The 72089-nt window shown below is 44.5% G+C and overlaps 2 protein-coding genes across 2 annotated transcripts; both read right to left on the bottom strand.

Moving 5' to 3' along the window:
- Positions 1-37329: 37329 nt before the first annotated feature.
- LOC123078030 (receptor-like protein kinase ANXUR1) lies at positions 37330-40414 on the bottom strand. The gene has a single exon (XM_044500416.1). The coding sequence runs from the start codon at positions 40133-40135 to the stop codon at positions 37496-37498; it is 2640 nt and encodes an 879-aa protein (XP_044356351.1). The 5' UTR covers positions 40136-40414; the 3' UTR covers positions 37330-37495.
- A 118-nt stretch (positions 40415-40532) lies between these two features.
- On the bottom strand, positions 40533-49283 carry LOC123078031 (proline-rich receptor-like protein kinase PERK15). The gene is made up of 8 exons (XM_044500417.1): positions 48977-49283; positions 47592-48059; positions 46814-47188; positions 44289-44501; positions 42511-42882; positions 42113-42356; positions 41883-42030; positions 40533-41113 (listed from the first exon to the last, which is right to left on the bottom strand). Exons 1-8 carry the CDS (start codon positions 49014-49016, stop codon positions 40739-40741), a joined length of 2235 nt encoding a protein of 744 aa, XP_044356352.1. The 5' UTR covers positions 49017-49283; the 3' UTR covers positions 40533-40738.
- Between the last annotated feature and the right edge of the window lie 22806 nt (positions 49284-72089).

Raw genomic sequence — 72089 nt, forward strand, 5'->3', positions numbered from 1 at the left:
TAGATATTTAATGACTGATGGTGGTTCACACTTTATTCATGGTGCTTTCCGTAAAATGCTTGCCAAGTATGATGTTAACCATAGAATTGCATCACCTTATCATCCTCAGTATAGTGGTCAAGTTGAGCTTAGTAATAGAGAAATAATTTTTCAAAAGACTGTCAATAGGTCCCGAAAGAATTGGTCTACGAAATTAGATGATGCACTTTGGGCTTATAGAACAACATATAAAAATCCTATGGGTATGTCTCCTTATAAAATGGTTTATGGAAAAGCTTGTCATTTGCCTCTTGAGTTAGAACATAAAGCATATTGGGCAATCAAAGAACTCAACTATGATTTCAAACTTGCCGGTAAAAAGAGGTTATTTTATATTAGCTCTTTAGATGAATGGAGAACCCAAGCTTATGAAAATGCCAAGTTATTTAAAGAAAAAGTTAAAAGATGGCATGATAAAAGAATTCAAAAGCATGAGTTTAAAGTTGGAGAATATGTTCTTTTGTACAACTCTCATTTCAGATTCTTTGCAGTAAAACTCCTCTCCAAATGGGAAGGACCCTATGTTATCGAGGAGGTTTATCGGTCTGGAGCTATCAAAATAAATAATGCTGAAGGTACTAACCCGAAGGTTGTTAATGGGCAACGAATAAAATATTATATCTCAGGTACGCCCATTAATGTTGAAAGCAATATTATCCAAACTTTGACACCGGAAGAACACATAAAAGAGTCCTTACGGAACACTCCAGAGTCGTAAAAATACGGAGGTACGTGATGCGGTAAGTAAACGGACTCCGAAAAATACGCAATTTTTTTGTCAGTTTTGGAATATTTAGAAAATTAGGAAAATAAGAAACTTCCAGGAAGCGTACCCTGGTGGGCACAACCCACCTGGGCGCGCACCTTCCGGACTCTGTTTTTCTACAGTTTGCTTGTTTCCCAAGATAAAAAATCTTTATATACCCCCCGAACCTATTGACCACTGTATCGGGGAGAAATCCTCCATTCCCTTTTCTTGTTGTTTTTGGTCAGATCTGTTAAGCCAGGCATCATGTCTTCTTCCTCCTCCAACAACATCGAAGAGGATGCTTGGTTGATGAAGATCAAGCTGAAGAGAGAAGAGCCTGTAGAAGCCGTCAAGGGAGACGAGAGCAAGGAGGCTACGATAGATCAACCTCCGATGGCCGAGCAAGCACTGCCAGCTGAGGAGGAAGAAGAAGATATCCTTAAATCTTACTATGCCCATCTTACTCCTACTGAGATTGAAGCCTTCCTCATCATTGAAACGGTTCGTGTGCAAAATAAGTATCTCACCCGTGAAAATATTTCGCATCAAGAGCACATCATCTTCCTCCGGAGCATTATCCGTCGATTGGAGAATCTCTTGATCCTTAAGGACATGATTGCTTCTTCTTCTTCATCACCACCATCTTCTTCATCACCAAAAGGAAATTGAGTATCGGGTATGGGCACTCCCCTTGGTTCCCGCCAAGCTTTGGGGAGGTGCCCCGGTATCATATCATCCCCACTATCTTTTGCCTTTACTTATTTTAGTTCGATCTTTTGCTTTAGATGAATAAAAGTTTAGTTCGATCCTTTCTTTTCAAGAGTTTGCTTAGTAATATATCCTTGTAATCGTGTGCGAGATATATAATAAAGTTTAGTTTGAGTTTTTGCTTTCTTTACTTTCATGTTGAAATAGAAGGAAAAGGAAATAAATCAAAAAGATCATATGCTAATCTTATGGTAGGTGATGACACCACATAAGGAAAAGTATAAGTACAAAATTTTATTAGAGATTGACAAACATAGCATTGGTCAATGATGCAACTCATGAAATAATTAATAAGGGAAGAGAAGATTCACATATAAATACAGTATCCTAGAAATCTTTTGTGATTGTGAGCCCCCATCAAAATATTATATGCCAAAATTGTTGACGTTGTACGAGGAAGACAACTTAATGATTTATGTTTGTTCATATTCACATGGAAGTTATATTGTCATAGATCCTTCAACATGTGGTGCTTGCCCCGATCTTTGCTAGCCAAAAATTCCGCACCAAGTAGAGATACTACTTGTTCATCCAAAACCCCTTAAACCCAAATCTTATTTTCAAGAGTCCACCATACCTACCTAGGGATTGAGCAAGATCCCTCAAGTAAGTTGTCATCGGTGCAATAAGGCAATAAAAATTGCTTCTAAAAGTGTGAGATCATTTAGTGTAAGAGAAAATTGAGCGTTGTACGAACTTGTGATGGTAAAGAATAAAGCGACAGACTGCATAATAAAGGTTGCCATCACAAGGGGCAATACAACGTGACATTCTTTTGCACTAAGGGGTTGAGCATACAAACAAATAAGCGCATGGCAACCTCTACTTCCCTCTGCGAAGGGCCTATCTTTTACTTTTATGTATTTACTTTTATGCAAAGAGTCAAAGTTTTCTCTCTATTCCTGTTTATTTTTCTTCTTTGGCAAGCATCATGTGGTGAGGAAAGATCCAGGCACATATGTCCAGCTGAATATGGGTAGCATGAGTTATTATTGTTGACATCACCTTTGAGGTGAATACATTGGGAGGCAAAACTATAAGCCCCTATCTTTCTATGTGTCCGGTTGAAACGTTTTGCTCATGGGTACGCGGTGAGTGTTAGCAATCATAGAAGACTATATGATGGTTGAGTATGTGGACTTGCCTAAAGGCTCCGAAACGTGACCCTTCCTAAAAAAATGATGAATTGTAGTTGCAAAGTTGACTAAGAACATAGTTTGTTGGTTTCTAATAGAGTTTTTGTTTTATACTTCGATTGTGTGATGAACTATTACTTATTCATGCGAAGTGTATGATAAAAGTTCAATGGTAAAAGTCCTATGTTTAATTTTGTTGCTGTTATAATAATCAACATGATGCTTCTATGTCCGTATTTTGTTTTTATCAACACCTCTCTCTCAATGCATGTGGACATGTTTTTCGATTTCGGTTTTCGCTTGAGGACAAGCAAGGTGTAAGCTTGGGGAGTTGATACGTCCATTTTGCATAATGTTTTCTTACTGTTATTTATAATGTTTTTATCCACAATAATGCTTTTGGAGTAATTCTAATGCCCTTTCTCTCATAATTTGCAAGGTACATACCAAGAGGGAGAATTCCGGCAGCTGGAAATCTGGACCTGAAAAAGCTACGTCAGGCTACCTATTCTGCACAACTCCAAACGAGTTGAAACTTGACGGAGATTTTTTATGGAATATATAAGAAATATTGGAGCAAATAACTACCAGAGAGGGCCCACCAGGTGGGCACAACCAACCTGGGCGTGCCAGGGAGCCCAGGCACGCCCTGGTGGGTTGTGCCCTCCTCGGCCCACCTCCGGTGCCCATCTTCTGGTATATAAGTCATTTTGACCTAGAAAAATGAGGAGAAGGATTTCGGGATGGAGCGCCGCCATCTCAAGGCGGAACTTGGGCAGGAGCACTTTTGCCCTCCGGCAGAGCGATTCCACCGGGGGAACTTCCCTCCCGGAGGGGGAAATCATCATCATCATCATCACCAACAACTCTCCCATCTTGGAGAGGGCAATCTCCATCAACATCTTCAACAACACCATCTCATCTCAAACCCTAATTCATCTCTTGTGTTCAATCTTGTTACCGAAACTATAGATTGGTGCTTGTGGGTGACTAGTAGTGTTGATTACATCTTGTAGTTGATTACTATATGGTTTATTTGGTGGAAGATTATATGTTCAGATCCATTATGCTATTTAATACCCCTCCATTACTTTTGTTCTTGAGGTCATGGGAGAAATCATGTTGCAAGTAATCATGTGAACTTGATATGTGCTCGATATTTTGATAGTACGTATGTTGTGATTCCCTTAGTGGTGTCATGTGAACGTCGACTACATGACACTTCACCATATTTGGGCCTAAGGGAATGCATTGTGGAGTAGCAATTAGATGATGGGTTGCAAGAGTGACAGAAGCTTAAACCCCAGTTTATGCGCTATTCCGTAAGGGACCGATTGGATCCAAAAGTTTAATGCTATGGTTAGAATTTATTCTTAATACTTTTCTCGTAGTTGCGGATACTTGCGGGAGGTTAATCATAAGTAGGAGGTTTGTTCAAGTAAGAACAGCACCTAAGCACCGGTCCACCCACATATCAAATTATTAAAGTAGCGAACACAAATCGAACCAACATGATGAAAGTGACAAGATGAAATTCCCGTGTACCCTCAAGAACGCTTTGCTTACTATAAGAGACCATTTTGGCAAGTCCTTTGCCTCAAAAGGATTGGGCTACCTTTCTGAACTTTTTCTACCATTATCATTACTTGCTTGTTACAAAATATCTTGCTATCAAACTACTTTGTTACTTACAATTTTAGCACTTGCAGACATTACCTTGCTGAAAACCACTTGTCATTTCCTTCTGCTCCTCGTTGGGTTCGACACTCTTAATTATCGAAAAGATCTACAATTGATCCCCTATACTTGTGGGTCATCAGGTACAGTAGACATCATGTGTGAAAAATTACGAATCTTGTCTTGACACTACCAAAGTGAATGATTTCTTTTATTATACTAACGGAGCTCACGAGTTTTCTGTTAAGTTTTGTGTTGTGAAGTTTTCAAGTTTTGGGTGAAGTTTCAATGGACTATGGAATAAGGAGTGGCAATAGCCTAAGCTTGGGGATGCCCAAGGCACCCCAACGTAATATTCAAGGACAACCAAGAATCTAAGCTTGGGGATGCCCCGGATGGCATCCCCTTGTTCGTCTTCATTCATCGGTAACCTTACTTGGAGCTATATTTTTATTCACCACATGATATGTGTTTTGCTTGGAGCGTCATTTTATTTTAGTTTGATTTGCTTTCTGCTATTTAGAATAATGTTTTTCATCTTTTAGTTCAATAAAAAGGTCAAGTATAGCCTTTACCATGCTTATTTTGCAAGTCCATATGTTGCTATTTTTAAAACAGAAAGTTTGCTATTATGTTTTGAATATTTGTGAATAGTAAGAACATGATAAAATCTTGAAATTTTTACACAATGAGTAACAACAAATTATCTACAGTGTGGTAATTTTTCAGAATTTTTGGAGTTAGGGAAGTATGGTTCCTCTTGCATTCTTTACAGTCTGCTCTGTTTAGACATATTGCTGTTATGTTTGCATTGTTTGCATATGTTTGCTTGTTTAATGATTTTATTTGAGGATAGGACTATTAAATATGCAGAGGCATTTAGTATGCAATGTCAAATAATAATTTTAGTGATTTGCTACAGTAGAGAATTATAAGGTTTATGCGTTGATTTATACTAACTTATCTCACGAGTTCTTGTTGAGTCTTGTGTGGATGAAGTTTTTAAGAATTAGGGAAACCGTGATATGAGAGGAATTAAGGAGACAAAAAAGCTCAAGCTTGGGGATGCCCAAGGCATCCCTAGTTAATATTCCAAGAAGTCTCAAGCATCTAAGCTTGGGGATGCCCCAGTAGGCATCCCACCTTTCTTCTTCAACAATCATCGGTTAGTTTTGGTTGAACCTAAGTTTTTGCTTCTTCACATGATATGCGCTATCCTTGCAATGTCATTTTATTAGGATTTGCTTGCTGTTTGAATAAAATCCCAAGATCTGAAATTCTTAAATGTTAGAGAGTCTTCACATAGCTACACAATTATTCGACTACTCATTGATCTTCACTTATATCTTTTGGAGTAGTTTGTCATTTGCTCTAGTGCTTCATTTATATCTTCTTAGTGCACCATGGTAGTTTTATTTTGAAGAAATTAATGAACTCTCATGCTTCACTTATATTATTTTGAGAGTCTCTCTAAACAACATGGTAATTTTCTTTGGTTATGAATTTAGTCCCAATATGATGGGCATCCAAGAAGGATATAATAAAAACTTTCATATAAAGTGTTGGAAATATGCCCTAGAGGCAATAATAAAATGGTTATTATTATATTTCCTTGTTCATGATAATTGTCTATTGTTCATGCTATAATTGTGTTATCCGGAAACCGTAATACATGTGTGAATACATAGACCACAACATGTCCCTAGTGAGCCTCTAGTTGACTAGCTCGTTGATCAATAGATGGTTACGGTTTCCTGACTATGGACATTGGATGTCATTGATAACGGGATCACATCATTAGGAGAATGATGTGATGGACAAGACCCAATCCTAAGCATAGCACAAGATCGTGCAGTTCGTCTACTAGAGCTTTTCCAAATGTCAAGTATCATTTCCTTAGACTATGAGATTGTGCAACTCCCAGATACCATAGGAGTGCTTTGGGTGTGCCAAACGTCACAACGTAACTGGGTGGCTATAAAGGTGCACTACGGGTATCTCCGAAAGTGTCTGTTGGGTTGGCACGAATCGAGACTGGGATTTGTCACTCCGTATGACGGAGAGGTATCTCTGGGCCCACTCGGTAATGCATCATCATAATGAGCTCAATGTGACCAAGTGTTTGGTCACGGGATCATGCATTATGGTACGAGTAAAGTGACTTGCCGGTAACGAGATTGAACAAGGTATTGGGATACCGACGATCGAATCTCGGGCAAGTAACGTACCGATTGACAAAGGGAATTGTATACGGGATTGATTGAATCCTCGACATCGTGGTTCATCCGATGAGATCATCGTGGAACATGTGGGAGCCAACATGGGTATCCAGATCCCGCTGTTGGTTATTGACCGGAGAGTCGTCTCGGTCATGTCTGCATGTCTCCCGAACCCGTAGGGTCTACACACTTAAGGTTCGGTGACGCTAGAGTTGTAGAGATATTAGTATGCGGTTAACCGAAAGTTGTTCGGAGTCCCGGATGAGATCCCGGACGTCACGAGGAGTTCCGGAATGGTCCGGAGGTAAAGATTTATATATGGGAAGTCCTATTTTGGCCACCGGAAAATGTTCGGGATTTTCGGTATTGTACCGGGAAGGTTCTAGAAGGTTCCGAAGTGGGGCCCACCTGCATGGGGGGACCCACATGAACGTGGGTAGTGGGGGCAAGGCCCCACACCCCTGGTCAAGGCGCACCAAGATCCCACCTTAGAAGGAATAAGATCATATCCCGAAGGGATAAGATCAAGATCCCTAAAAAAGGGGGATAACAATCGGTGGGGAAGGGAAATGATGGGATTTCTTTCCCCCACCTTTGCCAACGCCCCAATGGACTTGGAGGGCAAGAAACCAGCCCCCTCCACCCCTATATATAGTGGGGAGGCGCATGGGAGCAGCACCCCAAGCCCTGGCGCCTCCCTCCCTCCCGTGACACCTCTTCCTCCCCGCTTGCGCTTGGCGAAGCCCTGCCGGGATCCCGCTACTTCCACCACCACGCCGTCGTGCTGCTGGATCTCCATCAACTTCTCCTCCCCCCTTGCTGGATCAAGAAGGAGGAGACGTCCCCGCTCCGTACGTGTGTTGAACGCGGAGGTGCCGTCCGTTCGGCGCTAGGATCATCGGTGATTTGGATCACGACGAGTACGACTCCATCAACCCCGTTCTCTTGAACGCTTCCGCGCGCGATCTACAAGGGTATGTAGATGCACTCCCCTCTCTCTCGTTGCTAGATGACTCCATAGATTGATCTTGGTGATACGTAGAAAATTTTAAATTTCTGCTACGATCCCCAACAGTGGCATCATGAGCCAGGTTTATGCGTAGATTCTATGCACGAGTAGAACACAAAGTAGTTGTGGGCGACGATTTGTTCAATTTGCTTACCGTTACTAGTCTTATCTTGATTCGGCGGCATTGTGGGATGAAGTGGCCCGGACCGACCTTACACGTACTCTTACGTGAGACAGGTTCCACCGACTGACATGCACTTGATGCATAAGGTGGCTAGCGGGTGTCTGTCTCTCCCACTTTAGTCGGATCAGATTCGATGAAAAGGGTCCTTATGAAGGGTAAATAGAAATTGGCATATCACCGTTGTGGCTTTTGCGTAGGTAAGAAACATTCTTGCTAGAAACCCATAGCAGCCGCGTAAAACATGCAACAACAATTAGAGGACGTCTAACTTGTTTTTGCAGGGTATGCTATGTGATGTGATATGGCCAAAAGGATGTGATGAATGATATATGTGATGTATGAGATTGATCATGTTCTTGTAATAGGAATCACGACTTGCATGTCGATGAGTATGACAACCGGCGGGAGCCATAGGAGTTGTCTTAATTTATTGTGTGACCTGCGTGTCAATGAAAACGCCATGTAATTACTTTACTTTATTGCTAACCGTTAGCCATAGTAGTAGAAGTAATAGTTGGCGAGACAACTTCATGAAGACACGATGATGGAGATCATGGTGTCATGCCGGTGACGAAGGTGATCATGCCGTGCCTCGAAGATGGAGATCAAAAGGCGCAAGATGATATTGGCCATATCATGTCACTTTATGATTTGCATGTGATGTCTGTCATGTTTACATCTTATTTGCTTAGAACGACGGTAGCATAAATAAGATGATCCCTCACTAAAATTTCAAGAAATGTGTTCCCCCTAACTGTGCACCGTTGCGAAGGTTCGTTGTTTCGAAGCACCACGTGATGATCGGGTGTGATAGATTCTAACGTTCGCATACAACGGGTGTTGACGAGCCTAGCATGTACAGACATGGCCTCGGAACACATGCGAAACACTTAGGTTGACTTGACGAGCCTAGCATGTACAGACATGGCCTCGGAACACAAGAGATCGAAAGGTCGAACATGAGTCGTATAGTAGATGCGATCAACATGGAGATGTTCACCGTTGATGACTAGTCCGTCTCACGTGATGATCGGACATGGCCTAGTCGATTCGGATCATGTATCACTTAGATGACTAGAGGGATGTCTATCTAAGTGGGAGTTCTTTAAATAATTTGATTAATTGAACTCATTGTCATGAACATAGTCTAAATTGTCTTTGCAAATTAAGTTGCAGATCAATAGCTCGTGCTTAAGCTCCCTGTTTTAATACGTTCCTAGAGAAAGACTAAGTTGAAAGTTATTGTGAGCAATTGTGCGGACTAGGGCCGTAGTCTGAGGATTGTCCTCACTGCTACACAGAAGGCTTCTGTCCTTGATGCACCGCTCGGTGTGCCAACCCCTCTAGCGTCGTCTGTGGATGTTGTGAACATCTGGCAGACACATTCTGATGACTACTTGATAGTTTAGTGCGCCATCCTTTACGGCTTAGATTCGGGGCTCCAAAAGCGTTTTGAACATATGAGATATTCCAAGAGCTGAAATTGGTATTTCAGGCTCATGCCCATGTTGAGAGGTTTGAGACCTCTGACAAGATCTTTGCCTACAAGATGGAGGAGAATAGCTCAGCCAGTGAGCATGTGCTCAGAATGTCTGGGTACTTCAATCGCTTGAATCAAGTGGGAGTTAATCTTCCAGATAAGAGATTGATTGACAAAGTTCTCCAGTCCCTATCACCAAGCTACTAAAACTTCGTGATGAACTATAACATGCAGGGGATGGAGATGATCCCGGAGCAGTTCGCGGTAGGCCGCGGAAGTAGAAATGAAGAAGGAGCATCAAGTGTTGATGGTTAACAAGACCACTAGTTTCAAAGAAGGGAAAGGGCAAGTAGGGAAACTTCATGAATGGCAAGCCAGTTGCCGCTCCAATGAAGAAACCCAAGAACCCAAACCCGAGACGAAGTGCTTCTATTAGGGGAACTGTCACTGGTAGCGGAACTGCCTCAAATACTTGGTAGATAAGAAGGCTGGCAACTTCAACAAAAGTATATTTGATATATGTGTTATTGATGTGTACCTTACTAGTACTCCTAGTAGCACATGGGTATTAGATACCGGTTCAGTTGCTAAGATTGGTAACTCGAAACAAAAGCTACGGAATAAACGGAGACTAGCTAGGGGCGAGGTGACGATGCGTGTTGGAAGTGTTTCCAAGGTTGATGTGATCACCATCGCACGCTCCCTCTACCTTCGAGATTAGTGTTGAACCTAGATAAATGTTGTTTGCATTGGTGTCTGCGTTGAGCATGAACATGATTAGATCATGTTTATTGCAATGCGGTTATCCATTTAAGTCAGAGAATAATGGTTATTCTGTTTACATGAATAACACCTTCTATGGTCATGCACCCCATGTGAATGGTTTATTGAATCTCGATCGTGGTGATACACATGTTCATAACATTGATGCCAAAAGATGTAGAGTTGATAATGATAGTACCACTTTTGTGGCACTGCCGCTTAAGGTCATATTGGTGTAAAGCGCATGAAGAACCTCCATGCCGATGGAGTTTTGGAGTCACTTGATTTTGAATCACTTGACACATGCGAGCCATGCCTCATTGGCAAGATGACTAAAACCCCGTTTTCTGGAACAATGGAACGGGCAAGTGACTTGTTGGAAATCATACATGCTGATGTGTGCGATCCGATGAGTGTTGACGCGTGCGGTGGATATCGTTATTTTCTCACCTTCACCAATGAATTGAGTAGATATGGGTATATTTACTTAATGAAGCATAAGTCTGAAACGTTTGAAAAGTTCAAGCAATTTCAGAGTGAAGTTGAGAATCATCATAACAAGAAGATCAAGTTCCTGCGATCTGATCAAGGGAAAAGTATCTGAGTTGTGAGTTTGGCAATCACTAAAGACAAGGTGGAATCGTTTCACAGTTGACGCCACCTGGAACACCATAGCGTAATGGTGTGTCCGAGCGTCGTAGTCGCACCCTATTGGTTATGGTGCGATCTATGATATCTCTTACCGATCTACCGCTATCGTTTTGGGGTTATGCATTAGAGACAGCTACATTCACTTTAAATAGGGCACCATCTAAGTCCGTGGAGACGACACCGTATGAACTATGGTTTGGCAAGAAACCTAAGTTGTTGTTTCTTAAGGTTTGGGGCTACGATGCTTATGTCGATAGGCTTCGGCCAGAAAAGCTCGAACCCAAAGCGGAAAATTGTGTCTTCATAGAATACCCAAACAAGACGATTGGGTATACCTTCTATCTCAGATCTGAGGGCAAATTGTTTGTCGCTATGAACAGGTCCTTTGTCGAGAAAGAGTTTCTCTCGAAAGAATTGAGTGGGAGGAAGATAGAACTTGATGAGGTTGTTGAACCTTCACTTCAATCAGAGAGTAGCGCAGCACAGAAAGATGTTTCTGTGGCACTTGCCTCAGTTGAAGAGAAAGCTAATGATGATGATCATGGAGCTTCAGATCAAGTTACTATCAAACCTCGTAGGTCGACAAGGGTGTATACAACTTCTGAGTGGTCACCCTGTCTTAAAGGTCATGTTGTTGGACAATGATGAACCTATGAGCTATGGAGAAGCGATGGTGGGCCCAGATTCCAACAAATGGCTAGGAGCCATGAAATCCGAGATAGGATCCATGTATGAGAACAAAGTATGGACTTTGGTGGACTTGCCCAATGATCGGCAAGCCATTAAGAATAAATGGATCTTTAAGAAGAAGACAGACGCTGATGGTAATGTCACCATTTATGAAGCTCGACTTGTCTCAAAGAAGTTTCCGACAAGTTCAAGGAGTTGACTGTGATGAGACTCTCTCAATCATAGCGATGCTAAAGTCTGTTAGAATTATGTTAGCAGTTGCTGAATTTTCATTTACGAAATCTGGCAGATGGATGTCAAAACAAAAGTTTCCTTGACGGTTTCCGTGAGGAAAGGCTGTATGTGATACAACCAGAAAGTTTTTGTCGATCCTAAGGATGCTAAAAGGTATGCAAGCTCCAGCTATCCCTCTATGGACTGGAGCAAGCATCTCGGAGTTGGAACATACGCTTTGATGAGGTGATCAAAGTTTTTGGGTTTATACAAAGTTTGCAAGAAACTTGTATTTACAAGAAAGTGAGTGGGAGCACTACAACATTTCTGATAAGTATATGTGGATGACATATTGTTGATCGGAAATGATGTAGAATTTCTGGAAAACAAAAAGGGTTGTTTGAATGGAGTTTTTCAAAGGAAGACCTTGGTAAAACTGCTTACATATTGGGTATCAAGATCTATAGAGATAGATCAAGACGCCTGATAAGACTTTCACAGAACACATACCTTGACATGATCTTGAAGGAGTTCAAGATGGATCAGTCAAAGAAGGAGTTCTTGCCTGAGTTGTAAGGTGTGAAGTTAAGACTTAAAGCTCGACCACGGCAGAAGAAAGAGAAAGGACGAAGGTCGTCCCCTATGCCTTAGCCATAGGCTCTATACGATATGCCATGCTGTGTACCGCGATGTGCCTTGCCACGTGTCTGGCAAGGGGGTATAAGAATGATCCAGGAGTGGATCATTGGACAGCGGTCAAAATTGTCCTTGGGAATAAGGAAATGTTTTCTCGATTGTGGAGGTGATGAAGAATTCGGCGTAAAGGGTTACGTCGATGCAAGCTTTAACACCAAGCCGGATGACTCTGAGTAGCAAACCGGATACGTATAATGGAGCAACCATTTGGAATAGCTCCAAGTGGAGCATAGTAGCAACATCTACAATATGAAATAGAGATTTGCGAAGTACACACGGATCTGAATGTTGCAGACCCGTTGACTAAAACCTCTCTCACAAGCAGAACATGATCAAACCCTAGAACTCATTGAGTCTTAATCACATGATGATGTGAACTAGATTATTGACTCTAGTAAACTCTTTGGGTGTAGTCACATGGCGATGTGGACTATGAGTGTTAATCACATGGCGATGTGAACTAGATTATTGACTCTAGTGCAAGTGGGAGACTGTTGGAAATATGCCCTAGAGGCAATAATAAAATGGTTATTATTATATTTCCTTGTTCATGATAATTGTCTATTGTTCATGCTATAATTGTGTTATCCGGAAACCGTAATACATGTGTGAATACATAGACCACAACATGTCCCTAGTGAGCCTCTAGTTGACTAGCTCGTTGATCAATAGATGGTTACGGTTTCCTGACTATGGACATTGGATGTCATTGATAACGGGATCACATCATTAGGAGAATGATGTGATGGACAAGACCCAATCCTAAGCATAGCACAAGATCGTGTAGTTCGTCTGCTAGAGCTTTTCCAAATGTCAAGTATCATTTCCTTAGACCATGAGATTGTGCAACTCCCGGATACCATAGGAGTGCTTTGGGTGTGCCAAACGTCACAACGTAACTGGGTGGCTATAAAGGTGCACTACGGGTATCTCCGAAAGTGTCTGTTGGGTTGGCACGAATCGAGACTGGGATTTGTCACTCCGTATGACGGAGAGGTATCTCTGGGCCCACTCGGTAATGCATCATCATAATGAGCTCAATGTGACCAAGTGTTTGGTCACGGGATCATGCATTACGGTACGAGTAAAGTGACTTGCCGGTAACGAGATTGAACAAGGTATTGGGATACCGACGATCGAATCTCGGGCAAGTAACGTACCGATTGACAAAGGGAATTGTATACGGGATTGATTGAATCCTCGACATCGTGGTTCATCCGATGAGATCATCGTGGAACATGTGGGAGCCAACATGGGTATCCAGATCCCGCTGTTGGTTATTGACCGGAGAGTCGTCTCGGTCATGTCTGCATGTCTCCCGAACCCGTAGGGTCTACACACTTAAGGTTCGGTGACGCTAGAGTTGTAGAGATATTAGTATGCGGTTAACCGAAAGTTGTTCGGAGTCCCGGATGAGATCCCGGACGTCACGAGGAGTTCCGGAATGGTCCGGAGGTAAAGATTTATATATGGGAAGTCCTATTTTGGCCACCGGAAAATGTTCGGGATTTTTCGGTATTGTACCGGGAAGGTTCTAGAAGGTTCCGAAGTGGGGCCCACCTGCATGGGGGGACCCACATGAACGTGGGTAGTGGGGGCAAGGCCCCACACCCCTGGTCAAGGCGCACCAAGATCCCACCTTAGAAGGAATAAGATCATATCCCGAAGGGATAAGATCAAGATCCCTAAAAAAGGGGGATAACAATCGGTGGGGAAGGGAAATGATGGGATTTCTTTCCCCCACCTTTGCCAACGCCCCAATGGACTTGGAGGGCAAGAAACCAGCCCCCTCCACCCCTATATATAGTGGGGAGGCGCATGGGAGCAGCACCCCAAGCCCTGGCGCCTCCCTCCCTCCCGTGACACCTCTTCCTCCCCGCTTGCGCTTGGCGAAGCCCTGCCGGGATCCCGCTACTTCCACCACCACGCCGTCGTGCTGCTGGATCTCCATCAACTTCTCCTCCCCCCTTGCTGGATCAAGAAGGAGGAGACGTCCCCGCTCCGTACGTGTGTTGAACGCGGAGGTGCCGTCCGTTCGGCGCTAGGATCATCGGTGATTTGGATCACGATGAGTACGACTCCATCAACCCCGTTCTCTTGAACGCTTCCGCGCGCGATCTACAAGGGTATGTAGATGCACTCCCCTCTCTCTCGTTTCTAGATGACTCCATAGATTGATCTTGGTGATACGTACAAAATTTTAAATTTCTGCTACGATCCCCAACATAAAGTGCATTGAATATTATGAGAAGTTTGATTCCTTATGATTGTTTTGAGATATGAGGATGATGATATGAGAGTCATGCTAGTGAGTAATTGTGGATTGTATAAATACTTGTGTTGAAGTCTGTGATTCCCGTAGCATGCACGTATGGTGAACTGTTATGTGATGAAGTCGGAGCATGATTTATTTATTGATTGCCTTCCTTATGAGTAGCGGTCAGGGACAAGCGATGGTCTTTTCCTACCAATCTATGCCCCTAGGAGCATGCGCGTAGTACTTTGTTTCAATGACTAATAGATTTTTGCAATAAGTATGTGAGTTCTTTATGACTAATGTTGAGTCCATGGATTATACGCACTCTCACCCTTCCACCATTGCTAGCCTCTCTAGTACCGCACAAGTTTCGCCGGTACCATAGATCCACCATATACCTTCCTCAAAACAGCCACCATACCTACCTATTATGGCATTTCCATAGCCATTCCGAGATATATTGCCATGCAAGTTTCCACCATTCCGTTTATTATGACACGTTTCATCATTGTCATATTGCTTTGCATTATCGTGTAGTTGACATCGTATTTTTGGCAAAGCCACCGTTCATAATTCTTTCATACATGTCACTTTTGTTTCTTTGCACATCCCGGTGCACTGCCGGAGGCATTCATATAGAGTCATATTTAGTTCTAAGTATCGAGTTGTAATTCTTGAGTTGTAAGTAAATAAAAGTGTGATGATCATCATTATTAGAGCATTGTCCCAGTGAGGAAAGGATGATGGAGACTATGATTCCCCCACAAGTCGGGATGAGACTCCGGAAAAAAAATAAAAAAATGAAACAAGAGGCCAAAAAAAGAGAAGGCCCAAACCAAAAAAAAATGAGAGAAAAAGAGAGAAGGGGCAATGCTACTATCCTTTTACCACACTTGTGCTTCAAAGTAGCACCATGATCTTCATGATAGAGAGTCTCCTATGTTATCACTTTCATATACTAGTGGGAATCTTTCATTATAGAACTTGGCTTGTATATTCCAGTGATGGGCTTCCTCAAATTGCCCTAGGTCTTCGTGGGCAAGCGAGTTGGATGCACACCCACAGTTTTCTTTGAGCTTTCATAAACTTATAAGTCTAGTGCATCTGTTGCATGGCCATCCCTACTCACTCACATTGATATCTACTTATGGGCATCTCCATAGCCCGTTGATATGCCTAGTTGATGTGAGACTATCTCCTTTTTGTCTTCTGCACAACCACCGTCTATTCCACCTATAGTGCTATGTCCATCGCTCACGCTCATGTATTGCGTGAAAGTTGAAAAAGTTTGAGAACATCAAAAGTATGAAACAATCGCTTGGCTTATCATCGGGGTTGCACATGATTTAAATATTTTGTGTGATGAAGATGGAGCATAGCTAGACCATATGATTTTGTAGGGATAAGCTTTCTTTGGCCATGCTATTTTGAGAAGACATAATTGCCTTGTTAGTATGCTTGAAGTATTATTGTTTTTATGTCCATATTAAACTTTTGTTTTGAATCTTATGGATCTGAATATTCTTGCCACAATAGAGAAGATTACATTGATAAGTATGTTAGGTAACATTCCACATCAAAAATTCTGTTTTATCATTTACCTACTCGAGGACGAGCAGGAATTAAGCTTGGGGATTCTTGATACGTCTCCAACGTATCTATAATTTTTTATTGTGCCATGCTATTATGTTATCTATCTTAGATGTTTTATATGCATTTATATGCTATTTTATATGATTTTTGGGACTAACCTATTAACCTAGAGCCTAGTGCCAGTTTCTGTTTTTCCCTGTTTTTGAGTTTCGCAGAAAAGGAATACCAAACGGAGTCCAATTGACCTGAAAATTTACGGAGATTATTTTTGGAAAATATGGAAAATACTGAAACTAAAAGATATCAGAGAAGAGTCCCGAGGCCACCACAAGGGTGGAGGGCGCCCACACCCCCCTAGGGCGCGCCCTCCGTCCTTGTGTGCTCCTTGTGGGCCCCCTTGACTTGTTCCCGACGCCAACACTTCCTATAAATCCCAAAACCTCCAGAACAGAACCTCCCGCAAGCCTCTGTAGCCATGAAAAACCAATCGGGAGCCCGTTCCGGCACCCTGCCAGAGGGGGAAATCATCACCGGTGGCCATCTTCATCATCCCGGCACTCTCCATGACGAGGAGGGAGAAGTTCACCCTTAGGGCTGAGGGTATGTACCAGTAGCTATGTGTTTGATCTCTCTCTCTCTCTCTCTCTCGTGTTCTTGATTTGGCACGATCTTGATGTACCGCGAGCTTTGCTACTATAGTTGAATTATATGGTGTTTCTCCCCCTCTACCTTCTTCTAATGGATTGAGTTTTCCCTTTGAAGTTATCTTATCGGATTGAGTCTTTAAGGATTTGAGAACACTTGATGTATGTGTTGCATGTGCTTATCTGTGGTGACAATGGGATATTCACGTGATCCACTTGATGTATGTTTTGGTGATCAACTTGCGGGTTCTGTGACCTTGTGAACTTATGCATAGGTGTTGGCACACGTTTTCGTCTTGACTCTCCGGTAGAAACTTTGGGGCACTCTTTGAAGTTATTTGTGTTGGTTTGAATAGATGAATCTAAGATTGTGTGATTCATATCGTATAATCAAACCCGCAGATACTTGTGGTGATATTGGAGTATCTAGGTGACATTAGGGTTTTGATTGATGTGTGTCTTAAGGTGTTATTTTAGTACGAACTCTAGGGTTGTTTGTGACACTTATAGGAATAGCCCAATAGATCGATCAGAAAAAATAACTTTGAGGTGGTTTCGTACCCTACAATAATCTCTTTGTTTGTTCTCCACTATTAGTGACTTTGGAGTGACTCTTTGTTGCACGTTGAGGGATTGTTATATGATCTAACTATGTTATCATTGTTGAGAGAACTTGCACAAGTGAAAGTATGAACCCTATGCCTTGTTTCGCAGCATTGCAATACCGTTTTCGCTCACTCTTACCACTTGCTACCTTGCTATTTTTATATTTTCAGATTACAAAAACCTATATCTATGTGACAGCCTGGATTTTGCCTTCTCTCTTTTTCCGGACTTTCATTTGCTTTTGCTTTGGATCTGGAGCTTTGGAATCAATTCAAATGGACTTGAACGCTTGGGCTTACCCTTGATTTTCACCCAAGTGACCCCTCCACCCCTAACTCACCTTTCCTTCTTTGAAAAACTCCACAAAAGTCCAAGGAATATTTTTCATAAAAGAAAAATATTAATTTTCTTCCCTGAAAATCACTTCACAGAAGTATGCTCCAAAGAAACCCCTAGATTTCTTGCTCCAAAAATCCTGAATAAATTCACAAATATTCTTTGAACCCTAGGGCACCTTCCTGAGCAAAAATATTTCCTAACTTTTTGTAATATTTTTGCTACAGAAAATCATTTATGTTCTGGACAGAATGATCACTTTCTACAGCAAGTACCATTTTCCTTGATCTAGTGAGGCTGATTTTTCTTGAGCATCATTACCCTCCTAAGAAACTGCTAACCACCAAAAATGAGTCCTAAACCCTCTCTGGTTTGACCACAGTCAAGCTCACAAGTTTCTGTCGAGAAACTTGCCAGCAAGAGAGCCACTCCCATAGTGCACCTGTGACCCAGCCAACTATGCAAAACGACCAAAACCTCTAAGGACTAGCTGCCAGACATGGTGTTTAAGCTAAGCTCAGCCTGATGCCAAAGTTCACGCGGTGACCACGCGAGTCCAAGGTGTTTGGCATGCGGTCGACGCGCTCTGCGTGGCGCCAGCGCTTCTGTTGTGCGCGTGCTCGTTGCCCCGACCGCCGCAAGTTGCCAAACGGCGCCACCATCTTCGTTTGAACCCCCATAACTGCACCCTGGCGCTCGCCGACGCCGGAGCTCGCCGCAGCGAGCACGGGCACGGCGCGGCCAAGGAAACAGTGCGCCCATGCCCCTGTGCCCGTCGCGTACCACACTCCTGTGCTCGTCACAGCTCGTCTATAGCCTCCGCGTGATCTCCGGCGTCTTCCCCTCTCTCACTGACACCATTCATCGCCGGGCGACGCTCTAGAGAGCTCCGGCAAGCTCTCGATCCCCGCCTCGGCCTCGCCTATATATAGCCCCCTCCTGAGCTCGATTCTCTCCACACACACACACTCAGCACATCCCCACGACCCCGTAAGAAGCCGCAGCCCGGCCGGGCAGGCCTCTGGCCGCCGTCCCTGACCCGAGCTCGCCGGCGATCCCCGTCCTCTGCCCCCTCCCTCTCCAGAGCCGCTCGAGCTCCACCAACCACTCTGGCGTGTTTGTGGTGGTTCACTGGTGCGAGCTGGTGCCGTTGGAGCTACTGAACCGGCCCTGCCTCGCCGGAATCGCCAACTCCAACGAGCCCCGCCCGCTGCCGCCGCTGGAGAGCTCTGTTGCGACCCCGTCCGGCCACCTCTAGCTACGCTACGGGTACGGGCAGGTGCGTCTCGACCTCCTCTCCAATCCTATCCCTTTGGATCGGGCCAGGGAGCCCTCCTCGCTGGCATGCGCTCCGGCGGAGCCTCGCCGTGTTCTGTCCCTCTCCCTCTCTCCCCCCGACCTGACCAGCGGGGCCCGCTGTCAGCCACTCAGGCCGCGCCCGAAGCGGTATGAGTGGTGGCGCCCGGGTGTTTTACGCCTTCGACGTCACCCCCTGGATTTGCCTTTTAATTCAAATTTAGTTTAAATTTGACCAGAACTTTGACCAGCTATAACTCTTATTCTACAAGTCCAATTGAGTTGATTCTTTTTGCATTCTGTTCTTACTGGAAAATCCTAGCAGCACACCCAAGATGGGATTTTTCCTTTCTGCCTAGAATTTCTGGTAATTTTCAGAAGTGTTCTTGATATTTTCTTTTTGTCCTTTGAATTATTTTCAGAAGGTGAAGCTTGTCTTGAAGGCATCCAGGAGGAGTGTGAAGCTCCTCTGCACTAAGGCAAGCCACAACAACATTATCATGGTGTCTTTGCAATATTCATAATTTTCTACTTGAATATATATATTATTCATTTCATATAGTATTAAAATCAATAATGTTTGTGTTATTTAGTTTGTCATGGTCAAAAGGCTTAGTTAATAGAAGTGAATGCTTGAACTAGTGAGATGTAGCTTGAGTAGTTGATCTAAGTAAGTTTGTCATGACTATGGTGATATGATTATTGGTCTTATTATCACTATATACTTGCTAGGATTAGTTTTATTTGATTAATGTCAACTAAAGTGATGAGTATAAATAACAAGTAAGAAAGGACCAGAAATGTTGAAGGTTAAGTTTGTGAGGGTAGAACTTTGAGTGAAGTTGATCTGTTGTTATTTGTGATGCATGATATATGGTTGCATAAGCATGGCATATTTTGACTCAAGCATTTTATTTCAAGTTAAACCTGATGATAATTGAACTTGAACATAAAGTTGGTCGGGTCATGGTGCCACTGAATCGGGCTGACGAGTGCAACCACATTTGCCTTTATGGGGAGGCTGGTAGTCATCCGTTGCCATGCCTTTTGTCGGTGCCTCCAATGAGGGAAGGTTATGGGCATGCGTTACCCTGGCCCGGTAAGCTGACATAACCTTGTGAACCCGTTGTTGTTATGGTACCGTGTCTCCGTTTGAGACTGTTTATTTGCCATGACAGTGGTAGTTTTGCCTTTGGTAGGTTGGGTCACCCAGGACTAAGCCCAGTGGGGAGTTGGTCGGAGTGGCCGTAAGAGTGTCATGGCAATGGGAGGGTTCTGTCGAAATGCCATTGGTCCACCCGAATGGGAGTGCGAGGCCATGGAGATTGACGCGCCGACCCAAACGGACGGCGCTTTTGTCTGCTTTTTGTCCGTTTGGGTCGGCCGCCCGCTCGGCGTCCGCCCTGTTTGAGATTTGGGTCGGCAGTGCGCCCAACGCGCCGACCCATATATGTCGGCGTGGCCGGCTGGCCGCCCTTTTTTCAACAAATAGCACAATTTTTCATTATTTCACACACAAAATTTGCATTATTTCACAAGCAAACATATAGTCCACAACCAAATAAATGGCATAGTTTCAACCAAATAAATAGCATAGTTTTACAAGCCGAATGAAAGTAAAATTGTCTCACGTAGTTTTGCAAGCCGAATAAAAAAGATACATCTATTGGTTGCCAACATGAGCCCACATATGCTCAACCAAATCATTTTGCAGTTGCATGTGAGTTTCCCAATCACGCATGTCATGATGAAATTGGGTGAATTGTTCAAACGTTACCGCTCCTCCATGCTCAGGCACAACATTCTCACCCTGAAACTGAAACCCTTGATCGTAGAGACGTTCCGGGCGCTCATCTTCTAAGATCATATTGTGCATGATCACATAAGCAGTCATCACCTCCCATAGTTTCTTCATACTCCAAGTCTTAGTAGGATACCGAACGATGCCCCATCAAGATTGCAGAACACCAAAGGCACGCTCGACGTCCGTCCTAGCACTCTCTTGCTCTTGGGCAAATCTTTTCCTCTTCTCTCTGACAGGGTTGGGGATTGTCTTCACAATAGTGGTCCACTGAGGATATATATTGTCACCCAAGTAGTATCCTTTGTCGTAGTTGTGGCCATTGATGGTAAAATTAACCGGTGGGTTGTTGCCTTCGCCAAGCCTAGCAAACACCAGCGAGCGTTGAAGCACGTTGATATCATTGTGTGATCCGGCCATGCCAAAGAAAGAGTGCCAGATCCATAGATCTTGAGATGCCAAGGCCTCAAGTATGACAGTGCAAGCCCTGACATGGCCCTTATACTGCCCTTGCCAAGCGGAAGGGCAGTTCTTCCACTCCCAGTGCATGCAGTCTATGCTGCCAAGCATCTCTGAGAAGCCCCTGCTGGCATTCATCACCAACAAGCGGGTTGAATCTTGAGGAGTCGGCTCTCTCAAGTACTCAGGGCCAAACACAGCAATAACAGCCCTGCAGAACTTGTACAGGGAGTCTAGGCATGTAGACTCGCTCATACGGGCGTACTCGTCAATGAGATCACCGGGCACTCCGTATGCAAGCATTCTGATGGTTGCAGTGCATTTCTTATAAGAGGAGAAGCCAATCTTTCCAAGGGCATCCTCTTTGCACTCGAAATAGTCATCGTAACCAACCACCCCCTCTCTAATACGGTTGAAAAGATGCCTACTCATACAGAAACGACGGCGGAATTTCTGATGTTTGAACAACGGGTTCGTTGTGTCAAAGTAGTCCTTCCAAAGAAGGAAATGCCCGCTCTCTCGGTTGCGATTCAACGCCGGAAGGTGCTCCGGAATGGAGCCACGGAACAACGGTCGTTGGCTATTGAGGTGGTGATGGACTGTAAGTGCATCTAGTGCTCCTTAGTGATTTTGGTGTATTGAAGACTTATAGGTTAAGGGACTAATGTGTTTATGAGTGTACACAGGTCTATAAGTCTATGAGGAGTTTGATATTTACAGAGAAAGTCGACCCCTAAAAATGAAGTTCTTCGACTGAAGACTTTGGATTTCTGAAGACTTTCTGAAGACTTTGAAAGTGAAGAAATTGGTGTGACCTTGAAGACTTGGTATTCATTTGAGGAACATGAAGCGTGAAGACTTTTGTTTTCGTAGTTTCATTTTCTCTTTCTTGAGTCATAGGAAACACCGTACTGTTAAAGGGGGTCGAGGAAATACTAAGGAAAAATTTCCATGTGATGCTCAACTCAAAATCCTACACCTACCAATCCCTTCGAGTGAAGCCATTGGAAATCTCATACAGTTCAGTCATATTCTTCAGTGACAGAGACGAAGTTCTTCTGGTCTCTGAGGAATTTGTTCTGACTGAGGAGTTAGGAATTCGCCAGTGCGGATTGCCTACACAGTGAGGAACATGATAGCCCTGAGGAATTTGATACTCAAATTTCCGACCGTTGCTGTGCTATGCGCCAGCTGTCCCAAAATATCTACCCACCTAACGGTCATATCATTGAAGGGCATTTATGTCTTATCATGACGGGCTGCTCCCTAGGCTATAAATAGCCGCCCCCTACAACCACTAGCTGGTTGGCTGCTCCGAGAGAAACTGACACTTGTCATTTGAGAGCATCCCATCCTCCGAGGACTTTGAGCGAAAATCATCAAGTGAGGAAAACCCAAACCCAAACACCTACAAACCCAAAGTGATTGAGCATCACTGAAGAGATTGATCCTGCGTGGATCCGACGCTTGTTACCTTTGAAGACTGTGCTTCTTCCAGACGGTTAGGCGTCATGGTCTAGAGCATCCAAGAGGAAATTGTGGATCGCCGAGTGACCGAGTTTGTGAAGGTTCGGAAGTCACCTGAAGACTTACCACGAGTGATTGGGCGAGGTCTGTGTGACCTTAGCTCAAGGAGAATACGGTGAGGACTGTGTCCGGACTGTGTGTCCTCAGGTTTAAATACCTAGCCGCTCCAACCAGATGTACAACTGAGACAGCAGTTGGAACTGGTCTACCAAATCATTGTCTTCACCAAGCTTACTGGTTCTATTTCCTCAACTCTTTCATTTCCTCATTACTGTGTTGTGCCTTGTTCATATCTGTGTTTGAAGACTTTGACTGAAGACTTTCTCAATTTCCTCAGTTCAATTTCTTCAGTCTGTTTGTCTTCATCCTGTGTTATCCTGTGTTTACGCTTTCTGTACTCTGTGCTTGTCTTCATTTCATCATGATGACCATGCTTGTGTTCTGCTATGCATACTTTTGAGTACTTATTCCGCTGCAAGTAGTTCTTCGCTAAGGAATTTCCTCACTGGCAAATTCCTCAGTGAAGAATTCATAAAAATCGCCTATTCACCCCCCTCTAGTCGATATAACGCACTTTCAATTGGTATCAGAGCAAGGTACTCCCTTGTTCTGTGTGATTTTGGTTTAACCGCCTGGAGTTTTAGTTATGTCGACCGCAGGTATGATCAAGGTCTCTGCTGGGTGTCCTACCTTCGATGGGACGGACTACCCCTACTGGAAGAATAAGATGCGAATGCATCTTGAGGCAATTGATAACGATCTCTGGTATGTTGTGGAAAATGGTGTTCCCTCTGTCTCACCCTCACTGAACGCTACCGATGTGAAGAGATTCAAGCAACTCGATTCTCAAGCGAAGAATATCATATGTGGCCATCTGAGCAAAGGACAGTATGGAAGAGTGAGTGCTTTGGAAACTGCTAAGCTTATCTGGGATAGGCTGTCCAAAGTGAATGAAGGAGTCTCAACTCAGCGTGACTCTCGAGTTGATGTTCTTCGCAATCTCTTCAACCGCTTCAAAAGACTCGACAATGAAAATGTTCAACAAACCTTCGATCGCCTCACTGACATCTCAAATGAGCTTCAAGCGCTTGGTGCCACTGACATCACCGACCATGAGGTGGTGAAGAAATTGTTGAGATCGCTTGATTCCTCATTTGATACTCTGGCATTGATGATACAAGAACGTGCTGATTACAAGTCACTTGATCCCGCTGATATCCTCGAGAGGCTAAATACTCATGAGTTCCAGCTTGCTGAAAAGAGAGATCTCTATGGTTCGAGCTATGGCAGATCACGTGCACTGAAGGCCAAGGCAGTTTCTGAGTCTGAAGATGAAGACTCTGGCAGCAGCCTTGGTGATCCTGAAGAACTGAGCCATGAACTAGCACTGCTCGTGAAGAAATTCCAGAAGTTCTCAAGACGTGGTCGCTTTGGAAGACCCTCAAGGAGCAATGATTCCTCATCCAGTGACTACAAGAAGAGGCTTTGTCACAAATGCAAGAAACCTGGACACTACATTCAAGATTGTCCTCAGTGGGAAAAGGAATCAAAGAAGAAGAAATACAAGGATTACAGTTCTGATGATGCGAAGAAAAAGAAGAAATCCTCAAAATCTTCATCATCAAAATCCTCAAAGTCTTCATCTCACAAGAAGAGCAGCTCCAAGAAGGCTCGGGCATTCATTGGCAAGGAAATGGACTCTGAGGCTGAATCTGAAGAAAATGAGGAAGAGGAGGCATCTGAGGAGTCCGAGTCTGGTGTGGCGAGTCTAGCTCTCGCTACTGCATTCGTCAGCAAGTCTATCTTCAACTCTGAAGAAAATGGCTTCACCAACAAGGCTGATGAAGGCAATGATGACTACGCTCCCACCTATTGCTTCATGGCAAAGGGTGCCAAGGTACTCAAATATACCTCCTCTGAATCTAGTGAGAATGAATCTGATGAAAACCTCAAGCCCAGCTACTCTAAACTTGCTAAGATTGCTGTGAAACAACAAAGGGCTTTTGAAAAGGTTCAAAACATGCTAGACAAAAGTGATGATATGTTGGGTGAAGAAATGGATCGCACTAAAACCTTGACTGAAAATCTTCAGAGACTTCAGACTAGGTTTGACAACCTTCAAGGTCATCATAACACTCTCTTATCTGATCATGAGAAGCTTTCTTATGAATTTCTTCAAAGAAAGCAAGATCTTGAGAAGCTAAGAGTGAGTTATGAAGATCTTCAGAAGGAGCGCGATTCATTACTTGCTCAACAAATCAGCGCTGCTCAGGAAGAATTTGTTCCTCCATGTTTGAAATGCATTGAACGTGAATCTGCTAATTCTTCACCTGAATGTTCAAATGCTTCTAATGCTACAAATTCTTCAACTGTCTCTGCTATCACTAATTCCTCATCTGAGGACATTGCTAGTATCACTGACGATGCAGGGCTGAAGGAATTGTACATGACAGGCATGTACAAAAGCCTCAAAGGGCATCAGACTCTTTGTGATGTGCTTAAAAAGCAGATCCTCAACAGGAACCCTAGGAAAGAGGGTATTGCCTTTGAGAGGAAACTCAATGCTGATGGTACATATTGGAAGCCTGAGCAGTACCCCAAAACCTCATGGGTTGCTGCAAAGGGACCTCCAGTTGATCCATCTAATTTATCTGGCTTTACATGTGAATCTTCTCATTCTTCTGATGAGTCATTTGACTCCAACTATAAACTGTTTAAAAATCAGAATGGTGAAGTATTTGCTAGATATGTTGGCACTAACTGCAGGAACGGTTCTCCTATGAAGAAAATCTGGGTTCCCAAAAGGTGCCTTGAAAGTCTTCAGGTGAATGTCCTCATGACACCACCTGTGAAGAATAGGAACCCCAGATCAAATTCTTCATATGGACCAAATTCTTCATATGGATCCAAGTCCTCATACGGATCGAATTCCTCACGTGGATCATATTCCTCAAAAGGATCAAAGTCCTCATATGAACATCATCGTGCTAACAACTCTGTTTCGCAGGGAAGAGCTAAGGGCTATGAATATGAGCATTATTCTTCTAATCATTATGTTCATAAGTCCTCGAAGAATTTCTCTGCTTATTCATATGCTTACCCTAACTCCTCTTATGTGAAACGAAATGGATTGGCTTCTATGCCACCTTTCTCGTATGGAGCTCGCAGAGTGATGAACTCTTTGCCACCCCTTCAGATGTGGGTGGTGAAGAAAAAGAACTAATCTTTTATGCAGGGTCAGGTCTCCAGACGTACTTAAACGTCTGAAGAATTTGCTGGAGACCTGAAAAGTGCCTGAAAGGACGCAGGCTAATCATGAAGAAATGAACTTTCATTTCTCACGTCCTCATACTGTTTTAACTGTTGCATTGCTTGATGAAATTGGTCTGATGAATTGTGATGTCATATTCTTCACTGATGAAGTATATGAAGTTCGTAAGCTGCACTAATTCATCTGCAGGATGATCAACCCAAAGCCACTGAGTGGGTCCTCGATAGTGGATGTACAAATCACATGACTGGTGACAAGAATCTATTGATGGATGCTCCCTTATCACCATCGCATCTGAAGCATATCATCTTCGCTGACAAAGGCAAAAGTCAGGTATTGGGTCTAGGTAAGGTTGCGATCACAAAGGATCGACACATGGACAAAGTCATGCTTGTCGAGTCCTTAGGATACAACCTTATGTCTGTCTCAATGCTTTGTGATCTTGATATGGTTGTTGTCTTTGGCAAGTATCGTTGTGTTGTGGTTATGGAAGCTGACAATTCCAAAGTCTTCGAAGGCTTTAGGAGAGGAGACTTGTATATTGTTGATTTCTCTACAGGACCGCAACCAGCCGTGTGCCTACTTGCAAAAGCTTCAGAAGGCTGGCTATGGCATCGACGACTTGGTCATGCAGGCATGAGGAATTTGCACACGCTTGCGAAGAAGAAGCATGTCATTGGCATTGAGAATGTCAAATTCCTCAAGGATCACTTGTGTGGAGCTTGTGAAGCTGGAAAGATGACCAAGGCTAAGCATCCAGCGAAGACTATCATGACCACTACTCGACCATTTGAATTGCTTCATATGGATCTCTTCGGTCCTAACCATTACTCAGCAGTCACAAATGACGCATCTCTCTATGGCTTTGTTATTGTTGATGATTACTCTCGTTACACATGGGTACACATTGTTACTTACAAACATGAAGTGCAGGAAGTCTTCAAACGATTTTCCTCGAGGGCTTCAACCAACTTTGGTGTGAAGATCAAGCACATCAGAAGTGACAATGGAACTGAGTTCAAGAATTCTGGTCTTGATGACTATCTTGATGAACTTGGTATTACTCATGAGTTATCTGCTCCTTACACTCCTCAGCAGAATGGCGTCGTGGAGCGCAAGAACAGAACTCTTGTTGAGATGGCTCGCACTATGCTTGATGAGTACAAGACGCCTCGTCACTTCTGGATTGAGGCAATTTATACTGCGTGCCACATCATCAACAGGGTATATCTTCACAAATTCTTCAAGAAGACTGCCTATGAACTCCTCACTGACAAGAAACCCAATGTGAGTTATTTCAAAGTCTTCGGTGCTAAATGTTGGATTAGAGATCCTCATCACAATGCTAAATTTGCACCGAAAGCACATGAAGGTTTTATGCTTGGTTACGGAAAGGACTCGCACACCTACAGAGTCTTCAACAACGTTCTTCACAAGGTTGTTGAAACTGTAGATGTGCGGTTCGATGAAACTAATGGCTCGCAAAGAGAGCACCTACCCTCTGTGATAGATGAACCAGCACCTGAGGAAACTATCAAGTTCAAGGCTACTGAGGATGTCATTCCTACCGAAGAATCTGCTGAAGAATTCATTCCAGAACGTGAAGAACGTCGAGCTAATGCACCTGAAGAAAAATGGTGCTGAAGAAAATGCTGATCAAATTCCTCGACGACAACCAACTCATCCTCGCGTTGCAAAAGAAGTGCAAGTTGAAAAGATCATCGATGACATTGAAGCACCAGGTCCTCTCACACGCTCAAAAGCTTCACATTTATCTAACTTTTGTGGGCACTATGCTTTTGTCTCTATCACAGAGCCCACTAAGGTAGATGAAGCATTTCTGGAGCCTGAGTGGATTCAGGCCATGCAAGAAGAATTACATCAATTCGAACTCAACAACGTCTGGGAACTGGTTAAACGTCCAGATCCTCGCAAGCACAATATCATTGGCACAAAGTGGATCTACCGCAACAAGCAAGATGAAAATGGCCTTGTGGTGAGGAATAAGGCACGGCTTGTAGCTCAAGGCTACACACAGGTTGAAGGAATTGATTTCGATGAAACTTTTGCACCTGTTGCTAGACTTGAAGCTATTCGCATATTACTTGCTTATGCTAACCATCATGATATCACTTTATATCAAATGGATGTGAAAAGTGCATTCCTCAATGGTAAGCTTGAGGAAGAAGTATATGTTGCTCAACCCCCAGGTTTTGAAGATCCAAAGCATCCTGACAAAGTCTTCAGACTCAATAAGGCCCTCTATGGCCTCAAGCAGGCCCCTCGGGCATGGTATGATACTTTGAAGGAATTCCTCATGAAGAAAGGCTTCAAACCCGGTTCACTCGACCCTACTCTTTTCACTAAATCTTATGATGGTGAATTGTTTGTGTGCCAAATATATGTTGATGATATTATCTTTGGCTGTACTGACCAACGTTATAGTGATGAATTTGCCTATATGATGAGTGAAGAATATCAAATGTCTATGATGGGAGAGTTGAAATTCTTCTTAGGTCTTCAAATTCGTCAACAGCGCAATGGCATATTCATATCTCAGGAGAAATACCTCAAGGATGTACTGAGGAAATTCGGCATGCAAGATTGCAAAGGCGTCAAAATTCCGATGCCCACAAATGGCCATCTGTGCACTGATGAAAATGGTATTGACTTCGATCAAAAGGTATACCGCTCCATGATTGGTTCTTTATTGTATTTATGTGCATCTAGGCCAGATATTATGCTTAGTGTTTGCATGTGTGCCCGATTTCAAGCTACACCGAAGGAATCACACCATAAGGCTGTGAACATATTCTTCGATATCTAGCTCACACACCAACACTTGGATTATGGTACCCCAAGGGCTCGGCTTTTGATCTCATTGGATATTCTGACTCTGACTATGCTGGTGATCGTGTGGACCGCAAGTCAACATCTGGTACATGTCATTTCCTCGGACGATCTTTGGTCTGTTGGTCCTCGAAGAAACAGAACTGCGTATCACTGTCTACTGCTGAAGCTGAGTACATTGCTGCTGGTTCTTGCTGTGCTCAATTGCTGTGGATGAAGCAAACTCTCAAGGACTACGGCGTCAACGTGAAGAATGTGCCTCTCTTCTGTGACAATGAGAGTGCCATCAAGATTGCTCACAACCCAGTTCAGCACTCGAAGACAAAGCACATTGAGATTCGTCGTCATTTTCTTCGCGATCATGTGTTGAAGGGCGACATTTCTATTGAGCATGTGAAGACTGAAGAACAGCTAGCCGATATCTTCACAAAGCCCTTGGATGAGAAGAGATTTAGCAAGTTGCGGTGTGAGCTAAATATCCTAGAATCTTCGAATGTTCTTTGAAAAGGACACTCAGCCTAACACTTATGCAAAATTGATGACTTAGATGTGCAACACATGAAGAAACGTTTTTCTTCAATCAATGAAGAATAACACTCTAAGTATGAAGAAATTAATGAAGAATTTGATTCTCAGAGCCCTACGACAATTGTACGCGGTGTCTGAAATCATCATTCTTATACGGTGGGTCACGCCACCACAAAAGTTGAAAATCTTCAATTTGAGTTTTTCCTCAGTTTTTGAAATTCCTCAGTTGTTCATGTTCTTCAACTTTGCATTGTCTTCACCTTCTCCATCGTTTTTCATCATTGGCTAATTCTTCAAATTGGTTTTTCTGCTAAGTGAACGTGATCGGACCCTTCCCCCTCTATGCTATACTCAACCCAATCTATTCACAAATTCTTCATGTGCGTTCTATTTGAAACTCGTTCAAAATCTTCACTGTGTCCTTGTCAGCTGAACAATTTGCGAACGGAACTTTTAACTTATCTTATCCAAATTTTCGGCTTTGCCACTCAAACCATTCCGCATCCCACGAAATACTTATCTATTCACCCACGATCTCCACTTCTCAATACGTGGGTGACACATGTCAAGCAAATGAGAAGGGTCAGGGGCACGTTCATCCAATTTCTTCGGGCGAACAGTTTTTCACCGTGGCTATAAATACCCCCTCTCCCCTTCCTCACTTCTTTTACTCCGCTCGACCTCTCTCCAGTTCGAGCTTCTCAAACCCTAGCGCCGCCGCTACTACATCGTCGCCGGTGAGGAAGAGCTTCACTGCCTCGACCTCGTCGCCGCCGTACTCGCGCCGGCCGCGGAAATCTTCACTCCGCCGCCGCCGTAGCCGTCTTCCTCCGCCGAGTTAGGGCGTGGAAGATCTGCACAGACGAACTTCTCATCTCTACCTCACAGTTCGTTGTGCTCTTCGTTTAGGGTAATTAAAAGTTACTTTTACTGCCCTCTTTGATTCAAATGATTTCTACAAAATCTTCAAAGGTGTTTATTTTTCAAATTCTTCACACACTAAACACCTTACATGTCATCTGTTCTTGATTCGTTTCTCTAAGCAATAATTTTTCTTCAAGATTCCTAAATTGTGTGGACCTTCGATCTATACAACTCTGGAACCTAAGACAAAGAATGCTTAGTGAAATTCTTCAAGACTCATCTGGTCAAATTCCTCAAACTTATTCTTTTTGAAAAACCTTCTGAGAACGCATATGACCTCTCCAAATTCCTCGCAACTATACTCTGTTCACAGGTACTCATGTCCGCTGCTGAATCACTAGGTTCTCATCAACTTAACTCATTTGCAGCGTTCCTCGAAGAAAGTTGCATACTTCTTCAGAGAATTCAATTGTTCAAATTCCTCATCTGAAGAAAATGGCTGATGGAAAGAAGCCACAGAAAGGAGGAAAGAGGCCTGAGATCAACACTGCATTTGAAATCCCTGAGGACATCTATGCTGGGTACTGCACACCCCCCGAGGAAGATAAAAATCAGCACAAGGTGCGCATTCAGAAGATAGAGAGGAGATGGGCAAGAGAGTGGAGGGAGTACAGGTATGTGACTCCCAAGTACATGAAGAAATTCGCACTCAATCCTCCATGCTCAAGACCTCCGTTGGCACCTGGCCAAGAAGCTGATCTCACCGGCCTCAAGCGTGGTGAAGATTATCCTAAAGAATGGGCCAAGCGCCAGGCCAAGCTGGCCAAACAGGAAAAAGATGCAGTGAGGAAATTCAACGAAGACTCTGCTGCTGCTGCTGAGGCCTGTGTAAAGCCGAAGAAATCCATGGCAAAGAAGCTTGCGCATAAGCCAAGTGCTTCTTCTTCAATGCCCTCACGGCCAAGTTCCTCAGCTAAGCCCTCACGGCCAATTCCTCACGCTGCTCCTGCTCCTCCAAAGTCCTCAGCTGCTCCGACCAAATCCTCAGCACCTGTGCATCTTGCCACGTGCCAAAGGACTACAGGCATCTCTATTGCCTCAGGAGCTTCAGCTAGTTCCTCAGCTGCACCAAATTCTTCAACAGGACCCTCTCTGCTGAAGACAAAGACCACTGCTGGACGAGGCTCTCGCCCAAGTCCTCACAAGAAGCAGGTCGCCTTCCAAGTGCCGTCTGAAGAAGACGAAGCTGATGATGAAGAACTTGCTGAAATCATCAGAGATAGGCAAGTCAGGGCCGCTAGAGCCAAGGGCACAAATGTGCCTCTGCTTTTGGATCCAAAGTTGATCCTCGATTACATTGATCTCTGGCACAAGGACCCAAACACTCCTATGCCTGACTTCAAGCTGACTCCTGGCCAAAGTCATATGCTGACTGCCTTCATCCAAGAAGAGAAATGGAAATTTGAGAAGGCCAGGCAGCTCAAGAAAGCGCAGTACAGGAAGGAGAAATTCCTGAAGAACAACGTTGTCTCTATGACAACTGATGAACTTGTGAAGATCCAGTCTGAAATCAAAGTCCTCAGCGATGATTTCAATGCTTACTATGCTGATTGGAAAGGAGCCAAGGTCAGGTTTGTTAAACTGACTGAGAAGTTCACCTCCAATGTTGCAGCCCCATCGCAACAAGAAATTCCTCAGGCTGAAGCATCTGCTCAGCCAACTGAAGAACATGCCAGCACCGCTGATGACAATCAGGCTGCTGAAGAAAATGTGAGTTCCAGGGCTGATGACTGCATTCCAGCCGCTGATGAAATTGCCAGGGCATCCACTAGTGGTGCGCCTGAAGAAAATGAAGAGGTCAGGGCAACTGCATCAGTTGTGCCTGAAGAAAATCAACCACATTCCTCTGCTCCTCCTGCGCCTACCCCAACTCCAATTCTTCCATCTGCATCAGATGTGAAGAAGACCAAGGCTGCAGAGCGTGCAGCAGTGAAGAAAAGGAAAGCATCAGCTCCTTCAGATTCTTCAGCACCGAAGAAGATGAAGAAATTGACAAGCTCATTTGCTAATCCAATTGATGTTGTTCCTGTTTCCTCCATGCCATCAAAGGAAATCGTCCCTTTTGATGAAGAATATGTGATCCCTAGCGGATCTGATGAAGAAAATCCTTCTGCTGCTTCGTCAGAGCAGATGGATGAAGAAATTGAAGTGGATAAAATCCCTTCAACCCCCACAGTTTCCTCGCCTATGCCTCAGTTTACTGCTGAAGAGGCCGGCGTTGAAGAAATGGAAGATGAAGATGTGGACATTGGCTGTACCACACCAGTGATGAATGATGACTTTTGGGAAAGTCAGCACCCCAACTCTCCACTCTTCACACCATTGCAACAAATTCCTCAGTCCCCAGCAACTACAGTTCAAATGGGATCTGATGAAGCTCATGAAGAAATTCCAGCCACTAGTGCTGAAGAAAATGAAAATGAAGAATTGAAGACCCAGGCTGCCACTGAAGAGGAACCAGAAATTCCTCAGCCTGAAGAACCTGAGATTGCGATTCCTGAGGTTGTAATGCAACTGACTGACACTCCTCTGCCCAAGCCAAAGGATCCATTCTCAAGGAAGCAAAAATTCAAGGCTAATGATTTCTTCGGCGAGCACGTATTCTTCACTGATTACAACCCCTATGACTCTGCTCGCATTAGGAAGAGGCGTTTCTGGACTGCCAGCCAGGCAAATTTTTATTCCTCAGTGCTGTTCAACAAAGACAAAGTCTTCGATCATGAGCACATTCCTCACGTGGATATGGAATCTCTGCCGTGCTTCGTGCCAGTCCTCAGTGTTCTTTACGACGCTGGACTGTTAAATTTCTGCACTGATATATGTGATTGGAATGAAGAGCTCATTCTTCAATTTTATGCAACTCTGCACATCACCGGAGACTCTGAAGATGTGAATTCATGGGTGCTGGACTGGATGTCTGAAAATACTCACTACAAGGCACCAGCTACTGAATTGCTTCGTGCTTTGCCTCTCAGTCCTCCCCTTGAAGCTGCTTGTTGCGTCTACAGTGAACCTGAGCTTACAGATCACTATATGCAAGTGCTGATGAAGCCATTGAAGCCAGGTCAGGCCCCAAGAACTAAATTCCTTGTGAAGGAATTGTTATATGTGCCTCGGACTGTCTATCGCATTCTGACGAAGACATTGAGTCCTATCAAGGGCCACGACTCGAATGAAGAAGAAGTCGTTGGCATCATGAAGAATCTGCTTTTCAATATCATTCATGGCGTTCCCGTCAACTTCCATGATTTCTTCATGAGGACTCTGGCCAATGTCGCAATGTCACCGTTTGAGTTGAAGCCTTATGCTCCGTGGATTATGAGATTCATCAGAACAAGGTCTTCACTCAACTACAAAGCTGATACACTGAACCATTGCAGCTACTTGCCCCCGATTGAAGTCCTCAAACGGACATTTTCCTCAGCTGATGAAAAGGGCAAGGCTACTGCTGTTATTGATGAAGGCATTCGTCCATTGGATGGTCAATTTCGCAAGGCTGCATCCTACTCCACCAATGATGACTCTGCCACCCATGACTCTGCCGCCAACGCAACCCAAGCCAAATCCTCAAGGCACAGCTCCCAGGGTGATGACTGACATGAGCTTCTCCTCAGTCTTCACCAGAAGGTTGATCGCAATCACAAATGGGTCAAGCGTCAGTTTGGTTCAATTCTTCACAACATGACTGCTACCCACAATGCAGTGAAGAAAAACCATTACTACCTTCATGAAACCCTCAACCGCACCTGGGCTGTTCTGTCGCACATTTATAGCGCAGAAGATCTGAAGAAAATGGGTCTCAAGGAGGACTTTGACTGGTCTGCTCCTCCACCGAAGAAATACAAGAAGGTCAAGGTTCCGTCCTTGGTGGCCAGCTCCTATTCTTCATCGCGTGACACCGACGAGCATGAAGACTTGGACGACACTGCGGCAGGCCCTACATCAACAAACGACCCCAACAACGCTGACGCTCCTTCATCAACTTGATATTCTTCAGGGGCGTTAGTCCTCATTTTCGAACCTTTTGGTCATTCGATGACAAAGGGGGAGAAATTTGAGTTAGTCTTCAAGCGGGTCTATCTTTTATGGGCGTTTTTTTCTAAGTTACAACTCTCGTTCTTCTGATGACTTTGTTGGATCGAGTTGTAAACTTAAACTCTATGGTGGCCTGATACTTTTGCTGTTTCTTCTGCATGCTTATTCCTCGTTAATGTTATTGCACGCATGCTGAATTACATCAGTCACCATATTTCATCATGCATTTCAAATTCTTCATATATTATGTCAAATGCGTGTATGAATTACAAGATATAGGGGGAGATCTCCATGATTTTACTCTTCAAGTGTGCATTGCTTCAAAAGCAAATTCCTCACTATGCACATCTTCAGGGGGAGTTCTTCTATATCTTGCAATCAAATTCCTCAATATCAGTATTTACACTTCATATGTTTATCCCCGTTGAAAACTTAACCTATATTGTCATCAATCACCAAAAAGGGGGAGATTGTAAGTGCATCTAGTGCCCCTTAGTGATTTTGGTGTATTGAAGACTTATAGGTTAAGGGACTAATGTGTTTATGAGTGTACACAGGTCTATAAGTCTATGAGGAGTTTGATATTTACAGAGAAAGTCGACCCCTAAAAATGAAGTTCTTCGACTGAAGACTTTGGATTTCTGAAGACTTTGAAAGTGAAGAAATTGGTGTGACCTTGAAGACTTGGTATTCATTTGAGGAACATGAAGCGTGAAGACTTTTGTTTTCGTAGTTTCATTTTCTCTTTCTTGAGTCATAGGAAACACCGTACTGTTAAAGGGGGTCGAGGAAATACTAAGGAAAAATTTCCATGTGATGCTCAACTCAAAATCCTACACCTACCAATCCCTTCGAGTGAAGCCATTGGAAATCTCATACAGTTCAGTCATATTCTTCAGTGACAGAGACGAAGTTCTTCTGGTCTCTGAGGAATTTGTTCTGACTGAGGAGTTAGGAATTCGCCAGTGCGGATTGCCTACACAGTGAGGAACATGATAGCCCTGAGGAATTTGATACTCAAATTTCCGACCGTTGTTGTGCTATGCGCCAGCTGTCCCAAAATATCTACCCACCTAACGGTCATATCATTGAAGGGCATTTATGTCTTATCATGACGGGCTGCTCCCTAGGCTATAAATAGCCGCACCCTACAACCACTAGCTGGTTAGCTGCTCCGAGAGAAACTGACACTTGTCATTTGAGAGCATCCCATCCTCTGAGGCCTTTGAGCGAAAATCATCAAGTGAGGAAAACCCAAACCCAAACACCTACAAACCCAAAGTGATTGAGCATCACTGAAGAGATTGATCCTGCGTGGATCCGACGCTTGTTACCTTTGAAGACTGTGCTTCTTCCAGACGGTTAGGCGTCATGGTCTAGAGCATCCAAGAGGAAATTGTGGATCGCCAAGTGACCGAGTTTGTGAAGGTTCGGAAGTCACCTGAAGACTTACCATGAGTGATTGGGCGAGGTCTGTGTGACCTTAGCTCAAGGAGAATACAGTGAGGACTGTGTGTCCTCAGATTTAAATACCTAGCCGCTCCAACCAGATGTACAACCTAGACAGCAGTTGGAACTGGTCTACCAAATCATTGTCTTCACCAAGCTTACTGGTTCTATTTCCTCAACTCTTTCATTTCCTCATAACTGTGTTGTGCACTTGTTCATATCTGTGTTTGAAGACTTTGACTGAAGACTTTCTCAATTTCCTCAGTTCAATTTCTTCAGTCTGTTTGTCTTCATCCTGTGTTATCCTGTGTTTACGCTTTCTGTACTCTATGCTTGTTTTCATTTCATCATGATGACCATGCTTGTGTTCTGCTATGCATACTTTTGAGTACTTATTCCGCTGCAAGTAGTTCTTCTCTAAGGAATTTCCTCACTGGCAAATTCCTTAGTGAAGAATTCATAAAAATCACCTATTCACACCCCCACCCCCTCTAGTCGATATAACGCACTTTCATGGACCAACACGGCAGCAAAGATCTCCTCATCATCATCGGACGAGGAATCGTCAGAGTCGCAAAGGAAATTGTGAAAAAAGAACTCGTCGGCGGAGTCCATTTTGTACCTGGGCAAACTGTCGAACAGCTTGCGGGCGTCGACGAAGGAGCCGGCAGGCGAAGGGAGTCGCGCCGCCCTCGGACCAGCTAGCTACCCTGGCGGCGTCCGGTGAGCGTGCCGGTGTCAGGATGAAGGAGCTGGCCGGGGCGGCGAGGCGGCTTCTTGGTCGCGGTTGTGACAGGGAGTGGGGATGGGAAGCTTTCGGATCCCCGGCGGCAAGACGGTGGTGGCGGCGTTGCGGAGGTGGATGTTGCGGCACCGGCAGCTGCCAGAGGCACCAGCAAAATGGGCGGCGTCGTCGACGACGAAGGAGGCTAGCGAGGGTTTGCTGCTGGAATGGGAGAGGATGGCCAATGTGCCACCGACCAGCGGGCCAGGGGGAGGAGTAGGCGGGCGCGCGCGCGTCCGTCTCGTGTCCGCGCCGACGCAAACCCGACTAAAAATGGGCCGGGAATGGGTCGGTAGGCTGACGAAAAGCGGACATGCTTCTGTTTGGGTCGGCGCGTTGGGCCGAATTTTCTGTCCGCGCCGACCCAAACGGACGTGCGCAGACGAAATGGGTCACCGCGTTGGACTTGCTCTTAAGCCCACAAACACAAGGCCCGGGCCTAGGAAAGTTCGTGGGAGGGGGGATGCGGCCCAGCCCTAGAAGCGACAAACAAAAAGGATGAGTGCCGAAGAGAGGGAAGGCTCGGGTGACAAACAAGCGAATGAGAGAGAAAACATAGCGATCGGAAGGGCCATTAACATAGCGATCGGAAAGGCCATAATTATGTCACATCTAGATGTGTCCTAGACAAACCCTTGATTAAATTCCACTGTATTCGCTAGTACCTTAGCTACATGAACACTGAGTGAAACACTAATGTTTGCTTCTAGTTATCAAAATCTCCATGTCCTTGGAACTTACATTGATCTACGTACTAAAGAGAATCTCAAAATAATTTAGCACCAACAACACAACACATAGCACACTCTCTTCACTCTTCACGCTTCGCGCCCCCGTGGAAACAGGGAGCCGCTCGGCTCGTGTCACCGCCCGGTGGGTTGCACGAGCTGCGAGAAGGCCGCGCGATTGGTTATGTCGTCGTCGTCCTCCTCGATTACGACGCAAGCGTCGTGCGCCCTGGACGTGGACGACGTCCCGATCGTCGTTACGCTGGCGGTGCTCCCATAGCTGTTGCTGGGCTCGAGCACCGGGCGCCCACTGCCGCTCCCGTCGTCTTGGGCCTGCCGTCGCCCGCTGGCGCCGTCGAACGCGTCCTGCAGCTGCATCGCGAACTCGAGGTTCCACAGCACGTCGCCCATGGACGGCCGCTCCAAGCCTTGGTCGGCTAGGCACTTCTCCGCCGTCTCGGCGAACTTGATGAGGCACTCTGGCGCGATCTGGTCCTTGATGGTCGGGTCGACGACGTCCCGCAGGGTGCCCTTCCGCTGGCAGCTGAGCGCATAGTCGGCGAGGCTGACCTGCTCCCGCGGCAGCTGCGGGCTCAGCGCCGGCCGCGCCATGAGCACCTCGAACAGCACGACGCCGAAGGAGTAGACGTCTGACTTGTCGGTGAGCTGCTGCCGCCGGAAGTACTCCGGGTCGAGGTATCCGAAGCTCCCCTTGACCATGGTGCTGACGTGCGCCTGGTTCACCGTGGACGAGCCGGACTTGGAGAGGCCGAAGTCGGAGACCTTGGCCACCCAGTTCTCGTCCACGAGGATGTTGGTGGTCTTGACGTCGCGGTGGATGATGGTGTACTTGGCGCCCGTGTGGAGGTAGTGCAAACCACGCGCGGCGCCGATGCAGATGTCGAGGCGGTGCCGCCACGACAGCGGCGGGTTGCTGCCCTTGTTGTAGAGGTGCTCCCGCAGCGTGCCGTGCTCCATGTAGTCGTAGACGAGGACCATCTCGTTGCTCTCCTCGCAGAAGCCGATGAGGGAGACGAGGTGCCGGTGCCGCAGCTTGGACAGCATCTCGATCTCCGTCTGGAACTCCAGCGCGCCCTGCTCCGACGACGGGTTCGACCGCTTGATTGCCACCTTGGTGTCGCCGTCCACCACGCCTCGGTACACCTTCCCGAACCCGCCCACGCCGATCACCAGCGACTCGCTGAAGTTCTTGGTCGCCGTCTTTATCTCCGCGATGGAGAAGTGGCGGCACATGCCCGCCAGGTTCGCCGCGAGGTGGCCGGACGACTTGCCGCTGGTTGTAGAGTGGTACATCGGCAGCCAGCCGGAGTTGTGCGAGTCGCTGCCGGTGAGCTCCCTGTTCTTCTTGTTGTGGTAGACCACCACGCAGATGGCCGCGACGATCCCCACCGCAGCGGCGCCGCCCGCCGTGCCACCTATCACCGTCGCAAGGTTTGCCTGGTCCTTGGATTTCTTGGACCTGTCCTTCTCACTGTTACCCAGCTCCGCCTCCGCGAGCATCTTGGACGGCACGGGATCCGGCGCGGCCAGGTTGCCGGCGGTGTCGTTGAGCTTGAAGACCTCGAGGCCGTTGAGGATGGCGTCGTAGAACTGGGGCCTGAGCGCCACGGACGGGTGCATGGCCACCCACATGACCTCATCCCCGGGGTCGTCGGCCATGTGCACGGCGAAGTCCTTGTACACCGGCACGCCACGCTCGGACGTCATCTCGATGACGTCGGCGTCCGACTGCGCCGTCTTGTTGTTGATGTAGATGTCGAAGGCGCGCTGGTTGGGCCTGTTGAGCAGGAGCTCGCAGAAGTGGAGGCGGACGACGTAGGTGAAGTTGCCGTCCACCTCCATGGTCCAGGTGAGGTTGTAGTTCTGGTTGACGCGCGGGTCGGAGCCCATGGAGCGGGTGCCGAGGTAGACCTCGACGGGGGCGGCGTACTCGGACGCCTCGGTGGGGTACTTGACGTGGAACCGGGGGCCGGCCGTGTAGCTGATCCCCTGCATGACGCCGAAGACGTAGGGCGTGTCGTCGAACCAGGAGCGGGCGAGGCCGGAGTCGTTGGACGGCGGGATGTAACCGCCGCCGATGTTGAAGCGGTACATGGTCTGGAAGGAGGAGGTGGCGATGTCGACGGTCTGGTCGGCGAAGCCCACCATGATGGCGGGGTCCTCGAAGATGTCGGGCATGGAGATGAGCTCCAGGCCGTTGATGTAGGCGTAGGTGACGTTGGGCATGGGCGTGGGGGTGAAGGTGACGGCGATGAACCCCGCGGGCGTCCGCGGGAGCGAGAACTCCCGGACGATGTAGGCCTGGGTGAGCGCCTTGGTGGTGACCCAGACGCTGAAGTTGTGGAGGAGGGTGAGGCCGGTGGAGGTGGAGACGGAGAAGCGGAAGTCCTCGGGCGCGATCCCGTTGTAGGAGGACGGGTAGAAGTGGAGGCGGAGCCAGTGCCGGTCCTTGGGGTTCACCGTGAAGTTGTACACCGTGTCCACCGTGAAGACGCGCGCCGTCATGTAGGGGATCGTCGACGGCAGCGACGAGTCCAGCTCGTCCGCCGCCGCCATCAGGGACGACTTGCCGGAGTCGCCCAGCCACATGTTGTTGTTGGTGTCCGCCAGCCACTTGCGCCCGTCCGCGTCAAGGCCGTCCGCCGTGGAGCCGCAGTTGAGCAGGATGGAGTCCGCCGGGCTGTACGGCTTGGCGTCCGCCGCAACCGCGGCCCCTGCCGCGACGAGAAGCGCGAGCAGCCCAGCCATGTCCATCTCGATCTAGAGAGGGAGGGAGCAGTGAGGTAGGGGCGATAGAGAGGCGATCGAGAGGTTAGTGGTGAAAGGGAAGAGAGGGAGTGTTTGACCGCGGGAGAAGGGGCGCTGAAGACGAGAGTGTGGGGAGTGGGAGCATTTGCCGGGAGCCATGGCATGCATCCATGGCTGGAGGACACCCGCTTGTTCAGGAAATCCTTTTGCTTTCACAAAAGTCCCCCACGTCGCCGGTACTACAGCACCGCGTGCAGGCAGGCCGGTACAGCGGACGCGCGCACAGGTGCCGGGGATCTCCACTCCACAGTTCCCCACACACGCAACAGAAATCTGCTGCAAATAGCTACCACTTCCTGTTGCAACTCAAAGTTGACAAAAAAGGTCCAACACACGCCAAAAATGTGTGACAGAAACCTCGAGCAAAATCATTTCCTTGGTACAAAGCCATCAAATGTTGCGACGATCTAGTCTTTTGCAGGTGGTGACGAAAAATGGAATTTACAGGTACTGCTTCCCGGTGACCGACCAGGTCACTAACACCACCAGCCTTTGAATGGGCGGTTAGAGGCTCTACCTTAAACATCTACTCACCAACCACCCTCAAGATCATCGACCTTCGTGAAGATCTTCCGAGAAAACCGCCGTTCTTGACATGTTTTCAGTCTCAAAGGGGCTGAGGCCCGAGAAGGGTCCAGATGAGAACATGGATGAAGTGCCATCAGATTCATAGGTCGTTGCAGTATGCCGGGCATTAGGACGAGCTGGCGGTGTCGGTACAGATTCTTGGAACTCCGTGGAGCGTTGCACCATCTTAAGTGACTGCACCACCTCGCCCATCGTTGGCCTTTGGTTCGCCTCCGGGGAAACACAGGCTGCTGCGATTGTGCACACCCTCACAAAATCATCTTTCGGATATTGTCCACCAAGCTTGGGGTCAGCTAGTTCCTGTAGCCTATCTTTATCCCGAAGAACTGGCCGTGTCTGTGGTTAGTCGAGCAAAAATAACATCATTATTACACAAGTGTAACATCATATGCTCTTTATACTTATTATTGATAATCAGTTCTATAGATACGCAAAATGTTGAGGTTTAATGAACTAGCCTCCTGCGAAACTAGCCACAGAAGGCAACTAAGAAACATATGAATAATTGTCAGTGTTGTGGACAAGGATTACATTGAAATTTCATTAATAACCATACCCAGAGCCTAGTCACTTCATTAATAAGCATACCCAAAGCCTAGTCACTCAAGCTAGATACGGAACATAACAACAGTCTGTTTTAGTCTTTCTACCCATGTCTCTGGGCGTTTGGGAGCGGGAGGCATATACTTCCTCCGTTCCTAAATATAAGTCTTTGTGGAGATTTCACTATGAACTACATACGGATGTATGTAGATGCATTTTAAGTGTGGATTCATTCATTTTGCTCCGTATGTAGTCCACCTAGTGGAATCTCTACAAAGACTTACATTTAGAAACGGAGGGAGTATATAGTAAAAAGAACACTCAACTAGTTACGCGTAATGTTTTGCTTTCCACCCAGCAGTGATTTACTGTCTAGCTGTCTTGTTTTTTCCCAGCTGCCTTTGGCATTAATAAACCACTACTGTTCATGCCTAGGACACTCACAACTAGTTGGCTGCTCAATAGTTACTAAAATAATACAGACAGGTTCGTACTCTGACGAAAGTAAAAGAGACTAATACAAAAATAACTGAAGATGGTATGGAATAGAAGGAAATCTAACCCATGTGACTAGATTCTCCTGCCCCGAAGATTGTGACATGTCAACAGGCCTCCTCCCAGTAAGTAGTTCAAGTAGAACAACTCCATAGCTATATACATCACTTTTTACAATTAAGTGTCCTGTCATTGCATACTCTGGTGCTACGTACCTGAAAAACACGTCAGACATATAAAGCAAAAGCAGAACAGAAATAGCTGGATGTAGCTCAGGGTAGAACACATTCAGCTTACCCAAAAGTTCCCATAACACGAGTTGAAAGATAATTTAAGCGCCCTTCTGGCGCCTGTTTGGCCAAACCAAAATCAGACACTTTAGCATGAAAGTCATTCTCGAGCAATATATTAGAAGCTTTGAAATCCCTGTGGATTACACAAGGCTGTGAATCCTCGTGAAGGTATGCTAATCCCCTTGCAGCATCAAGTGCTATCTTCATTCTGGTGTCCCAATCCAAGGGGCAGTCAGCGCCTAATGAGCCTGCAAAATGAAAGATGTTGTCAGAGTCATGTTTTGGACATCAGGAAATTACAATGAGATAACAAAATTAATCTAATGAAAGATTAGTTTCAGTTGCAACTAAATTGGGGACTATGCAGCAATGGTTCAGAAAGAAAAAGTTGGCAAGCCATACCATGAAGCCAAGCTTCTAGGCTTCCATTAGGAACAAGCTCATAACAAAGAAGGCTTTGTGACAATTCACGGTTGCTATAGTATCCAATGAGTTTCACAAGATTGCGGTGGTGCAATCTGCTCAGCATCTCCACTTCAACTAGAAACTCCTTATCTCCTTGGTGCCCCCCAGTAGTAAGCTTCTTAATAGCAACAGCAGTGCCATCACTTAGTATCCCCTTAAAGACACGGCCAAAACCACCTTCCCCAAGCACACATGAAGCCTCAAAGTTGTTTGTTGCTTCTTTAAGTTCTTCATATGCAAGGAACCTTGTACTTGTGGGGCGAGGAAGTGATTCAACTGCAGATACTGCATCTGGTGTCCTTTGCTTGGCTGTTACAGAACAACAGATGACGTTAATACACATTAAAATGATTATGAAAACAAACATAACGAACACTGGGAAAGAAACCAAAAACTGGATCATTTGAAATTAACTAAGAATCTGAATGAATCATAGGGGGCTAGGGATAAAGTATCTGCTTCCATCTTATCTAATAATTTTCACACAACTACAACCAGAAATACATTATCACCTTTCACAGTCCACAAATATGTAAGAAAGACACCCTAAAAATAAGTAAGGAAGATGCATTTCTCTTAACATGACAAGCCATGAAGACCTTAGTTCAAATGTATTGCACTTGCGCAAGTGAAACCGAATCTCAAAGTATCCTCCCAATGCTAATACGGTTAGGAGAATTCTCTGCAATGCTTTCACTGCCGTGATCCAATATGCTGTGATTTGATCCAATAATAGTTACAATTTACAAATGACTTAGTCTGGTCGCCTAGGCATATTTTGACACAAGTCGGGAATTTCTCTAGACAGAGTAAATGCATCATGCGTCTCTAAACTCCCAAATTGCATCTCTAAGTTCTTGAACATGTTTAAGTTGGTTGGTTAGGCCCCAAACGTACCATGCAGAACTAGAGTGCTGATACGGTAGATTGATTATTATTCACCGGCACACCAAACTCTTCTCAGATCTTATGACAAGGGCGATCAGGAGGAGTAATAGTGACAGCAGCCCTTGTCTGTGCCTGAATGAAATTAGCAGTGAGGGTGGCTTAGATCTTGAGATCCACGATAAAGTTGGTCCCCCTTCCATGGAGAGGGAAGTCCCGCCACATTGGTATATCTGGGACCTAATTGCTCTACATCTACTTAAACATGTTCAGGGACTTAGATATGCTAGGAGCTTATTTGACCGCTCGAAACAAGTATAGGGACCTAGAGTAGCATCTGCTCACTTCCTGTTAATGCAAAATAGGATGGACAGGGGTGGTTTTGGGCCAAGAGTGAATTCCATGTATCATACAACTATTATTTGAAGGTTGTACCTACTAGTCAGTGACAGCCAATCAACTACCATAGCTGGTTTTCTTTGTACCAGCCTACATATAGCTTGGGTTCCAATATCATGGTTGTTGTCCACCAGCAAACCAGGGACAAAATATCTCTACCATCGACAATACTGATGCTTCAACTGAAGATCGGTGTAGCATTCAAGCAATAGCTTCTAGTATTAGACATGATAACTTCATATACAGATCTCAATAAGAGGAAAGCTACGCACGAAGTCAAAACGATGAGCATGGACAATAATGCAAAAATTGGGGAGTTGTTGCATATAGCATAGTTTAAACAATCTAATCACATCACATAAAATAAAATAGATAAAACTATTTTTTCAAATGCAAAGAATAAAGGAAGGACTAGATAACTCGACACATACGTGTTTCAACAGGAGGCGCCTTCTTCTTTCCTTTCCTAAATGTGCAGAAGCAAATAAATAGAACAATCACCAGGACACCAATTAGAGCACCAATACATATGCAAATGACAGTGATCAGGCTCAAGTGCCTGCTACTGCTGGTGTTGTCACTCCTTTTTGGTAAGGCGGATGATGTAGATGGAGATGCCTTAGGTGATATCATGAATGCTGGAGCTAAAAAATGAAACAGAAGACAGAACACTGTTAGGAGAGAAATTTAATTTTAAAGTGGGACTAATAATAAATAAGACACACACACGAAAAGAAAGGGCACGTTGTCCAGATGGAATACCTGTAATCTGAAGATTTTAAACAAACACAGAAAAATATATAAAGATTTTAAACCAGTTCTTTAGAAGGCAAAGCAATATGTAATCTACATGTGCCCTCTGTGGCTAATTGTGTAATGCGGCTCCCCAGGTTATATACAGGCGGCATGCTTGCTTTACCTTTCTCTCCTTTTTGGACCGAATGAGTTGGGCATTAAAATTCCATGGCATGGTAGAAGTTGAATATCTAGCACCTATCTACACTATCTTTTTATATTTCAATAATCCATCCTTTTCTACATACTTGGCACCTTTTACCAAATAATGCACACCTAGAATTGTATTATAGATACAAGTGACCAAAACCCTTTATTAATATTTGTCGGGTGGTAGGTGCGACATATGCCAACGGGTGGCTTATCATTGTGGGAGCCAGTAAGACATCGCTGGTGCCTGGAAACGGGATAAGGCGAAGACATGCACGCCGGCGAATCTTACCCAGGTTCGGGGCTCTCCGTGGAGATAACACCCCTAGTCCTGCTCTGCGGGTTCTCCACATGATCACTAGATCAACACAAGTGGCTACAAGTGGCTCCTTGAGCTGTTTGGCTAGAGGGAGAAGAAGGGCAAGGCTAGCTCTCCTCTTCTCTCTATGTGGTGTCTAAAACTCTTAAGAGATCAACCCTTTGCATGGGTGCCCTGGGGGGTTTATATAGGCCTACCCCCCAAGGGTACAATGGTAATCCGGCTGGATGCGGGTCCAGGCCGTCAGTGTCTGTATCCGCCGGCTTCTCCCCCGGCCACTGGGGCCCGCCGACTGGTGGGTCCCGCCGGCTGCCGGCCTCTTGGCCGACAGACCGGCCCCACCGCCTGAGGGTCTTGTCGGCGGCTGGTCACTGTAGCCTCGCCCCTGATGACGAGGGCTTTGTCGGGGTAAGCATGGCTACAGTGCCGCCGCCTGGAGGGCTCTCACTGTAGCCTTACCTCGTCTTCGTCTCCTTAATGGTGCACATACTTCGAGGGAGGGAGGTAGCCGGCTGACGGGGGCCGGCTACGTCCCAGGCCGACTGGGGGAGGCTTGGCCGCCTTCGGGTGTCTCTCTGGCTGGCGGGGCCCGCCACCTACGGGCCGTACTGACGGCCTGTCGTGGGTGGCGTCATGGTCAACATGGCAACAGTGCTGCGCCGGACGGCGCATTATGGCCATGCGTGCTCTGGGATTCGGGGGTGGCAGGCTCTACTGTAGCCACGCCTTGTCTCATCGCCGTTATGGGGGTGCAGACTTTGAGGGGGGGACGCCTGGCCGCCTGCCAGGAGCCGGCCTTCTCATAGCCGGCTACTGGGAGTCGGCCCTTTTCGCGAGGGCCAGCATAGCCTTGCCGCCTTCCGGAAGCCGGCCGGTGGGCCAGCCGGCCATAGGAAGGCGGTCATGTGTCTTGGACGCTTGAGGGCTTGTTCTGCCTAACAATTTTTGAAGAGCCAGGGGGAGCCGGCTAGGCTACCCGTGGTTATTTACTCCGACAATATTGCAAACAGAAATAACAAGGTGGGAGGGTGGGAGAAATGGCTAGAGTTAACCAGGGTAATTTGGAAGACAGTAGATTGGACATTGCAGATTTGTAAAGCAAATGCTACAACAATTTTGGTCAAATTGGCTTGTTTCTGGAAACATAGGTAGTACTTCTTTGACGCATCAGTCAAAAAGGTTCCTACTTTAACAAGTTGGTACTCCCTCCATTCCAAAATAATTGAAGTTCTAGAATTGTCGTAAGTCAAACTTCATTGAGTTTGACCAAGTCTATATAAAAATATATCAACATCTACAAAACCAAATCAACTTCATTAGTTTCATTATGAAATGAATTTTCATATTTTATATTTATATATATATATATATATATATATATATATATATATATATATATATATTTGATATCATGGATCTTTATGGTTTCTATATATATTTGGTCAAATTTTAAAAAGTTTAACTTAGGAAAAGCCTAGAACTTCAATTATTTTGGAACGGAGGGAGTAGTTGACAGTTCACACCATAGGTAATTGGACAGAGCTGCAAATATTCTTCAATCTCCCAACCAAACTACACAACACAGACAAAAATAATTAAAAATGAAGTGCATTCTAGTTTTCTCTACTGTAGACACTAAAGATGTACCATCATTGTAACATGTAAAAGAACGTCAAGATGACAAAGGATTACCAGGAGCTGGACCCAATGGCCTGAACCACGTTAAATTAATAAGATTGTAATCCCCGACCAGCACCGGATTGATCCGAACTGTATGCGAGCTAAGAGAATAATTCATTGCAGTAACTTGATCAGATGAGAAGCTATTTCCAGTGTGGGGAGCTATGTCCATTGTCATATTTAGCCCAGAAGTTCCAACAACATAGAAATTTACAATCTCGAACTGCGTAACCCGCAAGCTGAGCTGCGACGCGAGCTCCTCGAGAAATTCGTTGCTCCAATTTGAATTCAAGGAAACGTTGTGAAGGAAGAGCTCAACTCTAACTGGGTAAACACAATGGCAGTCCTGGCTCCCTCGTCTTTGTACCATGTTTGGAGCACAACAGCCTAGTAAAACAGAGAGTGAATTAAAACGGAATCGACTGTTTGACAGTGTATCTAGAGCAAATATCAAGATGTACTACAAACCATAAGTATCTATGATTGACGTCAATGTTATCCATCACTGTTCATTATTTATGAAACTGCTACCAATCCTAAAGTTCATTTCATCAGTACCATTCCAAATTGATGGACCAAACTATAATGCTTGAATTAGCAAAAGCCAACAAACTTATATAATTTTACAACAACTGGTACTATGATCAGTCATGAGGTGCTATTTCCTCAAATGAGGAGGATGCCAAATTAGATTAAAATACACAAGCATTTCTTTTATATAATTTGGAGTCATGTTTGACATAATGAAATCATTTGGAATTAAATTATTTCAGGCTCAAGGAAAACTTACCATCGTGTGGAGATATTGGGGGCTGTACTAATCCAGAAGGAGCTGCACTAGTATTCGAAGCTGCATCAGGGGGTGCAGCATTTTCATGAGCGGGAACATCTTCTGCTAAGCGCCTGTTATGCTGCAGCGGAGGATCGAACAGGTCCGAAGAATACAAGGAGAGGTCAGAAGCACCAGAGATGGAGCTATAACTCGGTGCGGAAATAGGAGGGTGCACAGATGACAGAGCAGATGGCGATGAATGTAGCTTCTTTTGCCTATGCTGATGCATTGCAACACTTGTGCCAACTTTGGTTCGGGACAACGTGGTCTGAACTGGACTCCATCCTTGTGAAGGAGGCATAGCAGGAGTGTCAGCCTTTAGGGCCAATGTTTTGGCAATCAAATTGGTCTCACTGATAAATTCCAGAGCCAATATAACAACCAACAAATTAAATGGAAGTTTCCTTGGAGCATCTTCAAACAGTCCTGCCAAGAAACAGTACAGTCAACCAGTCAGCATCATCTTAAGACAAGGGCATGTTGCAAATTGCACAGAAACAGATGCAACTAATTGATATCCACTTGTATTTAGTGCGAACAGCCCATCAGATATAATACACAGTTGGCACAGAGAAATTGCCTTTCAAACTGGCCAGGTCCAAATGTTATTCAGGATCATAAACCCATCTACAGGTGGTGCAAATTAGCTAGACCGATGAGAAATGAGGCTACAACAAGTGCAGATTTTATTTTAAAAAAATACAGAACAGGCACACTTGTGTATATTTCAAATTGATGGTGAATTAAGGAACATTGAGTACTTATCATCTCGGTTTCCTCTAAAGAATTCCTTGAACTAGTAGATAGTTCTTCTCTGTACCAATGAATCTATGTACTGACTGAAGCAGAGCCTTTGACACAGAAAAAACAGTGTAGTCGGTGTCCAGAGTAGACAACTAGCAAATGTTCCAACCAAGGCATGGGTTCATGGCATCAGCCAATCTAAGCTCTTGAAGCATTCCTGAATTCGACTCACTCCAGTGACCTACCCACGATGCCGAACCGAGCCGTAAGTCCGCCATTCCCACGACTCCCCAATCGAGCTCCAGATTGAGCTACCAAACAAGCGCGGAAACTAAGATCCCAGAACAGCCGCCGCCACGAGCACTGAATTGGGCGTCCCACGCACCCGCCCCCTCCGCCCAAAAACCTCGCCGTCACCTCAACAAAGCACAGAGACAGAGTTGGGCGTCCCTCCGGCGCTAAACCTCAAGGCGCTCCCCCTAAATAATCGCGCCACGGCCCGAATTTCCTACCCAAGCAAAGCAAAAAAGGCATCGAGGTTCCGGTGCTCCGACGCAACCTTGGAGTGGGCTCAGATCGAGGGGGGCTGGCAGACTGACCTCGGCCGGAGCGGCGCATGGCGTGCCCGGGGCGCGCCATCCCCGGCGCGGCGATCTACTGCTGGCGCCGGGGCGCCGGCGACACGGGGCACATGGGACGCCGGGGAGAGGGGAGGGGGCTAGGTTTTGGGGGAGCCGGCGCTGCGAATTTGTTTTCCCTCTCCTCCCTCCACCTTTCGCCGTGGTGGCCTGGACCTGGAGGCTAGCCGAGCTGCTGCGGTGAGGGTGGTTTTCGCTTTTTGCGCCTCCGCTGCTGCTGGCTGCTTTTTCCGCCTGCGCGAGTGACTTTTCTTTCCGTTGGCAGCGTGCGCTCGAAGGCGGGGGAGGGGGACTAGACTAGAGCAGTGAACGCGGTCAAACGCTCCCTCCAAGTCCGAGCACTCACTGCCAGATGCCAGAATTAAGAACGTTCCGTGCGTGAGTTTGACAGCGCTTAGCAGGAGTTCCAGGATAGACAAGTTGCTGCTTAGTTTATTTATTCAGTTTGTTTAATTCACATCTAGATATTTTTTAAGGATGTCACGTCTAAACTCCCACAAACATATAATGCAGCAACCAAAAAAAAAATAGAACAAAAAGTAGACCACAAACAAAGTGAACATCAATTTAGATGTGACATAATTATGTCACATCTAGATGTGTTCTAGACAGATAAGGCCAGAAAGGACGATGCCCAGTAAGCTACAGTTGTGAGCCTTGGATGCGCATCAAATCCGGGTAGACGCAGACATGCATGCCATGTAGAGTATCTTCTTTTCTTTTCCCCTCATGTATGTATGCATGTACGTATCCATGTAGCCTCCTTCCGTACCAAATTGACGGCGATGTTCCACCTCATATTTCTATGATTGACGGCGACAGCCATGAGATACAGCAGTTGAAAGGATAGACAAGTTCCTGGCTAATCCTGGAACGTAGCGCCATTGTTTGACCATGGTATTCTAATGTTTCTTCGCTGCTGGAGGAAGAAATTTCGGATCGTGCTTGATGGTGACGAGAATGAGAATGGCATGGCACTGGCATCTCTCCTTTTGAAGCACGCACGACCCGCGTCTCCTTTCATGGCGGTCGCCCGGTCCTTGTCCTTGGCTCAATGTTTGACCTGCCCACGTTCAATAGTCAAAATTCTTTATATGTGAATCCTAAATGGTGGGGATCTTTGAAACTAACCCACGCAAAGTTGGCAGGATAGCTAGTAGCTTATGACGGGCCTGCCTCTGATGTGAGCAGATTTGCACAGTCTGTATCTCTGGTTTTGTATCTGTATATAAAACAGCCCATGAACCCTGCATCGGGGAAACAATAAAATATTATTCTTTTTCTACAAAATCTCAAAACTATATCTTTGTTTTAAAAAAAATTCGATTCTAACACCCTTTCGGGGTCTTGCAGGATGAAAAGTTTGTCTTTGTTCATCTCTAGAACCAAGAGCCCAACATCTCTTGGGTCATCTCGGACTAGCCTGCATTAGGCCTAGCCAAGCCTGCGCGGGATGTTTTTGGCATGTTTGGTTGTTCGGGTCGCATCAAAAAGTTAGCCCATACGGAACTTAAAGCACCTCTAGGCCTGCATCGCTAGAAACGCTCGATTCGACCGTTTCCAGCCATTCAGGCTCCAGCAATGCAATAAAGCGCACGTGGGTGGTTCTCGTAGTGAAGTCACGATTGAGCTTGTGCTGGCTGGATGGTCTACACAACGATGCTTCGATTTGAGACATAAAGAGCTTTAATTGATTCATTGATATCAGTTTGGGTGGCAAAATTTTAGATTTAAGATTTTCCATATCATGAACGATTTTATCCATACTCCTAGACATATCATCAAGTTTACTAAAAATTTCTTCTATCTTAGTGTTGAAAACTTTTTGAGCATTAATAAATTCTCCGATATAATTTCAAGATCAGAGGGCATCCTACCATAGGAATTGCCATAATTATTAGAGGAATTTCCAGAAAACGGCTTAGGATTAAAATTACCTCTATAAGCATTACTATTGAAATTGTTTCACGAGACAAAATTCACATCTATGGGATCATTATTTTGCTCAGTCAAAATAGACAATGGCACATCATTAGGATATATGGGAATTTTTACTAGCAACCATTTTCATAAGCGCATCTACTTTGTCACTGAAAGTACTGATTTCTTCAATAGAATTCACTTTTTTACTAGTAGGAGTTCTTGCATATGCCATTGTGAATAATTTACCATAATATTATCAAGGAGTCTTGTAGCTTCTCCAAAAGTGATTTCCATAAAGGAACCCCGCGCGGCCGAATCTAAAAGATTTCTAGCAACAAAGTTCAATCATGCATAAAAAATTTGTATGTTCATCCATAAGCTTAAACCATGAGTGGCGCAATTTCTTATCATTAATTTTATCCTCTCCCAAGCTTGGGCAACATGTTCATGCTCTAGTTGCTTAAAATTCATGATTTAATTTCTAAGACAAATAATTTTCCCGGGAGAAAAATACTTGGCAATAAAATCATCCTTACACTTATCCCAAAAATCAATACTATTTCGTGGCAATGATGAAAACCAAGCTTTAGCGCGATCTCATAGTGAGAACGGGAATAATTTTAATTTGATAACATCATTATCCACATCTTTTTTCTTTTACATGTCACACAATTCAAAGAAAGTGTTAAGATGGCACGCGACATCTTCATTAGGACTACCAAAAAAATGTTTTTTCATAACAAGATTTAGCAAAGCGGCATTAATATCATAAGACTCCGCAGTAGTGGCGGGAGGAGCAATCGAAGTACTAATAAAATCATTATTATTAGTATTGAAAAAATCACACAATTTTGTATTTTCTTGAGACATTGTTGGTAGGCAAACAAGATAACAAGCAAGCAAAGAAGCAAACACAAAAAGGGCAACGGAAAATATTTTTGTATTTATGTAAAAACATTTTAGAAGTGGGGGTGATGAAAACGAGAGGCAAATGGCAAATAATATAAATGCAAGGAGATGAAAGTTCATGCATTGGTAATTGATAGATGTTGATGATGTCTCCCCGGCAACGGCGCCATAAATTCTTCCTGCTACTTGTGAGTTACGTTGGGATTTCCCCGAATAAGAGGGGATGATGTAGTACAGTAGAGATAAGTATTTTCCTCAGTTAAGAACCGAGGTTATCAATCCAGTAGGAGAACCAAGCAACACCTCGTTAGCAGTACCTGGACACAAAATAACAAATACTTGCACCCAACGCAAACAAGGGGTTGTCAATCCCTCAACGGTTAACTGCAATGATTAAAACTTGTAGTGATAGATAGATAATTAAAATAAAAAATAAAATAAAGTAAAGAAAAATTGCAACAAGGTATTTTTGATTTTAATATATGATAAAAAGTAGACTCGGGGGGCATAGTTTTCACTAGAGGCTTCTCTCTTGAAGATAGCATATGGTGGGTAAACAAATTAATGTTGGGCAATTGATAAAAAGCGAATAATCATGACGATATCCAAGGCAATAATCATGTATATAGGCATCACATCCGAGACAAGTAGACCGACTCCTTCCTGCATATACTACTATTACTCCACACATCGACCGCTATCCAGCATGCATCTGGAGTATTAAGTTCATAAAGAACGGAGTAACGCCTTAAGCAAGATGACATGATGTAGACAAACTAAAATCACGCATGAATAAACCCCATCCCTTTATCCTTAACGGCAACAATACAAATATGTGTCTTGTCCCTTTCTGTCACTGGGATATAGATCATCGCAAGATTGAACCCATCACAAAGCACCTCTCCCATTGCAAGAAAAATCAACCCAGTTGGCCAAATCAAATCAATAGATCGGAGAGAAATACAAAGCTAAAATAATCATGCATAAAAGAGTTCAGAGAAGACTCAAATAATATTCTTGGATAATCTGATCATAAACTCACAATTCATCGGATCCCGACAAACACACCGCAAAAAGTGATTACATCGAATAGATCTCCAAGAACATCAAGAAGAGAACATTGTATTGAAGATCAAAGAGGGCGAAGAAGCCATCTAGCTACTAACTATGGACCCATAGGTCTGTGGTAAACTACTCACACATCATCGGAAGGGCAGCAAGGTTGATGTGGAGCCCCTATGTAGTTGATTCCCCTCCGGCAGAGTGCCGGAAAAAGCCTCTAGATGGGATTGTTGGGGAACGTAGTAATTTCAAAAAAAATCCTACGCACACGCAAGATCATGGTGATGCATAGCAACGAGAGGGGAGAGTGTTGTCCACGTACCCTCGTAGACCGACAGCGAAGCGTTATCACAACGCGGTTGATGTAGTCGTACGTCTTCACGATCCGACCGATCAAGTACCGAACGTACGGCACCTCCGAGTTCTACACACGTTCAGCTCGATGACGTCCCTCGAACTCCGATCCAGCCGAGTGTTGAGGGAGAGTTTCGTCAGCACGATGGCGTGGTGACGATGATGATGTTCCACCGACGCAGGGCTTCGCCTAAGCTCCGCAACGGTATTATCGAGGTGTAATATGGTGGAGGGGGGCACCGCACACGGCTAAGAGATCTCAAGGATCAATTGTTGTGTCTCTGGGGTGCCCCCCTGCCCCCGTATATAAAGGAGCAAGGGGGAGGCAGCCGGCCAAGGGGAGAGGCGCGCCATAGGGGGGAGTCCTACTCCCACCGGGAGTAGGACTCCTCCTTTCCTTGTGGGAGTAGGAGAAGGGAAGGGGGAAGGAGAAAGAAGGAAGGGTGCGCCCCCTTTCCCTAGTCCAATTCGGGCCAGACCATGGGGAGGGGTGCGGCCACCTTTTGAGTCCTTTCTCTCCTTTCCCGTATGGCCCATTAAGGCCCAATACGAATTCCCGTAACTCTCCGGTACTCCGAAAAATACCCGAATCACTCGGAACCTTTCCGAAGTCCGAATATAGTCGTCCAATATATCGATTTTTACGTCTCGACCATTTCGAGACTCCTCGTCATATCCCCGATCTCATTCGGGACTCCGAACTCCTTCGGTACATCAAAACTCAATAAAACTGTCATCGTAACGTTAAGCGTGCGGACCCTACGGGTTCGAGAACTATGTAGACATGACCGAGACACGTCTCCGGTCAATAACCAATAGCGGGACCTGGATGCCCATATTGGCTCCCACATATTCTACGAAGATCTTTATCGGTCAGACCGCATAACAACATACGTTGTTCCCTTTGTCATCGGTATGTTACTTGCCCGAGATTCGATCGTCGGTATCTCGATACCTAGTTCAATCTCGTTACCGGCAAGTCTCTTTACTCGTTCCGTAATACATCATCCCGTAACTAACTCATTAGTCACAATGCTTGCAAGGCTTATAGTGATGTGCATTACCGAGTGGGCCCAGAGATACCTCTCCGACAATTGGAGTGACAAATCCTAATCTCGAAATACGCCAACCCAACAAGTACCTTTGGAGACACCTGTAGAGCACCTTTATAATCACCCATTTACGTTGTGACGTTTGGTAGCACACAAAGTGTTCCTCCGGTAAACGGGAGTTGCATAATCTCATAGTCATAGGAACATGTATAAGTCATGAAGAAAGCAATAGCAACATACTAAACGATCGAGTGCTAAGCTAACGGAATGGGTCAAGTCAATCACATCATTCTCCTAATGATGTGATCCCGTTAATCAAATGACAACTCATGTCTATGGCTAGGAAACATAACCATCTTTGATTAACGAGCTAGTCAAGTAGAGGCATACTAGTGACACTCTGTTTGTCTATGTATTCACACATGTATCATGTTTCCGGTTAATAAAATTCTAGCATGAATAATAAACATTTATCATGATATAAGGAAATAAATAATAACTTTATTATTGCCTCTAGGGCATATTTCCTTCAGTCTCCCACTTGCACTAGAGTCAATAATCTAGTTCACATCGCCATGTGATTTAACATCAATAGTTCACATCACCATGTGATTAACACCCATAGTTCACATCGTCATGTGACCAACACCCAAAGGGTTTACTAGAGTCAGTAATCTAGTTCACATCGCTATGTGATTAACACCCAAAGAGTACTAAGGTGTGATCATGTTTTGCTTGTGAGATAATTTTAGTCAACGGGTCTGTCACATTCAGATCCGTAAGTATTTTGCAAATTTCTATGTCTACAATGCTCTGCGTGGAGCTACTCTAGCTAATTGCTCCCACTTTCAATATGTATCTAGACCTAGACTTAGAGTCATCTAGATTAGTGTCAAAACTTGCATCGACGTAACCCTTTACGACGAACCTTTTGTCACTTCCATAATCGAGAAACATTTCCTTATTCCACTAAGGATAATTTTGACCGCTGTCCAGTGATCTACTCCTAGATCACTAGTGTACTCCCTTGCCAAAATCAGTGTAGGGTATACAATAGATCTGGTACACAACATGGCATACTTTATAGAACCTATGGCCGAGGCATAGGGAATGACTTTCATTCTTTTCTATCTTCTGCCGTGGTCGGGTTTGAGTCTTACTCAATTTCACACCTTGTAACACAGGCAAGAACTCTTTATTTGACTGTTCTATTTTGAACCACTTCAAAATCTTGTTAAGGTATGTACTCATTGAAAAAAAAACTTATCAAGCGTCTTGATCTATCTCTATAGATCTTGATGCTCAATATGTAAGCAGCTTCACCGAGGTCTTTCTTTGAAAAACTCCTTTATGCTTTGCAGAATAATTCTACATTATTTCCGATCAACAATATGTCACTTACATATACTTATCAGAAATGTTGTAGTGCTCCCACTCACTTTCTTGTAAATACAGGCTTCACCGCAAGTCTGTATAAAACTATATCCTTTGATCAACTTATCAAAGCGTATATTCCAACTCCGAGATGCTTGCACCAGTCCATAGATGGATCGCTGGAGCTTGCATATTTTGTTAGCACCTTTAGGATTGACAAAACCTTCTGGTTGCATCATATACAACTCTTCTTTAATAAATCCATTAAGGAATGTAGTTTTGTTTATCCATTTGCCAGATTTCATAAAATGCGGCAATTGCTAACATGATTCAGACAGACTTTAAGCATAGATACGAGTGAGAAACTCTCATCGTAGTCAACACCTTGAACTTGTCGAAAACCTTTTTGCGACAATTCTAGCTTTGTAGATAGTGACACTACTATCAGCGTCCGTCTTCCTCTTGAAGATCCATTTAATCTCAATGGCTCGCCGATCATTGGGCAAGTCAATCAAAGTCCATACTTTGTTCTTCATACATGGATCTCATCTCAGATTTCATGGCCTCAAGCCATTTTGCGGAATCTGGGCTCACCATCGCTTCTTCATAGTTCGTAGGTTCGTCATGGTCTAGTAACATAACCTCCAGAACAGGATTACCGTACCACTCTGGTGCGGATCTTACTCTGGTTTACCTACGAGGTTTGGTAGTAACTTGATCTGAAGTTACATGATCATCATCATTAACTTCCTCACTAATTGGTGTAGAAGTCACAGGAACAGATTTCTGTGATCCAATAAGGGAGCAGGTACAGTTACCTCATCAAGTCCTACTTTCCTCCCACTCACATCTTTCGAGAGAAACTCCTTCTCTAGAAAGGATCCATACTTAGCAACGAATGTCTTGCCTTCGGTTCTGTGATAGAAGGTGTACCCAACTGTTTCCTTTGGGTATCTTATGAAGACACATTTCTTCGATTTGGGTTTGAGCTTATCAGGATGAAACTTTTTCACATAAGCATCACAACCCCAAAATTTTAAGAAACGACAACTTTGGTTTCTTGCCAAACCACAGTTCATAAGGCGTCGTCTCAACGAATTTTGATGGTGCCCTATTTAACGTGAATGCAGCTGTCTCTAATGCATAACCCCCAAAACGATTAGTGGTAAATTGGTAAGAGACATCATAGATTGCACTATATCCAATAAAGTACGGTTATGATGTTCGGACACACCATTATGCTGTGGTGTTCCAGGTGGCATGAATTTGTGAAACTATTCCACATTGTTTTAACTGAAGGCCAAACTCGTAACTTAAATACTCTTCTCCACGATCAGATCGTAGAAACTTTATTTTCTTGTTACGATGATTTTCTGCTTCACTCTGAAATTATATGAACTTTTCAAATGTTTCAGACTCTTGTTTCATTAAGTAGATATACCCATATCTGCTCAAATCATCTGTGAAGGTCAGAAAATAATGATACCTGCTACGAGCCTCAATATTCATCGGACCACATACATCTATATGTATGATTTCCAACAAATCTGTTGCTCTCTCTCCATAGTTCCGGAGAACGGCGTTTTAGTCATCTTGCCCATGAGGCACGGTTCGCAAGCATCAAGTGATTCATAATCAAGTGATTCCAAAATCCCATCAGTATGGAGTTTCTTCATGCGCTTTACACCAATATGACCTAAACGGCAGTGCCACAAATAAGTTGCACTATCATTATTAACTTTGCATCTTTTGGCTTCAATATTATGAATATGTGTATCACTACGATCGAGATCCAACAAACCATTTTCGTTGGTGTGTATGACCATAGAAGGTTTTTATTCATGTAAACAGAACAACAATTGTTCTCTAACTTAAATGAATAACCGTATTGCAATAAACATGATCAAATCATATTCATGCTCAACGCAAACACCAAATAACACTTATTTAGTTTCAACACTAATCCCGAAAGTATAGGGAGTGTGCGATGATGATCATATCTTTCTTGGAACTACTTCCAACACACATCGTCACCTCGCCTTTTTACTAGTCTCTATTTATTCTGCAACTCCTGTTTCGAGTTACTACTCTTTAGCAACTGAACCAGTATCAAATACCGAGGGGTTGCTATAAACACTAGTAAAGTACACATCAATAACATGTATTTCCAATATACCTTTGTTCACTTTGCCATCCTTCTTATCCACCAAATAGTTGGGGTAGTTCCGCTTCCAGTGACCAGTCCCTTTGCAGTAGAAGCACTTAGTCTCAAGGCTTAGGTACAGACTTGGGCTTCTTCACTTGAGTAGCAACTTGCTTGCCGTTCTTTTTGAAGTTCCCCTTCATCCCTTTGCCCTTTTCTTGAAACTAGTGGTCTCGTCAACCATCAACACTTGAAGTGGTCTCGTCAACCATCAACACTTGATGTTTTCTTGATTTCTACCTTCGTCGATTTCAGCATCACGAAGAGCTCGGGAATTACTTTTGTCATCCCTTGCATACTATAGTTCATCACGAAGTTCTACTAACTTGGTGATGGTGACTAGAGAATTCTGTCAATCACTATTTTATCTGGAAGATTAACTCCCACTTGATTCAAGCGATTGTAGTACCCAGACAATCTGAGCACATGCTCACTAGTTGAGCGATTCTCCTCCATCTTTTAGCTATAGAACTTGTTGGAGACTTCATATCTCTCAACTCGGGTATTTGCTTGAAATATTAACTTCAACTCCTGGAACATCTCATATGGTCCATGAAGTTCAAAACGTCTTTGAAGTCCCGATTCTAAGCCGTTAAGCATGGTGCACTAAACTATCAAGTAGTCATCATATTGAGCTAGCAAAACGTTCATAACGTCTGCATCTGCTCCTGCAATTGGTTTGTCACCTAGCGGTGCATCAAGGACATAATTTTTCTGTGCAGCAATGAGGATAATCCTCAGATCACGGATCCAATCCGCATCTTTGCTACTAACATCTTTCAACATAATTTTCTCTAGGAACATATCAAAAATAGACACAGGGAAGCAACAACGCGAGCTATTGATCTACAACATAATTTGCAAAATACTACCAGGACTAAGTTCATGATAAATTTAAGTTCAATTAATCATATTACTTAAGAACTCCCACTTAGATAGACATCCCTCTAATCCTCTAAGTGATCACTTGATCCATATCAACTAAACCATGTCCGATCATCACGTGAGATGGAGTAGTTTCAATGGTGAACATCACTATGTTGATCATATCTACTATATGATTCACGCTCGACCTTTCGGTCTCCGTGTTCCGAGGCCATATCTGTTATATGCTAGGCTCGTCAAGTTTAACCTGAGTATTCCGCGTGTGCAACTGTTTTGCACCCGTTGTATTTGAACGTAGAGCCTATCACACCCGATCATCACGTGGTGTCTCAGCACGAAGAACTTTCGCAACGATGCATACTCAGGGAGAACACTTATACTTTGATAATTTAGTGAAGGATCATCTTATAATGCTACCGTCAAACAAAGCAAGATAAGATGCATAAAGGATTAACATCACATGCAATTAATATAAGTGATATGATATGGCCATCATCATCTTGTGCTTGTGATCTCCATCTCCAAAGCACCGTGCTTGTGATCTCCATCTCCGAAGTGTAGGGGAACGGAGCAGAAAACAAAAAATTTCCGACCTACGCACCAGCCCAGGACCACTATGGAGACTGCTTACAAGGTTTGATCTTTTTCGTTACCGACTCGTAGCGCAGCGGGAAGTAGAGTCGATGACGATCGGTGGTGCAGATCCCCGCAGCTAGGATTTACAACCTCCCAACCGCGAGGATGTATACCCTCATCTGCCCCTCAGACAGCCCTCCGGGAGGACCTTCGAAACTCGAACGGTCACTCGGACAGCCCTTCGGGAGGACCTTCGAAACTCGGACGGTCACACGGACAACCCTTCGGGAGGCACTCACGAACTAAGACCGAAACTACGATCTCTCTACAGAGTTGCACACATACGGTGTCATATATCCGGCAGGGCTTCGCCGTCCAGAACTAGTTCCTGCCGGAACCCAGACAGCCTTACGGCTCTACGAAACTCTTTTCGTGGGAGGGAGAGAAGAAGCCAGATAATGCATGGCATGTGTATGAGAGCAAGGGATGAGTGTGGAGGGCTGCCCCTCCACCTCTATTTATAGGAAATCCCAAGGGGGTAGGGTAGTTTCACAAAAAACCCAAAATGCACATGAATGAAGTCCTTCCACAAGGACCTAGGAGTGAAACCAAGGAACAAGAGGGTCCCCAAGGGGGGATACCCCATGTGGCCGGCCACACCCCCATGAGGGGCCCAAAAAATGGCTCCTATCCATCCATGTCATCCCCAAGATCTTTTGGAGCAAAGCCCCAAAAGGTGGCTTTCCATAAAGTAACCATAAAGCTGATTTTCACTATTCACGACGACATTTTTCAGCGTCTGATCGAACTGAAAATATTTATGTGGGCTAAGAACATTTCCAGTACCCACTAAAATGATTTTCAACGCGTTCCGAAACAATTCCGGTTTTAGTGATTTTCATCTGCGAAACGCATCTGAAGTGGCTCCGGCAGCTCCGGAACATTTCCGGTTTTTATCTCAGAAAATTCCAAAAAGCTTCCAGAATGATTCTGGCATCCTCCAAGAATTATCAGGCATGTGCCGAAACCAATTTGACTTAATGGTGTATCCCGAAACAACTTTTCGGTATCATCGAAACTTATCCGATGACCTCTCTCTGCGGTACGATTCCGCTGTCCGAAACTTTTCGGTGTCCGAAACTTTTTCGGTGATTTTCTCTCAGACTCCCTGTCTAGTATTCAGCAGATAGATGACCCTTAAGCGTGTGACCCTATAGGTTCGGTGAAGTATAGACATGACCCGGAACCCCTTCCGATCAATGATCAACATCGGAGCCGTGGACACCCATATTGACCCCTATACCCACACGAATAAATATTCGAGTGAACCTCCAGTTGCCGTGTGCTATTCCTGTTGCTTCGCGATATGTTACAAATACCCGAGGTGAGACATGTTGGCATTCCCGTGGATCAACAACTTGTCCACTATGCTAGTTACCTCGTTACCGGTATTGTTCTCTTTTCTCGTTATCGTGTTCCGGCATCCCCGTGATCAAATCACAAAGTGTCTGGCCAGACGATGATGGATACCATAACACCGAGAGGGCCCAGAGATATCTCTCCATCGTCGGAGGAGCAAATCCCAATCTTGAGCTATCAAGTTACTTGACACACTTTTCCATGAACCCGTAAGCCGCCGTAATAGCCACCCATTTACGGATGACGTTTAACAAACCCCAAAGTTCATGAAGCAAGCATGAAGAAACTCGATACTCTCATGGTCTAAGGAATCATGCAAACGTTAACCATCTCTGTGTTATGTACCAATAAACTTGTGACGAATGAATCTCATAGCATAACATCATGCCGGGTCGATTCAACACAAATGTTCTCTTAACATTATGCCCTCAAGGTTGGTGACATAGACATGCCCATGATCAGGAAAACATAACCATCATGCAACACTTGAGCTAGTCTTAGAGGCCAGACTAGGAATACATTTTACCGTTTATTATTCCACACGTGCATATGAGTCTTCCTCCGAGCCTCGTGGTTATTGCAGACTCGAGAACCATAGCAGTTATAGCATGGAACATAAACATAATTATGAACTCGGAGATAAATAATATCATTTATTATTGCCTCTAGGGCATATCTCCTACAGACTCCCACTTGCACTAGAGTCAATAATCTAGTTAATGCTAATGCACTTTACACCTGTGGCACACCGGTGTAAATATGCTTTGCTTGTGGTATAGCCTGATGTCCAACGGATCTGACGACTTCAGTTCCGTGTGTATCTTTGCATGTCCTCACGTTTTCACGTTTTCACAAAATTCATATTTTGTGTGGACTTGGCTTTGTATGTATGTGAATCACAGGTCGAACCTGGATTCCTCAGACTGAGTTATGGAGCAACTACCTGCAGTAGTGTCCCATTGTCAAAAGCCATCTTGGAACTATACTAAGTTCATGAATGAACTATATGATTCAACATCTTCTTTGTCGCTTCTAAAGCGTCAACATACTTAGCCCTTGTTATAGAATTCGCCACAGTAACTAGTTTGAACAAATTCCAACTAACTGTGCCACCACATTGTGTGTTACACAAAAACCTTTAACTTAAATCGAAAATCGCACGGTGAAAAGATGAAGACTATCGATGTAACATTTTACAACGAACTCTTCATGATCTCCGCTTGCAAGAAAACATATCATCAGTACTTACTCTAGTACTCAATGACATCTTTCACTGTTGTCCCACGATCAGTACTTTGATCACTTTAGTATCCATACTCGCAACACCTTGGGAGTATCGGACATATCTGGTTGTTTTACATACCATGGAATACATGATTAATCCAAACACAAAAGTGTGTGGAATCTGCATTATGTATTTTACTCATCAGTGTTTTGGGACACCGAGTCTTGCAAAAACTCTTTCCATGTGACTTTGGCAAGAATCACTCCTTGGCGTTTTAAATGCTAAAAGGTTTTAGCATCTTGTCAATATGTATTCATTGCTTAGCCCCATTAGGTAAATCTATCTCCATAGATCATCATGCCTAATATTGAGGCTATTTAGCCTAAGCACTTCATCGAAAAACTATTTTCAAATGAAGTCCTAATTCGTGTCAAGAAATTTATTTCCAATTACCAATGTGCCAAGCACATAAGGTTTTTAGAAATATTATTACGCTCCCACTTACTTTCTTGAATTACAAGCATCTTCGTTACCCATTGATGAAGTCAAAACCCCTTTGCCCATTTCATCAAAACACGAAGATTCCAACTCCATTTTGCTCTCTTCTGTCCATTGCTAGAACTCTGAAGTTTGCATACCTACTAGCATCCTCTGGATCGACAAATTACTTTGGACTGTATCATATACAAGTCCTAGCTTTCATTTCCATCAGATGGAAATCCTTTTATCATCCATGTTTCATATCTCATGATTGAAATATGTATTAATTGCTAGTTCAACCCGAACCGACTTTAAGCATCGCTACGATGAAAACAACCTCATCGTAGTCAACTCTTGAACTTGTTATTTCAACAAGTCGAGCTTTATGGATAAAACATTTTTATCCGTATCAGTTTTAAGTTCCATAAATATTCGTTAGACTCTAAGTCTTCCGAAAGGTGTATCAAGGTTTAAATCTTGAATCACTTATATGGAAACTAATTCGGGTTGTATTGGCATTTAGCCAATTCCGGAGTCAGGGCCCATCAACGCTTCCTTGTGTATCGTAGGTATAATGTTGTCTAACAACAATATCTCGTTTGCGCACCTGAGAGGTTTGCACGAGCCTTGCCTACGTGGTTCAGCTGCAAGTTCGACCGAAGTTCATACATTTTATTGTAGAGACTTCCGTATCAGTCGCAGTAGGAAACTCTGGAATTACTTCCAAGGTCTCTTTCCTTTGATCTGATGACGTAGATACTGTTTATCTCGTCGAGTTGCACTATTCTCCCACTCACCTTTTTGAAAGAACCATTCTCTTTAAAAGCACACCGTTTCGTGGCAAAACTATTTGCCTCGGTATAGTGAGGGAGGAATACCCAACATTTTGGTATAACCTACAAAGTAGCACTTGTCTGATTTGGAATAGGTTTGTAACCTTTTACACAAGCCCCATATTCCAAATGTTAAGAAAAGATATAACATGGTTGGGCGTACCATACCATGGCTTCATTTCAATAGACCCGATGTAGCTCTTTTCAGTGTAAAAGCCGCAGTCTTTAAAGCATCACTTTAAAAGGGATAATGGCAAATTTATTTATGTCATCTTTGACCTTACCATGTCATAAATGGTTTGATTACATCTCCACAGACTTTCCACTTGCAGTGGTGTTCCGGGAGGTGCAAGTTATGAAACCCCTTTCACAACTCATCAGACATTCGCTAAACATGTAACTCAAATATTCCTTTGTGCAATCAAATTGCAGAAACATAATTTTCTTGTTACAATAACTTCTACTTCATTTTTGAAAACCTTTTGAATGATTTCAAAAGATCCAGACTTACGTCTCATCAAGTAAATATCCATATATCTACTTGAGTCATTTCTGAAGATAAATAAATCCACTACTAACAACACTTATCGGACTACACACATCAAATGTATGATCACTAATAAGTTTGTTGTTCGTTCCTTATGGCCTGTGAACGGTATTTTAGTCACTTCACTTTTCGGAGGAAAGTTGCAAGTGTCAGATGATTCAAAATCAAAAAGACTTCAAAATCCATCATAATGGAATTTTCCATGCGGGTTTCTCCAATGTGACCAAATGTAGTGCCACACTTGTGTGGTATTCTTTTAGTCTTGCGACATTTAGCGTCAGTGTTATGGATGTATCATATTTCCATCAATATTCATAACATACATGCCATCTTGGATGGAAGCATGGCCCTTCATGTTATTCATAATACTTAACAACAATTGTTGTTTTTATGAACAACTCTTTTGCAACAAACATTGTGCAATGGGCTAGCGTGTATGAAACTCTAAAATGAATTATGAAAGTAAACCCAGAGGTATTGTATTATTATCAATATTCATAACATACATCTCATTCATAATGAAAGTATGGCCCTTGTGTTATTCACAACATCGAACATAAAAAGTTCTCTTATGAACAACCTTCTTGCAAGATACCTCATGCAATGGGATAGAGTTTGTAAAACTCTAAATGAATTATGAAAATAAATACAGACGGCAATACACCGATGGAAGGTATAGTAACATTTACTATGTTCCCTGTGTATACCTTAACCTCATTTCTAGCTAGTCTTTCAGGCCATAGTAGTTCTTACATCGAGTTGCAACAGAATGCAATCGAGCGGGCAATTTTGTGATGAACTCACAATACCCAAGAATTAGTGATTAACATGTTTAACCATAATTCGCAAGAACTATATCTTTGACCAGCCTTCTATACATCAAAAACTTGTATGACATTCATACATGAGCTGGATATTCCAGTCTTCTTTCCTTTTGCCTTTATACTTCTAACAGTTTAACTTTTAGTATTTCTCCTACTCTCAGAAGAAGCACCCAACTTAAGAGTGGCATTAGCCCCGGACTTCCTAGGCGTGTAAGTCATACTAACACCCTTTGGACACTTCCTTTCTCTTTAAGTTGTTGTTTTATTCACCTTTCATTATATGACAGGCGTTCTTCTGGATCCCTTTCCCAACAGTCAAATGCATAGTAAACACTTTTACTAATACTTGCAAACAAACATTGCTTTGTTTGTATCTGAAAATAATTTTCAGTTCCATGAATATCATATAACTATCCCAACTTTCGAAGTTTGGGTTTCATGGAAGCAAACATATTCCACTTGACCGTAACAGAATTCTAGCTTTTGGATCGAAGGACGAGAGTCACATGATCCATAGCATTAGCGGGAGGATACGGAAAGCATGCGATAGGACAAAGTCCTTCTCGGCACTTTTGAGGACAATCCTCATATTACGTTACCAATCGTAAAGTTTTAACCAGATATTTAACAGCTATTCAATTTTAATAGGGAAGGTGGAAATGCGAGCCATTATTCTACAACTATTATGCAAGAAACACTTAGACAGTGTTCATAATTAATTGCACTGAGAATTAAACATGTTAATTCAACAGTGCGCTCCCACTCAAATCAATATCTCTCACAATTAATTTTGAGTGATACAAGATCCAGACTTCAATTCATCGCCATAGAATCATCATCTCATAACGGGAATTTTAATCGGTAGGCCAACTTGCCGATCACATCTCTATGTGACTCTTGCTCATCTTTCGATGCGTGTGTTCCGAGCTCAGGACGATCCTGCCATGAACGTCAAGACAACCAAGTGATCTTGCTGCGAGGTCTGACCTCACCCGCCTCACACTTCTCTAATCGTTCGTACCCATGCATCCATGGCGCACCCCGAAAAGATAGGTGCCGTGATGGTGCTACACTTGGGAGAACACTAACTACTTGATATTTTAAGTGAGAGATCACCCTAATAAAAGCGACTACCGCGCAATCAAGAAGGGTGCATCATAAGGGATAAACATCTCAGGCAATTCATAATAGCATGATATGGTATAGCCCTTTCTGACGGAGAAGTATTTCATTTCTTCGTCTTCGGCATTCGCGTCGGTGGTCACCTTCACGAAGATTGCCACCACCTTGTCGATGCACCAGATAATATTGCTATCTCTATAGCTAACAAAATAATGCATTACAACAAGGTTGACACGCAGGTCATTAAAATGCAATCATATGGCTCCAGCCATCATGCCGAATCATGACACGCAGGTCATGTTAATCAAATTACATCATATAGTCATCTCATACATAATCGAATTAGTATGAGCACTGCTATACCACATCACATGCACATCCTGCAAAACCAAGTTAGACGCCTCTAATCGGTTTATGCAAAAATTTATTTTACGTGGCTTCTAAGGTTTTGACTTAAACCGCAGCTACCAACGTTTTATCATCAAGTATGATTATTCAAGTTGCTAGATTAACATCTCGGGGTGTATGAAACATGAGATAATTAAATCTCGAGCCCCATACTAAACTTCGTCATACGCATGACCCCCGTGCAGATCATATCTGCAATGCCCTTTCATCTGCGAATTTCATCTTTCTTTTGACTACGGCAGAACCCAAAGAACTGATAGCACTTCCATGATCAATCAGGATCACGGATTGCCAGAACTTTGTCAAATTCCACCATGCTGTCTCGAGATTGAGCAAACGCAAATTCTAGGGAAGCAACTAGAACGTCGGGTAACAGATTTCATCTGTCACCCGCATAAATAATTTTTAGCAATAGATCTCATCTACTACCTAATTATATTATGCAATACCCATACATCTCTATGTATTCTAGATCGAAACCTGCATCTACGCATAGCACGGCTCATGATGCCACTGTAGGGGAACGCAGCAGAAAACAAAAAATTTCCGACCTACGCACCAGCCCAGGACCACTATGGAGACTGCATACAAGGTTTGATCTTTTTCGTTACCGACTCGTAGCGCAGCGGGAAGTAGAGTCGATGACGATCGGTGGTGCAGATCCCCGCAGCTAGGATTTACAACCTCCCAACCGCGAGGATGTATACCCTCATCTGCCCCTCAGACAGCCCTCCGGGAGGACCTTCGAAACTCGAACGGTCACTCGGACAGCCCTTCGGGAGGACCTTCGAAACTCGGACGGTCACACGGACAGCCCTTCGGGAGGCACTCACGAACTAAGACCGAAACTACGATCTCTCTACAGAGTTGCACACATACGGTGTCATCTATCCGGCAGGGCTTCGCCGTCCAGAACTAGTTCCTGCCGGAACCCAGACAGCCTTATGGCTCTACGAAACTCTTTTCGTGGGAGGGAGAGAAGAAGCCAGATAATGCATGGCATGTGTATGAGAGCAAGGGATGAGTGTGGAGGGCTGCCCCTCCACCTCTATTTATAGGAAATCCCAAGGGGGTAGGGTAGTTTCACAAAAAACCCAAAATGCACATGAATGAAGTCCTTCCACAAGGACCTAGGAGTGAAACCAAGGAACAAGAGGGTCCCCAAGGGGGGATACCCCATGTGGCCGGCCACACCCCCATGAGGGGCCCAAAAAATGGCTCCTATCCATCCATGTCATCCCCAAGATCTTTTGGAGCAAAGCCCCAAAAGGTGGCTTTCCATAAAGTAACCATAAAGCTGATTTTCACTATTCACGACGACATTTTTCAGCGTCTGATCGAACTGAAAATATTTATGTGGGCTAAGAACATTTCCAGTACCCACTAAAATGATTTTCAACGCGTTCCGAAACAATTCCGGTTTTAGTGATTTTCATCTGCGAAACGCATCTGAAGTGGCTCCGGCAGCTCCGGAACATTTCCGGTTTTTATCTCAGAAAATTCCAAAAAGCTTCCAGAATGATTCTGGCATCCTCCAAGAATTATCAGGCATGTGCCGAAACCAATTTGACTTAATGGTGTATCCCGAAACAACTTTTCGGTATCATCGAAACTTATCCGATGACCTCTCTCTGCGGTACGATTCCGCTGTCCGAAACTTTCGGTGTCCGAAACTTTTTCGGTGATTTTCTCTCAGACTCCCTGTCTAGTATTCAGCAGATAGATGACCCTTAAGCGTGTGACCCTATAGGTTCGGTGAAGTATAGACATGACCCGGAACCCCTTCCGATCAATGATCAACATCGGAGCCGTGGACACCCATATTGACCCCTATACCCACACGAATAAATATTCGAGTGAACCTCCAGTTGCCGTGTGCTATTCCTGTTGCTTCGCGATATGTTACAAATACCCGAGGTGAGACATGTTGGCATTCCCGTGGATCAACAACTTGTCCACTATGCTAGTTACCTCGTTACCGGTATTGTTCTCTTTTCTCGTTATCGTGTTCCGGCATCCCCGTGATCAAATCACAAAGTGTCTGGCCAGACGATGATGGATACCGTAACACCGAGAGGGCCCAGAGATATCTCTCCATCGTCGGAGGAGCAAATCCCAATCTTGAGCTATCAAGTTACTTGACACACTTTTCCATGAACCCGTAAGCCGCCGTAATAGCCACCCATTTACGGATGACGTTTAACAAACCCCAAAGTTCATGAAGCAAGCATGAAGAAACTCGATACTCTCATGGTCTAAGGAATCATGCAAACGTTAACCATCTCTGTGTTATGTACCAATAAACTTGTGACGAATGAATCTCATAGCATAACGCATGCCGGGTCGATTCAACACAAATGTTCTCTTAACATTATGCCCTCAAGGTTGGTGACATAGACATGCCCATGATCAGGAAAACATAACCATCATGCAACACTTGAGCTAGTCTTAGAGGCCAGACTAGGAATACATTTTACCGTTTATTATTCCACACGTGCATATGAGTCTTCCTCCGAGCCTCGTGGTTATTGCAGACTCGAGAACCATAGCAGTTATAGCATGGAATATAAACATAATTATGAACTCGGAGATAAATAATATCATTTATTATTGCCTCTAGGGCATATATCCTACACGAAGCACCGTCATGATCACCATCGTCACCGGCGTGACACCTTGATCTCCATCGTAGCATCGTTGTCGTCTCGTCAATCTTATGCTTCTACGACTATCGCTACCGCTTAGTGATAAAGTAAAGCATTACATGGCGATTGCATTGCATACAATAAAACGACAACCATATGGCTCCTGCCAGTTGCCGATAACTCGGTTACAAAACATGATCATCTCATACAATAAAATATAGCATCATGTCTTGACCATATCACATCACAACATGCCCTGCAAAAACAAGTTAGACGTCCTCTACTTTGTTGTTGCAAGTTTTACGTGGCTGCTACGGGCTTAGCAAGAACCGTTCTTACCTACGCATCAAAATCACAATGATAGTTTGTCAAGTTGATGCTGTTTTAACCTTCGCAAGGACCGGGCGTAGCCACACTCGGTTCAACTAAAGTGAGAGAGACAGACACCCAATACCAGTTGTTGTTTTTTGCCTGTTTTTGGTTTTTCAGAATATCAGTACCAAACGAAGTCCAAATGCCACGAAACTTTTTAGAGATTTTTTTCTGGACATAAGAACCCTGGAAGCTTCGGGAGAGGGCCAAAAGATGAAGGACTGGCCCACGAGGCACCAGGGCGCGCCCTAGTGGCTCGTGGGGCCCACGAGCATCCATTTGACCTAATTCTGCCTCTATAAATTCTCTAAAATCAAGAAACCAACAGAGAGCCACCCAAAATACTTTTTCCGCCGCCACAAGCTTTCGTTCTCGAGAGATCCCTGAAGGAAATATGCCCTAGAGGCAATAATAAAGTTATTATTTATTTCCTTATATCATGATAAATGTTTATTATTCATGCTAGAATTTTATTAACCGGAAACTTGATACATGTGTGAATACATAGACAAACAGAGTGTCACTAGTATGCCTCTACTTGACTAGCTCGTTGATCAGAGATGGTTATGTTTCCTAGCCATAGACATGATTTGTCATTTGATTAACGGGATCACATCATTAGGAGAATGATGTGATTGACTTGACCCATTCCGTTAGCTTAGCACTTGATCGTTTAGTATGTTGCTATTGCTTTCTTCATGACTTATACATGTTCCTATGACTATGAGATTATGCAACTCCCGTTTACCGGAGGAACACTTTGTGTGCTACCAAACGTCACAACGTAAATGGGTGATTATAAAGGTGCTCTACAGGTGTCTCCAAAGGTACTTGTTGGGTTGGCGTATTTCGAGATTAGGATTTGTCACTCCAATTGTCGGAGAGGTATCTCTGGGCCCACTCGGTAATGCACATCACTATAAGCCTTGCAAGCATTGTGACTAATGAGTTAGTTACGGGATGATGTATTATGGAACGAGTAAAGAGACTTGCCGGTAACGAGATTGAACTAGGTATCGAGATACCGACGATCGAATCTCGGGCAAGTAACATACCGATGACAAAGGGAACAACGTATGTTGTTATGCGGTCTGACCGATAAAGATCTTCGTAGAATATGTGGGAGCCAATATGGGCATCCAGGTCCCGCTATTGGTTATTGACCGGAGACGTGTCTCGGTCATGTCTACATAGTTCTCGAACCCGTAGGGTCCGCACGCTTAACGTTACGATGACAGTTTTATTGAGTTTTGATGTACCGAAGGAGTTCGGGGTCCCGAATGAGATCGGGGATATGACGAGGAGTCTCGAAATGGTCGAGACGTAAAAATTTTGATATATTGGACGACTATATTCGGACTTCGGAAAGGTTCCGAGTGATTCGGGTATTTTTCGGAGTACCGGAGAATTACGGGAATTCGTATTGGGCCTTAATGGGCCATACGGGAAAGGAGAGAAAGGACTCAAAAGGTGGCCGCACCCCTCCCCATGGTCTGGTCCGAATTGGACTAGGGAAAGGGGGCGCACCCTTCCTTCTTTCTCCTTCCCCCTTCCCTTCTCCTACTCCCACAAGGAAAGGAGGAGTCCTACTCCCGGTGGGAGTAGGACTCCCCCTATGGCGCGCCTCTCCCCTTGGCCGGCTGCCTCCCCCTTGCTCCTTTATATACGGGGGCAGGGGGGCACCCCAGAGACACAACAATTGATCCTTGAGATCTCTTAGCCGTGTGCGGTGCCCCCCTCCACAATATTACACCTCGATAATACCGTTGCGGAGCTTAGGCGAAGCCCTGCGTCGGTGGAACATCATCATCGTCACCACGCCGTCGTGCTGACAAAACTCTCCCTCAACACTCGGCTGGATCGGAGTTCGAGGGACGTCATCGAGCTGAACGTGTGTAGAACTCGGAGGTGCCGTACGTTCGGTACTTGATCGCTCGGATCGTGAAGACGTACGACTACATCAACCGCGTTGTGATAACGCTTTCGCTGTCGGTCTACGAGGGTACGTGGACAACACTCTCCCCTCTCGTTGCTATCCATCACCATGATCTTGCGTGTGCGTAGGAATTTTTTTGAAATTACTATGTTCCCCAATAGTGGCATCCGAGCCTGGTTTTATGCGTTGATGTTATGCACGAGTATGCGTTGATGTTATGCACGAGTAGAACACAAGTGAGTTGTGGGCGATATAAGTCATACTGCTTACCAGCATGTCATACTTTGGTTCAGCGGTATTGTGAGATGAAGCGGCCCGGACCGACATTACGCGTACGCTTACGCGAGACTGGTTTCACCATTGCGAGCACTCGTTGCTTAAAGGTGACTGGCGGGCACTAAGTTAATAAGTTAGTCCCAAAAATGATATATATAATTGCTTGAAAATGCATATAAAACATCCAAGATTGAAACTATAATAGCATGGACCAATAAAAAAAATATAGATACGTTGGAGATGTATCAATCAACCTATGATCGACCTGTGATCAACCCACCCGACTTCGTACCGTACAGACCAAGTCATCGTCCACCCCTGAGTAGCCAGTGGCAAGGCCTACAACTGCTGAAGACGTCCCACCGATTCAGATGTCAGCCACTGAAGCAGCAGGAGGAGACATAGCGGCACCACATGCTCATCAGACCAACCCGGTGGAACGGACTGCTAAGCAGTCCGATGTTCCGGAACCCCCTGCTCAGCAGTCAGATGGTTTGGAATCGTGTGCTAAGCAGTCCAAAGGTCCAGAACCACCCGCTCATCAGTCCATCGGTTCACAGCCACACGTGATCAACATACCGATGCGTCGGCACTGCCTACTCAGCAAACCAACGAGTTGGCACAACCTCTTCAGCACACCGATGCGTTG

This window comes from Triticum aestivum, chromosome 3D, assembly GCF_018294505.1.
Source record: "Triticum aestivum cultivar Chinese Spring chromosome 3D, IWGSC CS RefSeq v2.1, whole genome shotgun sequence".
Taxonomy (NCBI): Eukaryota; Viridiplantae; Streptophyta; class Magnoliopsida; order Poales; family Poaceae; genus Triticum; species Triticum aestivum.

Excerpts from the sequence above, each read along its gene's own strand:
- LOC123078030 (XM_044500416.1), bottom strand. The coding sequence starts at position 40,135 with ATGGACATGGCTGGGCTGCTCGCGCTTCTCGTCGCGGCAGGGGCCGCG.
- LOC123078031 (XM_044500417.1), bottom strand. The coding sequence starts at position 49,016 with ATGGCGCGCCCCGGGCACGCCATGCGCCGCTCCGGCCGAG. Across the intron at positions 47,189-47,591 it reads CCCAATATCTCCACACGATG|GCTGTTGTGCTCCAAACATG; the intron begins GTAAGTTTTCCT and ends CTGTTTTACTAG. Across the intron at positions 42,357-42,510 it reads CCTAGAAGCTTGGCTTCATG|GCTCATTAGGCGCTGACTGC; the intron begins GTATGGCTTGCC and ends TTCATTTTGCAG.